Consider the following 72,089-nt stretch of genomic DNA (forward strand, 5'->3'; position numbering starts at 1 on the left):
AGCCCCACATCGGGTTCTCTGCTCAGCGGGAAACCTGCTTCTCCCTTTCACACTCCCCCTGCTTGTGTTCCCTCTCTCTCTGTCTCTCTGTCAAAATAAATAAATAAAATCTTTAAAAAAAAAAAATAAAATAAAATCAATAGCATAACTATTGGGAGGGAGAAATGGAAGTACACCATTATAAAGTTCTTATAGTACATGTGAAGTGATATAATATCACTTGAAGGCAGAGTGTGACACACCTCACACCTGTCAGAATAGCTAAAATCAACAACACAAAAAAAAACAGGTACTGGCGAGGATGTAGAGAGAAAGGAACCCTCCTGCACTGTCGATGACAATGCAAACTGGTGCAGCCACTGTAGTTTGGAGGTTCCTCAAGAAGTTAAAAATAGAACTACCCTATGATTCAGCAGTCACGCTACTGGGTATTTACCCAAAGAATACAAAAACACCAATTCAAAGGGATACATGCACCCCTATGTTTATTGTAGCATTATCTACAATAGCCAAGATATGGAAGCAACCCAAGTGTCCATCAAAAGTTGAATGGATAAAGAAGATGTGGAATTGATATATATATAGGAATATTATTCAGCCATAAAAAAGAATGAAATCTTGCCATTTGCAAAAACATGGATGGAGTTAGAGAGTTTAATGCTAAGCGAAATAAGTCAAAGAATGACAAATACCATATGATTTCATTTACATGTGGGATTTAAGAAAACAAATGAGCAAAGGGGGAAAAAAGAGAGAGAGGCAAACCAAGAAATGGATTCTTAACTAACAGAGAACAAACTGATGGTTATCAGAAGGGAGGTGGGTGGGGGATGTGTGAAATAGGTGATGGGGGGCACCTGGGTGGCTCAGTAGGTTAAGCATCTGCCTTAGGCTCAGGTCATGATCCCAGGGTCCTGGGATCGAGCCCCACATCGGGCTCCTGGCTCAGCGGGGAGCCTGCTTCTCCCTCTGCCTGCTGTTCTCCCCCTGCTTGTGTTCCCTTTCTCTCTCAAATAAATAAATAAAATCTCTAAAAAAAAATAAATAAATACGTGATGGGGATTAAGGAGTACACTTGTGATGAGCACCAGGTGTTGTATAGAAGTGTTGAATCACTATATTGTATACCTGAAACTAACTGGAATTAACTGGAATTAAAAACTTAAAAAAAAAAGAAAGTAAGGGCACCTGGTTGGCTCGGTTGGTTGAGCATCCAACTCTTGATTTTGGCTCAGGTCATGATTTCAGGATCATGGGATTGAGCCCCGCATTGGGCTCTGTGCTCAGCAGGGAGTCTGAGATTCTGTCCCTCTCCTTCTGCCCCTCCCCCGCTCTCGTGCACTCTCTCTCTCTCAAATAAATAAATAAATTTTTAAAAAACAGTCAACTGTGATAAGTTAAACATATATACTAACAACCCTAAAACAGCCACTAAAATAACAAAACAAAAAGTTATAGCTAATGAGTCAACAAAGGAGATAAAATGGAATCATAAAATATACTCATATAATCCAAAAGAAGACAAAAAAAGAAAAAAAAGAAAAGAGGAATCAAGAATATAGGGGTCAAATAGAAAACAAATAGTGACATGACAGATTTAAATCTAACTGTGGCAATAATCACATTATATATAATGGACTAAACATCCTAATGAAAAGGCAGAGATTGTCAGGTTGGATAAAAAGCAAGACCTTCCTTTATGCTGCCTAAAAGGAATCCACGTTACATATAATGGACACAAATAGGTTAAAAGAAAAAGGAGGGAAAAATATATACCGTATTAGCATTAGTCAAAGAATTCTAGAGTGGCTATATAAATAAATGAAAAGTAGATTTCAGAATGAAGAATATTGCCAAGGGTAAAGAAGATTATTTTATAAGGATAAAGGGGTCAATTCATCAGTAGGACAAAATGATGAGCTGCAAGGAGAAATCAACAATTACATCCAGAGATTTCAATAGTACTCTTTCAATAATTGATATAACAATACTAGCAACCAAGACTTAATTGGCATTAACAAACATCAGCAAAATAACATTCTTTTTAATTGCATACAAAATATTTACCAAGATGGACCTTGGTATAGGTGTATATAACAGGTCTCAATAAACTTAAAAATTTAAATATATTTTCTCTGAACACAGTGAATATATATTAGAAATCAAAAAGTTCCCAAATATTTGGAAATTAAATAACATACTTCTAAGTAACCCACGGGTCAGAAAGAGTCAAAAGAGAAATTAGAAAGCTATTTGACTTGGATGTAAATACAACTGATCAAAATTTGCACAGTGCTGCTAAAGATGTATTTAAAAGACAATTTATGGTTCCAAATGCCTATATTAGGAGGGAATAAAGGACCCAAATTAACGACTTCACTTTCTACCCTAAGAAATTAGGAAAAGAAGAGAAAACGACACTCAAAATGGGCAGAAGAGCAGGTATAATAAAGATCAGAGTGGAAATCAGTGAAACAGAACACAGAAAACCAATAGAGAAAAATCAATGAAACCAAAAGCTGGTTTATTATTCTTATTTGAAAATAGAGTCTTGCAAATGGGATTTACAAGCTTATATCTGACAAAGGACGTGCATGTAGAATATATTTTTAAAAAGCCTTCAAAGCTCAATAATAAGAAAGTAAGCAGCCCAATTAAAAAAAAAGGGCAAGAGATTTGAACAGACATGGATGGCAGATAAACATATTTTAGGAGTGCCTGGGTGGCTCAGACAGCTAAGTGTCTGCCTCTGGCTCAGGTCATGATCCCTGGATCCTGGGATCAAGTCCTGTCTCAGGCTCCCTGCTCAGTGGGGAGTTTGCCTCTCCCTCTGCCCGTCCCCCCCAACCTGTGTTCTCTCTTGCTCACTCTGCTCTCTCTCTGTCAAATAAATAAATAAATAAATAAATAAACTTTAAAAAGCATATTTTAAAAGATGGTAAGCACCATTAAGTACTAGGAAAATGCAAATTGAAACCACAATTAAGTACCACTATACACTTACTGAATGGCTAAAATTAAAAAGACTGACCATACCAAGTGTTGGCAAGGAGGTAAAGGAACTTGAACTCTTATATACTGCTGGTGGGAATATAAAATAGTACAACTACTTTGGAAAATCGTTGGGTAGTTTCCTAAAAAGTTAAACATATACCTACCATATGATCCAGACATTCACTCCTAGGTATTCACTTAAGAGAAAATAAAGCAAACATCTACATAGACTTATACGTGAATGTTCATAGCATCTTCATGTGTAATAGCACCAAACTGAAAACAACCCAAATGTCCATCTATAGGTGAGTGGACAAACAAACTGTGGCATATGTGGTATATTCCCAATGGAATACTCCCCAGCAATAAAAAGGAATCAACTGCTGATACATTCAACAACATGGATGAATCCCCAAATAATTACGCTGAGCAAAAGAAGCAGACAAAAAAAGAGTATGTACTGTATGAGTTCTTTTATATAACATTCTAGAAAATCCAGACTAATGTATAGTAATAGAAAACAGATTAGTGGTGTCCTGGTGGATGAGGTAGGCAGGTACAAGAGGAAGGGATTATGACAGGGCATGAGGAATCTTTTGGGGGTGATGGGTATTTAAACTATCTTGATTGTGGTGATGATACCATGGGTATATTCATATGTCAAAACTTACCAAACTGTGCATTTCAACCATATGTTATTTACTGTATGTCAGTCATACATAATAAAAATCAAGGTTTAAAAATAATAAGTATCAGTTATTTAAAAAAAATCAGTGTTAGGCATTGGCCGTACTGTGTCTGACCTCACTCTCTGAAGCTGGGATTCCTGAGTCATCATAATTGTTCATGCCCAGACCTGGTAGTCCTTCTGTGGAGTTTGGTCTGTTCTCTTAGAGCCAGGTCTTTGCAAACCATCCAAGGTGATAAGAAGGGGTGGGGGCCATAGTGTTGAGCTTTTGTATTTCTCTCTTCAAGGCAGAAATTAAGGACCCTTGGGGTCTTCCAATCACAATTCTCTTATCTCATTCGAGTCACTGCAGGCAGGTTTCTTTGTTTTATTTTATAGAAACATAAAGAATGAGCATGATTCCTAAACAAAGTAGGATATTTGTAGATGTTCTTGTCCCTCAATGCAGATATAAAGCCTACCTCCTGAGAAAGGACACAAAGATTCACATGTGCCTTGCTTGAGAACAATAGACAGATGTCGCAGCTTGTTAATTCCATCTGCTTCCCATCAGAAAAAAGAATTTTTACAATGAGGTGTCAGAAGGTCTTCAGCTCCCCTGGAAAGGATTTTCCTGAGGGGATCCCTTAACAACTTTCCTGTGTATTTAAGCCAATAAGCTCCACTTCCTAGGGTACTTTGCCTTATCTCTAACCATGGAATAAAAGGCTTTGTCTTATCAAGAGAATTTGAGGCATGGGGACAATGGAAAGTATTTTGGTTGGTGGGGGGTGAAGTCACATGGTTGCATTCTTCCCTAGCCATGATGAAATCATTTGTGTAGGGGAGAAACATTCAAGGTAAAGTACTGTCAACTACCATTTTCCAGAGATCATTAGCTTTCCTGAGGCATTCAGTGACTGGAACAGATAAACTGCGGGCAGAAGATAGTACGGACCATAAAAAGGAAATGGGTTCAACTTTGTAGGCCATATTTCTCCATTCTTTCTCTTCTGGATTTGTGGGGATATGTTTGCATAGCAAGGGGTACCCTCTCCCCACTTCCCTAGCAAAATTTCCCAAGCCTCAGCTGCCTCCCAGGCTCCAGGGCCTCTATCCCAGCAGGCTAAGAGGCAGGCTACTCTGCAATATGATGTGTGGGTGTCCAAAAGGCTCCCACCCAACAAACTACCCTTCCTTTAAGATGACTCTAGCATTCTTTCTAGTCTTCTGCACATGTGGAGTGTATGAGAGGAATCCTTGACGGGGAGCTACTCAGGATTGCAGACCGTACTCCCGGCAAGTTTCCCTGACAGGGAATTGGGCTTTGGCTTCAATCAGCTGGATGGGGCTGGGATGGATATGGGTTCCCGCTTCATGAGAGCAAGGTACTGAGGGTCAGCTCTATGGCTGGGGATATGTGTGAAAAAATTGTCTGGGTATTTTGTATTGTGCCTGAAAATTACTATGCAACTCTAGGGAGACCCTCAAAAATAAATAAAAAGACCATTTAGTCTTTTAGTAAATGTAAGCTCTCCTCATAGGAAGCACCTCAGAGAATATTTCAAAGGTAAGATCTGAATAAAGTGGTAAGTGTTACTTTTCCCCCTATTACTTGATGGGCAACATTAAGCTATTCTATTCTTTAAGGCCTAATCATCAGTCCCAGAAATCTTCTGAGTACAGGAAAACTTAGGGTGGACATAAAACATTAAAATAAACTATATTGATCAACCTTCAGTAAAACCCAACTCTATATTTTGTTCCCCCTCAAAAAGTACCTACTGAACTAGTTTGAACAAAAATGAACCCCAAATGTGATTCAATTGAGAAATAAATACATAAACATGAAAAATATTCAACAATAAAAGAGACTATAATAAAAGTAGTTTCTCATCTAATCTCTGTCCTTTGTTCTCCTGTCCTCTCCATGGAGCATTGTTAACAATTACTTAATCTATTCATAATCTATACATGATGTTGATGTATACAATGTGTGTATACAAATATACACACACACATACACAGAGCAGATAGATAAGTAGATATGTAGATCTCTCTTTTTAAAAAGATTTTATTTATTTATTAGAGAGAGTGCACGAGCTGGGGGTGGGGGGGTAGGGGCAGAGGGAGGGGGAGAGGGAGAAGCAGACACCCCATTGAGCAGTGAGCCCGACACGGGGCTCGATTCCAGGATCCCAGGATCATGACCTGAGCTGAAGGCAGACGCTCAACCGACTGAACCACCCAGGCGCCCTTATAGATATCTCTTATATCCTTTTTGTTACTGTCAATTTCTTCATACTTACAGAAGAATATAATGTATAAATGATAGACAAAGATTATGATTCACATGAACATTGTTGTATCAGTCATGGTACTGGAAACAGATGGCATGTTAAATGGGGAAATGGAGTAGAGTTTCATAAAATAACTATTTACAAAGTTGCAAGCCAGTTTAGGGAAACCAATAAAGGATAATGCAGTACTCAATGGTTTATCCAGGTTTTGTGCGATCTAAGGCATACTCAATTTTTAAAACCTTCTTTAAGAAAAAGAATGCAAAATCATTGATACAAAAAAATATTTAGAGGTTAAGATGGGAAAGAAAGCATATCAAATCACAAATCTATAAAACTACAAATACCACATGTCACAAAAGCTAGATAATGCCATCCTCATATCACTATTAAATGTATGACATCTTTTTTAAATTAAATGTACCACATCTCTTTCATACTTTTGCCTTTTTGTTTTTTTTTTTTGCTACAGGCTCTTTGATCACCACTTCATATGGCATTGACATTATCCTCTATGGAAAGAATAGAAAGCTAATTTAGTCTTTCCTCTAACATAGTCTCTTTCTGGATTCTCTACTCTGTTCAACTGGTCCATGAGTTCCTCCCTACAAGAGAATGAAAACAGTCCAGTGTCACAATTGGAAAAATAATTTATAGCACATGTCCTGCCAAGCATTGCTCAGAGATACCTTTTTTTTTTTTTTTTAAGTGCAAAGGCCAAGGCATTTTACAAAGGTGAGGAAACTTAGTCCACCTTCCGTGCCTAAGAATGGTTTTGTCACTTCCTTGGGCCAGTGGTTCCTTAACCCTTCAGGATAAAATCTAAACTTTTCTGCATGACAAATGAGGCTTTTCTTTTCTTTTTCTTTCTTTCTTTCTTTTTTTTTTTTTTTTTTAAGATTTTTATTTATTTATTTGACGGAGAGAGAGAGAGCATAAGCCGGGGGTGGGAGGTGGAGGCAGAGGGAGAAGGAGACTCCCCGCTGAGCAGAGAGCCCCATGCAGGACTCGATCCAGGACCCTGGGATCATGACCTGAGCCGAAGGCAGACACTTAACTGACTGAGCCACCCAGGCGCCCCCAAATGAGGCTTTTCATCCTCCCATTCCTTCTTGCCAGCCTGGCCTCATCCCTGACCACCTTCCGTCCACCACCTCCACCTGGTCTGTACAGGTTATACCGCAGTAACACTCAGCTCTCTATAGCTCCAGAACATGCTATGCTCAGTCCCATCCCTGAGCCTTTGCACGTGATGCTCTCTCTGCTTGGAATGCCCTCCCCAGCTCGTCCACCTGGCAAACCGAACCCATGCCCTCCAGTCACAGATGAAATGTTATTCCCTTGGTATAGCTTTCTTTGACTCCCCCAGACACATTTCAGGTTTTTTTTTCCTTTGTCACAACCCCATTGACATGATGATCTTATCCTCATCCATAGTTTTCTGGAGATCACAGACTGAGACTTCTTGTCTTTGTATCCAGGTACCCAGGGCCTGGCATGCAGTAGGCACTCAATGAGTGTGTTTTCAATGAACGAGCACTGAGCAAACTTCTTTATGCCTAGCACTGTGTTAAAATGTTATCTCATTTTTTGCTTCTAACAATCCTATGAAGAAGTATTATTATACTTATTTTACAGATGAAGAAACTGAAGCTCAATGAGTTCTGATGCCAAAAATGTATGCTGTTTCCTACATTGTGCAATTCCCCTCCCAGGTAAATTATGCAGTTTGGGTAGCACTTAAGCTAGCTGTATATGGCATGGTGATCCAACTTTTTCCGAAAGAATGTACTGTTCTTCATTCCTTGAGAGAGATCAAAACCCCATTATGTTTCTGAACAATCTACCCTCACTGAAATTATTCTTTTTCAAGGTCACAAGTGATCCCCTTGCTGCTGAATTCAATGACCACGTTTATCTTTTTGACTCCCAAAAGTTTTCGACAAAGTTGACTCTCTCTTCATTCTGGAAATAAGTTTCTCTTTTGGCTTTTGGGACAAACCATTCTCTCAGTTTTTTTCTTGCCTCACTGGGCACTCTTTCTCAATTTCCTTTTCTCTTTCTCCTCTTACCTACCTCTAAGTACTAGACTTTTTCAGAATGAGGTCTTGAACTAGCCTCTCTTCTCTGCCCACTCATTACCCTAAGTGGACTCACCCAGTCCCAGGAAAGTAGATAGGCTCCATATGCTGCTTGCCAATAGCATATCTCCAGCCCAGTTGTCTGCTTACACTCATATGTCCAACAAACCACTTAATTCTCTATTCAGCTGCTTTACATTATGCCCTCTTAATTTCTCCCCTCAAAGATGTTCCTCTCCCAGTGGTCCAGTTACTGTTTTCTATGTGACAAACCACCTCAAATCTTAATACGTCAGGAATTCAGACAGGGAACAGCAGGAATGACTTATCTCTGCAACAAGATATCTTGGGAACTCAGTTGAGAAGACTCAGAGACTAGGGGTGACTTAACAATGCAGGGCTGGAATTATCTGGAGACATCTTCATTCACACATCAGATTGCAGATCCTGGCTGTCAACTGGGACCTCAGCTGGGGCTGTTGACTGGAACATTTACACATGGCCCCTTCATGTGCCTAGGCTCCTTCATAGCCTAGAGAAAACTCAGGGTAGGTGGACTTCTTACATGGTGGATCAAGCCAAGTTCCAGCAGAGAAGATATGGCCTTTTATGGTCTAAATTCAGATGTCCCAGGGTCAATTCCACTGTTACTCTATTGATAGAAGTAGTCACAAGCCTGCCCAAACTTAAGGGGAAGAGATGTAGATCCCACTTCTCATTGGGATAAATAGATACCCCTGGCACAAGTTACCATTACTTTGCATCTCCTAACTGGTCTCACTGCTTCTGTGTTTGTCCCATTCCAATATACTTTCAATATAACAGTAAAGTGATCTTACTAAAATGTCAAATCTTTTTGTCCTGCTTCAAAGCCATCAATGATTTCCCAGTGCATTCAGAATAAGATCCTAATTTCATATCTCTCTAACCTCATCTTATGTCACTCTTCCCTTAACCACAATAGATGTTCCTTCTTTTCTATTTTATGGCCTTTGTACTTGGTATTACCTCTGCCTGAAACATTCTTTCCTTCCCTGTTGTTTCCATATGGCTAACTTTTTCTCATCCATTAAGACTTGGCTCTATGTGACCTAACCACTAATTATAGTGAACTTTATTCACTTTAGTGACCTTCTTATTCATCCTCTCATCACCCTGTTTATTTTCCTCAGAGCTCATTTACAATCTATAAGTATAATATTTATGTACTTGTTTATTTTGGGACTTCTCCATTAGAATGTAAACTCCATGAGGGTCTCTTTAACTGCTTTATCTTCAGCACCCACAGTGCCTGGCACATAATAAATGCTGAAAAATATTTGTTGACTATAATAAATAGATGGATGGATGGACCATCTATTTATCCAATGGCAGTAAAAGAAGACACATTTCCTCCTGAGTGCTTTTTTAGCCAAGAAGAAAAAATAATTTCCTTAAGAAGTCCTCCCCCATGAGAGCCCAGGTCCAGTTCTCAGCCTTTCTGAGATTCCCAGGCTTCTTGAGACTCTAGACATCAGATCCAGGTGCTAGAATGTACCTGGCATCTTGGATTACACTCCGTCCCTGAAGGGGAGATATGCTTGTCAAATAATCAAAGCAACATATCACCTGCTCTCTCTTAGAGGCAGTGACATCATTAAACCATGCTGGTTTCTAGAGCTCAGAGAGGTCTGTAATGGGTTTCCTAAAATCCCCATTTTCATTCAGGCAGCCATTTGAAGCCAGGCCTGATCATCCACTTTTAGATCATCATCTTTGCGAACATCTTGCAATTCCAAACATTCAGACACAGACACAATGGTTTCCAAATACTTTGAATTTATCACAATACCACACCTATGCATCTTAGTCCCTGCTCATCTAAGAGCTATAGGCATCTATTTGATTTTTCCAAACACAGAGAATCAGAATGAAGTAATTTTGAAAGCTTTTTTTTTTATTTTTTGAGAATTTTTCTATTTCTTTAAGCTTAGTAAATAGCTTCAGGTGTCAAAAGACCAGCACTCCAGATCACCCATCTAAAGGCTTCTTGACAATCACATCAGTACTGAAGGCTGGTTTACCATTTTATTTGGCCTTATCAAGATGTTATTTTTTTTCCACTTTTATTCACACTGGATCTTCAGCCAAGGAAATGTACTTCCAGTTTCCATTCAAGGAAGATTTTGTTTTTATTGTTTTCACTTCACTTCTTTTTCTTTATTTTTTCTTACTTTATGATAGTGTGCCATGTTCCTTCTATAGTTTACTCTTAAAACAGTTTTTAAGCTTTTTACAACTTGCTACCTTTATTGATAACAAAATGGAAGCTTATTTGTCTCTTCCCTTTGAAACCCAGGAAGGATTTGTCAAGTGTGATGTTTAAAAAAAAAAACCAACAAACCAACTGTATCTGTTTGGCAAAGATTCACTGCTGCATTTGTGATTCTCCTCTCTAGTACTTTTCCTGGGACTGACAGTTTTTTGGTCTATTTCACTGGCTGCTGTTAACATGTTCCCTTACACTGTCTCATTCCCAATGGTTTGGTAGCAAGTCTGCGATGAAGAAGTCTGGTGAACTGGAAAATAGGATTAACACCTGGAGCCCTCCACACTCTCCCACGATCCTTGTATAGGCCACTTCTCATCCTTTACCTGTTGCAAAGACCCGGGCAACTACTCTAATACCTATTCAACTATCTACAAATGGAGATTGTGAAGCCTTTAGGAGCGCAAAACATGGTGCCATATGTGGGATTTTCTCTGCTACGTTTTCCACTTGGAGAGTTTAAAATTTAACTTTTCTGATATTTAAAGGATAGTTTTATGGTGAGGAAAAAGAGAGAGTGAATGTTAACAAGCAACATTTTTATCAATTCTCTCAGGCTTTCCCCAAACCATTCAACTATCTTATTTCTAAGAAGAATTCTACAGAATCCTTTCAGATGGAAATCCTTTGGACTGGTGCCTTACAGAACAACCTTCAGAACAATTTAATGTGACTGGGCTTTTATTGTTTTCAGTTCCTTCAGAGAAAGGCAAATATTTACTACATTTGATACTTTGTCTCTAGTCAACTGATTTTCTAAAAAGACAGGGTCTTTTTGAGCACTTTATTTTCTTCTAAGTACTCTGAAAAGTATTCTGTTTTTCAGTGCTCTTCGTAATGTTCCATCTGTTCTGATTTTTCAGAGGCTTTTTTTTTTAAATCTCCTCAGAAAATTCAATGAAAAAAGGTAAAGGCTTTACTGCCAGTAAATTTTTGTTTCTCTTCTTTCTGGGAAAGAGCCAGTTTGAGTTTAAAAATAGACCTGAGAAATGTCTACAGCTTGAGATTCATTCAATCCACTAATATTTACTCTAGAATAATAAGGAGATTTGATACATCTGAACTAAAATGATCCCCATATTTGTCACCTTTCCATTTCACATCAAATAAAACACCATGGCAGCCTTCTGACAAAACAAATTCCATTATGTTAGCCCCCCCCCCTCTTATTTTTAATTTATCCTGAAAAATGTGAAGTTGGCAGCATAGGTCATTCTCCTATTTTAAACATTTATCAATTGATGCTATTTATTATTAATTTCCAAGAGCAGTTACTGTGGTCCTAATAACAGATATCCACTGGGATAAAAATATTGGGGCAATAAAAAGAATGGCTTAAGTTTGTAAAGTTTTTTTAAAATCAGCATTATTGAGGTATAATTGACTACAGTAAAATTCACAAAATTTAAGTGTATAATCAATGAATTCTCGTAAGTGCATATATTTGTTTAACAACCCTCACAACTGGGGTGTCTGTGTGGCGCAGTTGGTTGAGCATCTGACTTTTGGTTTCGGCTAGGGTCATGATCTCAGGGTCATGGGATCAAGCCCTGCATGGAGCTCCTCACTCTGTGCAGAGTCTGCTTGGGATTCAGTTTCCTTCTCCCTCTGCCCCTCCACCCCCAACTCTCTCTCTCAAATGAATAAATCTTTTATTTATTTATTTATTTAAAATAAATTTTCAGCACTCTTTTTTTTTTTTTTTAAGATTTTATTTATTTGTTTGACAGAGAGAGACACAGCAAGAGAGGGAACACAAGCAGGGGGAGTGGGAGAGGGAGAAGCAGGCTTCCAGCAGAGCAGGGAGCCCGATGCGGGGCTCAATCCCAGGACCCTGGGACCACGACCTGAGCTGAAGGCAGACGCTCAACGACTGAGCCACCCAGGTGCCCCAATAAATAAATCTTTTAAAAAAAGAAAACCTTTCACAATTATGGCATAGAACATTTCCATCAAACCTCAAAGATTCCCTCCTGCCCCTTTGCAATTCTCTCCCTATCTTTGGCACCAGGCAACCACTAATCTGCTTTATTAACTCTAGTTTTGACTTTTCCAGTATGTTACATAAATGAAATTACAGTGTGTGATCTTTCGTGTCTGCCTTCTTTTTCTTAACATAATGCTTTTGGGATTCACCCATGTTGTTGTGTGTGTGAGTAGTATGTTCCTTTTTGTTTCTGAGTCGTAGTCCACTGTATGGACATAGCACACACTGTCTATTCCTTCATCAGTTGGTGAACATTTGGGTGATGCTGGTTTTTGATGATTATAAACAAAGTTGTTAGGAATACTCAAGTACAAGTCTTTGAGTGAAGTATGTTTTCATTTCTCTCTGGTAAATATATAGGAGTGGGATTGCTGGATCAGATGGTAAGTGGATGCTTAATTTTGTAAGAAACAGTCATATTGCTTTCCCTAGTGGGTATAAAATTTTGCATTCCCGCCAGCAATGTACAAACATTGTGGCCATTCCACAGTCTTGCCAACAGTTGGTATTATCAGTGTGTTTTAATTTTAGCCATTTTAGAGCCTGTGTAGTGGTATTTTATTGCCATATTAACTTGCATTTCCCTAATGACTAATGGTATTAAACATTTTTTGATGCATCTATTTGCTATGTTCTTCTTTGGTGACATGTCCTCATATCTTTTACCTTAAAAAAAAAATCATGTTATCTTCTTATTACTGAGGTTTAAGAGTTCTTTATTCTGGATATAAGCACTTTATCAGATTTATATTTTGGAAATACTTTCTTCCAAAGTAATGATGTAGTTTAGCTAAAAATCAGAGGATTTCTGATAAGCTGGTAAATCTAAAATTGTGGTTTCTTGAATTTCTAATGTCAAATTAGAGTTCTAGATATTAATACACTGATACTTTGATGTAGACCTAGGAACAATGTCAAAAAACTTCTATAATAAGATGATTTAGATACTTTGCCCTAGAAGCAGTTCTTCTATGCTTATAAAATCAATTCTAAAGTTGTTGTGGGTAAAGTCCCATATAAAATGTTTCCAGAGTGAAGTAAATATTCCCCAGAGTGGGGATGGATTTAAATTATGGCAACTCTAATACTTCCAGGAAAAGTAGAGTGTACTCTAGGAAGAGAGGCAGATAAAGGACACTTAGGCAAGCTCTTGTATGTCCTCTTCTGGTTTTTCTCTTACTCTCCTTAAAATACATTAAAATACTCTTCTTCTTCTTCATAACTTTTAGTTTTTATAATTTCAAACTTACAGAAAAGTTACGAGACTAATATAAGGAACTCCTAAATACTCTTTTCCAAATTCACCAATTTTTACATTTTGCTCTAACTTAAATAAATTTTACATTTAATTTTTCAAACATTTCATAAAAAATTAAGGCCTGGTTCTTTTTGGAGTTTTTTATTTCCATTTATCTTTGGCCTAAGTGGTAGAAAAAGTAGTAATTAACACTCCAATTTTATATCCTAGAAGACAGACACAAAGAATCCTGTCACAGAACTCTGGAGACCCAGCACTTTCTACAGCCACCATAATGAAGCCAACCACCATTCAGCTTTGTAGTCTAGCTTTGCAGCCCATTTCCTGACCTCTTTGTGGTATCATTGGCTCCCACCTAAAGCCCTTGTACTTGACTCTTAGTTTTGATAACTGATATTGCTTTTATTAACCTAATCTTTGATGTGTCCTCTACCGTTGGTAATTCTGGGAAATAGCCAACCCAGTTCAACCCATCAGGACCTTAACCTGGTACCCTGCTTTGCCCAAGCCCTAATAGCAGGCAACTTGACAAGCCATAGTATTTTCAAGTATGTAAAACTAATGATACTAGGTATCCCAGCACTGAGAATTAGAGAACCAAGACGTATTAGCGCTAAAAGGACCTTGAGATCATTCAGTACAACTCTTTCATCTTCAGGTGACAACACTGAAATCCCAAGAGATTTAATATTTTATACAAGGTCACAAGTAAGTTGGTAGCAAAGGTACAATGAAAATTTCAGTTTCATGAATTTTTTCTACAATATAATGCTGTTTCAAATAGTTATTACTACTAATAATTTTCAGGTGCAAAAATTCATGTATTTGCTCATGGAGTTGACATATATTTACTGAGCATTTATAACATGCTATGCACTACATATACAAGAGATTTAATCTGCCATCCCAGAGCTTACTTTCTAGCCAGAGAAATTGATGATAAAACGTAATTACACAGGCCACCTGGGTGGCTCAGTTGGTTAAGCATACAACTCTTGATTTGGGTTAGGTCATGATCTCTGGAGTTGTGGGATCAACCCCATGTCAGGTTCCACACTCAATGCAGAGTCTGTTTGTCCCTCTCTCTCTGCTCTTCCCCCCACTGCCCCCCCTTTCAAATAAATAAATAAATAAATAAATAAATAAATAAATAAATAAAATCTTTTTAAAAATGTAATTACGCACTGCAGAAAACAGTATAGAAGTTCCTCAAAAAATTCAAAGAAGTTCCACTCCTGGAACTGAGGGACTCAAACAGATACCTGTACACTGTATTAGTCAGTTCAAGCTCCCATAACAAAATACCACAGACTGGGTGGCTTAAGCAACAGAAATGTAATTTCTCACAGTTTTGGAGAAGTCCAAAATCAGAGTGGTGTCAGGGTGCATTTCTGGTGATATCTGTCTTTCTACCTTGTAGACAGCTGCCTTCTTGCTGTGTCCCCACTTAGTCTGTCTGCATGCAAATAGATCAATCTCTGAATGCAGACAGATAAATCTCTGATCTCTCTTCCTCTTCTCATAAGGACACAAATCCTATCAGATTAGGATCCCACCCTTATGATATCATTTAACTTTAATTACCTCCCTAAAGGCCTTATCTCTAAATATAGTCAAATTGGGGGCTAGAGCTTTAACATGAATTTTGTGGAGACACAATTCAGTCCGTAACATACACCAATGTTCATAGCAGCATTAGTCATAGCCAAAAGGTGGAAACAATCTGAATATCCATTGACAGATGAATGGATAATAACGATGTGGTATATACCTACAATGGAATATTATTCAGCCTTCAAGAAGGCAGAAATTCTGGGCTGCCTGGGTGGCTCAGTTGGTTAAACATTTGCCTTTGGCTCAGGTCATGATCCCAGAGTCCTGGGATCAAGTCCTGCATGCGGCTCCCTGCTCAGTGGGGAGTCTGCTTCTCCCTCTCCCTCTACCCCTTCCTCCCCTTGTGCTTTCTCTTGTTCTCTCTCCTGCTCTCTGTCAAATAAATAAATAAAATCTTAAAAAAAGAAAGAAGACAGAAATTCTGACACATGCTCCAACATGGATAAGCCTTGAGGATATTACACTAAGTGAAATAAGGGGCGCCTGGGTGGCTCAGTTGGTTAAGCGTCTGCCTTTGGCTCAGGTCATAATCTTGGGGTCCTGGGATTGAGCCCCACCTCGGGCTCCCTGCTCAGCAGGGGGTCTGCTTCCCCTCTCCTTCTGCTCCTCCCCCCACTCATGTTCTCTCTCTCAAATAAATAAAATCTTTACACTAAGTGAAATAAGCCAGAAACAAAAGGACAGATATATGATTCCATATCTATAAGGAACCTAGAGTAGTCAAATTCACGGAGACAGAGAACAGAACAGTGGTTTTCAAAGGCTGAGAAGAGAAAATGGGGAGTTATTGTTTGATGGGTACTGGGTTTCAGTTTAGGATGATGGAAAAGTTGTGGAGGTAGATGGTGGTGATGGTTGCACAACAAGGTAAATGCACTTAATGCCACTGAATTGTACACTTAAAATGGCTAAATGTAAGTTTTATGATACGTATATTTTACCACAATAAAACAAAAAAATAATTTTGACTTCAGTATTTGGCCATAATACTGAGAAACTGGATTTACTCTCTCCCCTTAAAGTTGAGAAACAAGTGCTCACTTCAGCAGCACATATACTAAAATTGGAACGATGTGGAGAAGATTAGCATGGCCCCAGTGCAAGGATGACCAGCAAATTCACTAAGTGTTCCGTTAAAAAAAAAGGTTGAGAAAAAAGACAAAATATGAAGTAATGGTTTTCAGACATTGGACACATGAAACCTAGGACAGTAATCCCTCAGAGAAAAGAAATAAATGAGGTGAGCCCCATGATAGCCCTAGTTTAGTGCCTAGAGAGTTTCCAGGCTATACAGTATAGGGAGGAAAATCCCAAACAGAGCCCGGTAATCTCCCTGAGTTGAGTAGCCAGAGTTGTGAGTTTGGAGGAAGCAAGGCAGACAGAATTCACAGGGCAGAGTGCCAGAGAGGAGAGAGCTGCACAGAGATAGAGCAAGGGCTCCAGAAAACTATGGTTCCTTTTCAGTCCTCAGGTAAGTAGCAACTGGATATATGAATGAGGAACCTACCCAAGTAAGGGAAAAGACCCACTGGAAAGGAGCCCACAGTCTTCAGATTTCACACAGGGCCAGGAATAATTTATGTTCCTAGTACCCAGAGTGGAAAAACCTTGTGCTATACTGGTTGTCAAGAAGAATGCTCAGAAGGGTATTGTTTTGGTATGGCCAAACTCATACCCCTAATCTAATCATGAAAATAAACCAGATAAAATCCAATAGAGGGGCATCCTATTATAACCTAACCAGTGCCTCTGAAAATTTCAAAGGTCATCAAAAACAAGGAAATTCTGAGAAACTATCACAGCCAAGAGGAACCTAAGGAGACATGACAAATAAATGTAATTTGGTATACTAGAAGAATCCTGGGTAGAATAAAGTATATTAGGGAAAGATTAAATCTGAATAAACTATGGACTTTAGCTGATAATAATATATCAATATTGGTTCATTAATTTTAACAAATATACCACACTACTGTAGGATGTTTATAATAGGGGAAACTGGATGTCTGGTGGAGGTGAGTGGGATGGCTAAAATGGGAATTCTCTGAACTATTATAATAGCCTTCTACAGTTGTCATAACAAATATCACAGATTGGGCAGTTTAAACTACAGAAACTTATTTTCTCACAGTTCTGGAGGTGGGAAGTCCAAGATCAGGGTGACTTCAGGGTTGGTTTCTAGTGAGATCTCTCTTCCTGTTTTGTAGACAGCTGCTTTCTCACTGTGTCCTCACTTGGCCTTTCTTCTGTGCATGTGTGTAGAAAGAGATTGATCTCTGGTGTCTCTTCCTCTTCTTAGAAGGACACAGCCAGGGCCTCACCCTTATGACGTTACTGAACCTTAATTACCTTCCTAAATGCCCTATTTCCAAATATAGTCACATCGGGGGTTAGAGCTTCAACATATGAATTTTGAAGGAACACAATTCAGGCCGTAACAGAGAAGAGATGGGAGGACAAAACATTTTGAAGAAATAATGGCTGAAAAATTTCCAACTTTAATAAAAATCCTAAGCCCGCAGATCTAAGAAGCTCAACAAACCCAAGCATAAGCAACAAGAAGAGAACTACACCAAAGCACACATCAGAATCAAATTGTTCAAAACCAGTGAAAGGAGGAAAATCTTACAATCTGCCAGAAGAACAAAGATAAGAATGACAACAGACCAGTAAAGTTCTTGTCTGAAAAAAATGCAAACCAGAAGACAATGAAACAATGTCTTTAAAGGTACTGACAGAAAAAAACAAACCAAGCCAAACAACAACTGTCATCCTTGAATTTTATACCCAGTGAAAACATCTTTCAAAGTGAAAGGACAAATAAAGACTTCTTCAGATATACAAAAGCTGAGAAGATTTGCACCAGCGGATCTACACTATAAGAAATGCTAAAGGACATTCAGGAAGAAGGAAAATTATACCACATGGAAATCTGGATTGCACAGAGGAAACAAGAGCACCAGTAATGGTAACTCTGTGGGTGGATAGAAAAGACCTTCTTTGGTTGTTACTACTTTTAAATCTCTTTAAAACATAATTGATTATTTAATTATACATTGTGGGGTTCTGGTAAATAATAAAAGTGAGTTCAGAGTGATGCTATGGGAATGACCTGAAGCTATGAAATAGAGAGAGCTGTAGGAGTTTTAACTCAAACTGCTTGCTTAATTCCCTCAGACAGCTTACAAAATAAGGCATTTTGAAGCTCCTTCAGCATTAGTTTGATCACAAAGCAAGATGATTATGTTTCATCTGATCTTTTTACCACTTGTCATACCCTTAGTATAGCAATCCCTTGGCTCACAATTCCTCTGGAAATAAGACTCCCATTTTTAATAACGTCTGTCTGGGAAAACTGGAGCAGCTCAGAGTCCTGTCTTTTCTGATTTCAAACAAGAGTCTTTTAAAATAAACTTAGGCTTAGCCTGGCTGGCTTAGTCGATTAAGCGTCTGCTTTCGTCATGGGTCATGATCCTGGAGTTCCAGGATCGAGTCCCACATTGGGCTTCCTGCTCGGCAGGGAGTCTGCTTCTCCCTCTGACCCTTCCCCCTCTCGTGCTTCCTCTCTCACACTTTCTCTCTCAAGTAAATGAATAAAATCTTAAAATAAAATAAAATAAACTTAGGCTTAGCTTCTGGTACAAATGTACTCCTTTTTTTTTTTTTTTTTTAATAAATTAGAAAGGTGAGGTAGAAGTATCTCTTTAAAAGTCAGAGGCAGGGGCGCCTGGGTGGCTCAGTTGGTTAAGCAACTGCCTTCGGCTCAGGTCATGATCCTGGAGTCCCGGGATTGAGTCCCGCATCGGGCTCCCTGCTCGGCAGGGAGCCTGCTTCTCCCTCTGACCCTCCCCCCTCTCATGTGCTCTCTGTCTCTCTCATTCTCTCTGTCTCAAATGAATAAAATCTTAAAAAAAAAAAAAAAGTCAGAGGCAGACATTTGGTTAGGGGCATAATACATGGCACAGCTAACTACACCCTCTGTCAAGCAACTTGAGGTAAAAGAGGGACAGAGGGAAAAATTGGACACAATGGGCTGGGTTAAAGATGGGATAATGGGTTTGGATTTGTAAAATGTTCTGCATGTTTCCTTATTCCCACATATGTCCTTATTGGAAACACCACTTTGGGTCTTATCTTTTTGTCTTTTTCCCAAGAATATGGGTCTTTTTTTTTTTAATGTTATGTTAGTCACCATACAGTACATCATTAGTTTTTGATGTAGTGTTCCATGATTCATTGTCTGCATATAACACCCAGTGCTCCATGCAATACATGCCCTCCTTAATACCTATCACCATGCTAACCCATCCCCCTACCCCCTTCCCCTCTAAAACACTCAGTTTGTTTCTCAGAGTCCATAGTCTCTCATGGTTCATCTCTCCCGCCAATTCCCCCTCCCTCACTTTTCCCTTCCTTCTCCTAATGTCCTCCATGCTATTCCTTATGTTCCACAAATAAGTGAAACCATATGATAATTGACTTTCTCTGCTCGACTTATTTCACTTAGCATAATCTCCTCCAGTCCCATCCATGTTGATGTAAAAGTTGGGTATTCATCCTTTCTGATGGCTGAGTAATATTCCATTGTCTATATGGACCACATCTTCTTTATCCATTCATCTGTTGAAGGGCATCTCGGCTCTTTCCACAGTTTGGTTGTTGCGGACATTGCTGCTATGAACATTGGGGTGCATATGGCCCTTCTTTTCACTACATCTGTCTTTGGGGTAAATACGCAGTAGTGCAATTGCTGGGTCATAGGGTAGCTCTATTTTTAAATTTTTGAGGAACCTCAAAACTGTTTCCTGAAGTGGCTGTACCAACTTGCATTCCCACCAACAGTGTAAGAGGGTTCCTCTTTATCCACAACCTCTCCAACATTTGTTGTTTCTTGCCAGTTTTTGCCATTCTAACTAGTGTAAGGTGGTATCTCAATGTGCTTTTGATTTGAATTTCCCTGATGGCTAATGATGATGAACATTTTTTCATGTGTCTCTGAGCCATTTGTATGTGTTCTTTTGAGAAGTGTCTGTTCATGTCTTCTGCCCATTTATTGACTTGATTAAAGAATATGGGTCTTGCTTCCTCAAGTAGAAGGCAGACTCCTTGATGGTAGGGACCCCATAAAAAATGCTTCATATTTATGTAAAAATAAATGAGTTAAAAGTGATTGTCTGTATGGATCAGCCCTGTGGGTTGGAGGGGGGGTTGAGAAGAAATCAGTTACCATTTGGTACCTGTTTGTTTTTTTACAGCTTTTTGAGGTGTTATCACAAATAAAATTGTAAGATATTTAAGTGTACATTGTGATGATTTGATATATGTATACATTATGAAAGGATGTAATATGCTATTTAATAAAATGAGCAGGTAACAAGGTAGTGTATAGTGTTGAAAGATAAATATTCATCAAGCTGAGTGGTGTGATTTTAGATGTTTTTTTCCTTGTTTGCTCATTTGTATGTTCTACTTTCTTTATAAGATATATATTTTATTTACAAAACTAGGAAAAAATTAAACAAGGTTTTTTTTAATTGAATGAAATTCTGAGGTGCCTGGGTGGCTCAGTTGTTAAGCGTCTGCCTTCAGCTCAGGTCATGATCCCAGGGTTCTGGGATCGAGCTCTGCATCAGGCTCTCTGCTCTGCGGGAAGCCTGCTTTTCCCTCTCCCACTCCCCCTGCTTATATTCCCTCTCTCGCTGTCTCTCTCTCTGTCAAATAAATAAATGAAATATCTAAAGAAAAAAAAAATTGAATAAAATTCTGGACTCTCATTGAGAATTTGGACACTCAAGAGAATTTTCTGAAATATCACCTGTTTTCAGTGGTTCAGGGGTGTTCTTACCTGGCGAGAGGTATGTGAGCACATCCCCTTCAATAGAAAATAAGCCGTTCTTCCAATAGCCCAGGCAGCTCTTGAAAGTATGAAGCTAGGGAATCCTCAAGAAACCAACAAAGAAGTCTCAGGAATGTTGGAAACAACCCAATGGTCCAGTGTTACGAGATTTTAAAACTAAATTATGATATTTCCAAATAACTGGAATATTTGCAGCCATTAAAATCTATGTTCATAAGAACATTTAATAACATGGGAAGATGCTCAAATTTTAACATTAAATTTAAAAATTTATATGCAGTGTTATGCTATTTGAAAAGAGAATTATATATGTAATTTGATTTCTAAAAGGAAATAGACCCAAGTGTTAATAAACCTTATCCCTGGGTGATAAAAATATGAATAATTTCGGCTTTACTCCTCTGTTTCAAAAATTCCTACCATGACTTACTTTTATAATTAGAACACACACGATGTTATTATAATTATTTTTAAAGAAGTTGGCTTATAGAGCTGGAGAGTGGTTCATCGCATGGGCCTTGAAGCAGCGTGAACGTAAATCCTGGTTCTGCCAGGCAAGCAAGCCACTACCCCTTTCTATGCCTCAATTCCCTTTTTAAATTTTTTTTAAAGATTTATTTATTTGAGAGAGAGAGAGAGAGAGTGAGTGCGCACATGGGGGGAGGGGCAGAGGGAGAGGGATAGAGAGTCTTAAGCAGACTCCATGGCACAGCACCTGATGCAGGGCTCCATCTCAACGCTGAGATCACAACCTGAGCCAAAACCAAGAGTCAATAAATAGTTCAACTGACTGGGCCACCCAGGTGCCTCATCTGTGCCTCAACTTCCTTATCTTAAAATTGAGATAAATGATAGCACCTACATTATAGGGTGTTGTCAGATTAAAAGAGTCGATTCATAATAAAGTGCTTAACACAGTGCCTGATGTATAGTAAGCACCCTCAAATTAATCTGTTATTATTATTGTTGTTGTTGTTCTTGTTGTCGGTTAAAAGTTCTAACTTCCTACCTATTTACAAGTTACGTTATTTCAAAAAAGGCTATATTCTGAGTATAATCACAGATCTCCAAGACTCAGTGGGGCCTGGAGACAAAATTTATTGCAAAAAACCCTAACAATTTTCTTGAGGATTAGGCATTTAGCTTGCTGATTTAAGCAATGGACAGCAAACTAGTTAGAGACCAGCCTCTGGCTGCTTTCCGTCTTTTCTTGATGGCTTTAATGCTGCAGGTGTGATCACTGAGTTACACTTGTTTATTCAAAGAATAGAAGGGTAAAGGAGTCCTCCCTGAATTTTTCCTTGGTGGGCTCCAAATTTAGAACTGTATCTCCACTTCTCAGAGTTTGATTCGATCCTGTGATCCAAATTTGGGAGAAGAGATTCCATGCCCAAGATCACCCAGCTAATAAGGGGCCGATAGAGGATTTGAACTTATGTCTATCTGGATCCACACTTCAGTGTTCAACTTGTATCTTATAATACTTTCCAACTGAAAGAAGAAAAGCTTAAAGAAGGCCATTTTATCCATCAAAACTCAATGAAGAAGATCAGTTTGCTTCCCATTTCTTATTCCTAAATGTCATCAACATAAAACAAATCAAGGTCCAGCATGACATCAGTGCACAGATCAGCTCCTGACTCTGAAACAGAGAACAGAGCAGAAGAGACCTACTTCCTTCATAAAACGGAGCATGAATTATAAAAAAGGCCCCATGCGCACCATGAATTGGGCTAGAAATCTGTGTCCCCGTGTCATTATCTAAGGGAAATCAATATTCTCAGTTGAGGCAACAACTCTAGGTGAATGCATAGGAAGGGAGGGGTAACTTGGTGTTCTGAGAGCCTGGAGTTTCTCTAGCTCCTGCAGCACTTACAGTCTATGCTATCGACCCCTAGCTATCCGCCTATTGTCTGTATCCCTGCCTGCCCAGTAGTATCTCTTTGACATGTCTTATTCCTGCTGTAAAAGGAGAACACCATCACTTCTGTGAAGCCTGACCCTACTCTCTGGGGACAGCTAAACTGCCCCCCCCCCGGCCAAGCTTACCAGCTCTGGGCCTGTTCCTTCTCACACTGTGTATGGTTGTTTTCCATCCTTTCATACCCTAATTAACTCTCTGAGGTCAAGGATTACAACCCTATTTTTAGGGTTGATGGGAGAGTAAATTAAGACGAGGTAAGTAAAGTGATAATGTCTGGTACATAACAGGTGTTCAATAAATGTTTGCTTTGTTGGTTCTCCCACTTGAAGACCCAGGACCTAGTGCAATTCCTTCAAGGCCATGGTTACTAAACAAAAAAAAATTTTTTTAAAGATTTTATTTATTTATTTGACACAGAGAGAGAGCACAAACAAGGGGAGCAGCAAGCAGAGGGAGAGGAAGAAGCAGGCTCCCCCTTGAGCAGGAAGCCCCATGCGGGACTTGATCCCAGGACCCTGAGATTATGACCTGAGCTGAAGGCAGATGCTTAACTGACTGAGCCACTCAGGCACCCCTTCTCCTTTCTTTTTTTGAAGATTATTTATTTGAGAGAGAGAGAGAGAGAGAGAGAATGCTGGGGGGAGGGGCACAGGCAGAGGGAAAGAGAGAATCTCAAGCAGATTCCCCACTGAGTGGGGAGCCTGATGCAGGGTTTGATCCTATGACCCATGAGATCATGACCTGAGCCGAAATCAAGAGTTGGACGCTTAACTGACTGAGCCACACAGGCGCCCTTAAACAGATTTTTCTTGAATGAATGAATGAATGAATGAGTAAATTAACAAATACATTCCACCTCCTGCCTCCAGGGCAGGCATCATATCTTACATTGATCTATATCCCCTCAATATCTTCTTTCTTTTATTTATATCCATAACAACACTGGTCACATGGCTGGGTACAGTGAATAATTTGATTGATTTTCTCTTGTTGTAAAGGATATTGATAGATTGACTATTTACCTCAGAGGCAGCTATAGGCAGCTATATGTCTTATATTGCCTGTTTCATCTTGAATAGAGTAAAACTGCCAGGGGTCTTATAGACAGAGCTTTCAGTCTCTCTAGTAAAACTTTAGCTTAACCCACTTGCCAAGGTCTGTTTTCTTTCTTTTTTTTTTCCCTAAACAGTTAATAGCCAATATAAGCTCTAGAGGAATAAGCCCTCCAAAGTAAGAACCCTGCTGAAATCCAAGTATTTATTGTTATGATCCTAAGTAAGACTTGGAGAGTCTCATTTATTTCTATATCCCCAGTGCCAGCCTAGTATTTAGTACATAGTAGGTATTCGAAAAGCATTTCTTTAATAAATGAAGTCCCTTTTAAAGAATAAAGAGAAGTTACAAACTGTATAGTGTAATTTTGTGATGGTCTGTGGTCTTAAAGCCATACAGTACCGAGGAGAGATGAAAAAATAGTAATTCACACACCTGGATAGCATTATGCACTTGTAAAAGCATTTGCCCACATGTTATATAATATTACTTACATAGCACTAATTGAACTCCTATTGTATAGTAGGTGATTTAAATACCATTGTGTCTAATCCTGAGAAATCTTGAATTAAGATAATGCCCATTTTATAGTTGGAAAAAATAAGCGGAGGTGAACTAAATGATTCACCAAGGCCACAGACTAAGAGTGATCCCCCTACGCCCAATTAAAATGTGAGCTTCACAAGGGCAGCCTCTCTAGCACTGAGAACAGTACCATGGCATATAGTAGATACTAAATAAATATTTGTTGAGGAAATGTTGAGGTTGGGTGACTCCAAAGCCTTTGCTCTTTCCGTAACATCACCTGCTACTCTGTAAAATGGTCTTTTGAAGCATCTGGAGAAAGCAGTACATCTTTTTACACCCGTAAGGAACTGAGGTCCTGGGAATGAAGCTAACTTGCCTACAGCTCACAAGGGTGGCTGGGCCAGCGCTAGAACTCAAGGTCCCGGTTTCCTAGCAGTATTTTCTGTTGGCCAATCTGCATAGAGGCCATAATGCAGAGACAAGGTGTGGCCACTTCTTTTCCCCAGGAAAATCCAGGGAGCCTGGCCTAGAGTTACATCTAAGACTTTCTGCCTAAAAACCAAAAAGCATCCTGATGCTAGAAGAAAGTTATGTTCCCCAGTAGATGGACATTTTGGGGTTACTTTTTTTTTTTTTTTAAAGATTTTATTTATTTATTTGAGACAGAGAGAATGAGATACAGAGAGCATGAGAGGGAGGAGGGTCAGAGGGAGAAGCAGACTCCCTGCCGAGCAGGGAGCCTGATGCGGGACTCGATCCAGGGACTCCAGGATCATGACCTGAGCCGAAGGCAGTTGCTTAACCAACTGAGCCACCCAGGCGCCCGGGGTTACTTTTTTTATTACACCAGAATCTGATGTTTTGAGATAGGGCTAAGTCTTGTGATGATGTCCAACCAGGCAGCCGCGACCCGACAGTAGCTACTTCATCACACGATGCAACATTTTATTTTTTAAGATTTTATTTTTAAGTGATCTCTACACCCAGCGTGGGGCTTGAACTCACAATTCTGAGATCTGGAGTCACATGCTCTACTGACTGAGCCAGTGAGGTGCCCCAATCCTATCATCTTAAATAGTCATGGGCGAACTTTTCAAGTAAGAGATACGTGTTCAATTAAACATCTTAAGGTTAAACGGACCTCTCATATATACATTTTTGCCAAATAGACTTTTTTCTTCTCTTTTTTTCATTTTATTTTGAATACCAAAGAAAATGCCTATGCACATCCTACTACGGCAACTCCTTTATCTATTTGCCAAGTACCCAACTGGGTATGTCCCTATGCTGGGTACAGTATAAAGTATGTAAGTAAATATATACATAAATAAGTCAAAGTGTATAATATTCCATATAGCATTAAAGAGGCAATGTAGAAAGAGGCAAACATATACCAAACCCAGAGACAATCAAACCTATTATTATCTGATCTAGTGGACAATGAAGTTTTTATAGCTATAGTCAAGGCACAAGGCCATCTCAGTGTCATTTCCCCTTTGCCTTCGGTCTTTCCTTTTTTCCTCTGCTGCTTCTTCTTGTTTTACTCTCCAAGTATGTTGCCCATTAATCTTTTCAGAGCATCAAAATCCGTGGAGACGAACCAGAGTGTATTCTGGTTACACTGACCTCTGGAATCCCTAAACTTAAGTTTCTGGTCACAGCTTGCAGAAGAGCCATACAGACTACTCCTGGTGGGGAAAGAAGTCATTGACCTCCCCAGCAGCTCATGTGCTGACAAAGCCACCAAAAGAGAGATTATGTGTGGTTATCATAGCACACAGATATGCCTTTTGTAGCTGATGTATCAGTCCCTGTGTTCTCACACTGTTTCTGTTGTATACCCTGGCAAAGCTTACTCGGAGGACGCCATGGAGAACTGGAGCCATGTTTTCTTTGGCTATTGTTCCTTTCCACATCTCCACATTTAATAACTCCACATTGTGCTGTGAAATACTTGGCAAAGAAAGAAAGAAATCAAGCCTGGATGCCAGGGGCGGCTCTTGTCATCGGAAAGGATCTGTGACTATCTCTTGCCCTTCTGTCTCCTCCTCAGTGCACTTTTGCTCTCCTCTAATTTTTCCATCTTATACATCTTTTATTGTTTTCTAAATATAGACATGCTAAAACCTCAGTGGAAAGACCATCTATTGAAACCAGAGTGATAGCAAGTAATGTGCCCAGCAGGCAAATCGCAAAACAAATAGAGGGTGCACTCAGCACTTTTGCTTCTGCTGCACAAAAGAACCCAAATAAGGCTCCTGGAAACATGGGTTGAGTAATCAATTCCTTTTCCTGGATGTACAACAGCACAGCTTTGGGAGATAACGAATTCAGCTCGTGTAATTGTACACCCGTCTAGAAGAGCAAAAGGAAGCACAAAAAGAGAAAAAAGGCGAGGGTTGCCAAACTTTTAACTGCTTGCCCTCCTTCTGCACCTGCCATGACTTGCAAGCATAATATCGTGTCCCAGCTGGCCACTTGTCCTGAATTCTGAGACCCCAAGACACCCATTGCCCTTGGAATTAAAGAATTACAAATGGAATTTTTGCACCTGCAGATAAAAAAAAAGATAGTGAGAGAACTTAGAAAAGATCCTTTGAAACATTTCTATCACCCTTGTCAGGCTGTTTTCTGTCCCTGGTGAATACTAACCAGACATATGAGTAAGGACTCCAGAGGACCATTTGGCTGTTTCACTGAAATTAATTTTGGTTCCTACAGATTAACCATAAAGACACGCACTGGCTGCAGGTGTTCTAAAGCCAGCATCGGGAGCAAACCCAGCAAATTTTGCAAAGATGGTTAATGACTCCTGCAAAATTAATTTAAATTGAAATAGGATAAGAACATATGGAAAAAATCAATCATTCCCCATTTTGAGCAAATATTATTTTAGCAAGCATAGATTTGATATAATTTTCTTTCTTTCCCTTAAGGGTCAGGATATACTCACACACTAAGTCTTTTTGCAAAAGAGAAGTTTTTTGTTTTTTTCTTTTTCCTCCCCAGGAAAGAGGAGATAGAGGTTTCATAAATCTTTTTCCTTGTCTGATGCTGAAACATATCTGGGGCTCCACAGACACTGATAAAAGCCCTTCCAGAAAACACAACTCTGTTCTTCGGGTAATTATACTTTCTTAGTGTCTGGACACTGGTTCTGGCTTCCATCTGGAATAAGATCTGGGCCCACTTATTATGCATGTCCACATTAACTGGACGGTTTATAGAATTTAAATGTGAAATGAGGAGAAAGCACAGAGGCAATGGCAATAGAATGGAAAATATAAAAGAAAAATATTTTTCAAGTGTTTGGAAGGAAATGACTACATTAACAAAACCCCACAGCCACATGTTCACACTCTTATACTCCCATTTCAAAGCCATCTCCAAAGTTTGGCTCCAGTTTCTCTTGAGGGAAAAGAAACAGAAGTAGGCACACCCATTCTAAAGGATGGGTTCCCAGAGCAGGAGTTACACCAATGCAGTCTCTTCTTCTCTACAGACATTCTTCTAATACTATTTATAGTCTGTTTACCTAGGCTACTTATACCTTGTTCCAGGAAATTATTATTGATATAAATTATTGTAACATTATTGTTATAACATCATTGATATAAATCCTCATCTATATCATCCACAGATATTTAGTGATATTTATCTAATGATATTTATTCATTCTTCATTCAACAATATAAATTAAGATTTGTTCTGTACCAGATATTGTGTTAGGCACAGGGTAGCCTAACACAAAGAAGGACAAAGACTAGTCCCTATTCTTGAGGACCAGGTAATTTGGAATAAAACCTATACGTTAACCCCCTAAACTTAAATATAGCAACACTGTTCACGCAAAAATGATCTACCGATTTTCTTTCTCTCTCTTCACTTCAGATTTATTTTCACATATACTTATTGGACATCTACTACGTGCCAGGCAGTATGCAAGGAATTGGGGATACAAATTTGGAAACAAAAATCTAAAGAAGAATTTCAAAACAACATTCCACAATTCTAGGGACAGCAGAAATTAGAAGACATCTATCTGTAAATATCTGTGCCAATGGAAGTGGAGCAGGGAACTAAGAAAATACCAAAAAAAAAATAATAATAAATAAATAAATAAATAAATAAATAAATAAATAATTCCTATGTGGCTTTGGAAGAGATCCTAAATTTTGTGGAGCACGGCGGGGGAATGGGGAGTGGTGAAGAACTAATGACTAATTCAGCTTTCCTCAGGCTGTTACCATGAATCCCTGTTCTCCAAGCCTTCGTTGTTAGCTGGGGATGGGGGGGGGAGGGGCAGCTGGTGGGAAAGATTAAATCCAGATTCCAGTAGTCAGGGTTCAAACGTTAACTGTACAAAATCCACAAAAGAGACCATCTCGAATTAGCTGTAATTATCTATAAATCATACAGCATCGGGAAAGAAAGGGACATGAAACCTCTAGAAAAGTCAGTCCCCAAGGGAAAAGGAAAGCTGGAGGAGAGTAAAATAAAAGACAGAATCAGATAGTAACAGACCAAAAGAATAGCGGCCTTCTCCAGGATTGCTGATTAGAATCCTGGTGTCAGCATTTAACCAATCGGTGTAATGAGTTTATGTGCTCCATCTGCCTTGCTAATCCCCCTGGGGCTGTGACTGAGCTCTGGTCGACGTATCTCCAAACCTCCGCACGGAACCTGGCCCAGAGCTGGCCTTCAGCTAAGTGCTGGTTAAGTAGGTAAGACAGAGAATCAAGTGAAGAAGACAGAAGAAACAACCACGGACATGTGTTCTGTACATAGGAGGCTTTAGCTGCATCCCGTAAGTTTCGGTGTGTTGTATCTTTATTTTCATCATCTCATTTCTGATTTCTTCTTTGACCCGCTGGTTATTTAGGCATGTGTTGTTTAATTTCCACACATTTGTGAGTTTCCCAGATTTTCCATAGGGAAATGATAACGTTAAACTACATCAGTTTGGGAGGCCAAAGATGAACACGATTTGGAGAGGACACGAGGACACAGAATAGCGTCAACACAAGGTTTCCTGGTGACCTCTGCTTAGACTGAACTCACCCATATAAACCTGCCCTCCAGCTCTCCATCCAGAGAACACAGATGCGCTCAGTAAGTGCATATTCTTCCAAATTACAGATGAGAAATATATGTCCAATCACACATGGTGGTAGGCATGGTGAGGTGGGCCACAAAGCAGCATGGCTAAGAGCTTAGGTACAAATTCCTATTCTGCCATTTTTAGGCTGTATGATATTTGGAAAGGTACTTAATCCCTCTAGGTTTCAATTTCCTCATTTATAAAATGGGGATAATAATAGTACCTATCTTATAAGGTTATTGCCATAATAATGGTAATTCATATAAAACACGGCACCATAGGAAGCTTTCGATAAATGTTAGCCAGTATTGTTGTTCGTACTTTGGACTCTGAAAACTGGAGCTTTTAATATCAATTGTGCTGCTGTCCCTCTGGGTCCCCACTGGGTAAAAGAACTGGAGCAAGACTTCCTGGGTTTGAATCCTGGCTCTCCCATGTAATAGCTATGTGACCTTTTTCAGATTATTCATCGCTCTGTCTCAGTCTTCATCTCTAAAAGGGGGTTCAGAAAGACCCTCACAAGGATATTATGAGCAGGTGAATCAATACAGCAAATGAAGCAGGGACCCAATCCCAGCAATGATGAAATTTAAATTTTTGTTAAGGAAACAGACAAGAACCAATGAGGAGACAATGAAACAAAACAGTTACGAATTGTGAAAAATGTTATGAAAGCAATAAAATAGGGCTGAAGTAGAGGATAGGGAGGGCAACCTAATTAAGATATTAGGTTATAAGCCTTTCCTGAGGAGGAAACATTTGAGCTGAGAGCTAAAGGAGAAAAGGATGGGAAGGACTGAGAAATATCCTAATCTTAACCTTGCCAAGAACTGAAGGGATAGGGAAGGGCCAGAAGTACATTTCAAATGGAATTCCTAACATTACATACAATTGCTTTAGCATAAATATATCATGTTTACAGAAATATGATATAAAATGATGTAACATGATTAGACATGAGAACACGAGCAGATACACATGCTTGAAACTTGCCAGGTATTTCGCTGAGCTATGTACATGTGCTACAGTGGTTTCCTAATGTGTACAATTTTATGTAAGTGCACGTGTACGGACCTGAATTTTCATGAAAGACTAATGCAGATGGAAACCCTCCTAATTAATGATACATTTAAAACATTCAAATAAAAGTACAGAAGAGGCAGGGAGACTCTTATTTTCAGGCTTGCGCAAAACCAAATTTAGCCGGCATCACAAGTTGGTGGTGACTTAGTTCCCATGTGCTAAAAATGCTGGTATATAACACAGTTGGGTGTACATGTTGTATTTAGCAGAGTATTTCAATGATTATATACATATACAGATATGTAACACAAGAAGAAATGGCTGCGGAACTCCTAATTTCACTAAACTCCTAGTGTCACAGAATAGTTTGAAAAGCACCACTGCAAAAAGATCCCAGGTGGGAAAATATTGTCACAATATTGGCTAGTTTTATCTCGTTCAGTCATTTAACTTTTTTTTTTTTTTTTAAAGATTTTATTTATTTATTTGACAGAGAGAGGCACAGCGAGAGAGGGAACACAAGCACGGGGAGTGGGAGAGGGAGAAGCAGGCTTCCCGATGAGCAGGGAGCCCGATGCGGGGCTCGATCCCAGGACCCTGAGATCATGACCCGAGCCGAAGGCAGACGCTTAACGCCTGAGCCACCCAGGCGCCCCAGTCATTTAACTTTTATCGAGCCCTGTTGGTTATTCTTTACCCCCTTCCCCCTTCTTGCTGTGATCAATTCTCTAGTCTTCTCTGCCCTGCCTAGTGCCATGGAAGGTGGGAGGTGACCTCTAAGGATGGCATCATCCAGGATCCCTTGCCCTCTGGCTTTTGAGTCTCTACAGCCAGTGGGGAGCATAGCAGAAGATTAAAGGCAGGTTGTGTCCCTGCTTGGTTTCACGGTTGTGGCAGTGACTGGGTCCCTCTATAACGAGAGCTCCTGCTAGCTGATCCTCTAATGTACCTCCAGGGCTCACCAGCTCTAGTTACATCATCTCCTCCCCTTGTTTAGGCTGAGTGTTAACTGCTCCCCTCCGTTGCTAGTCTCTTGATGCTTCAGCATCCTGCCTACACTTCTGTAAATTGTCCCTTCGTTAACATGCCTTCCAAATCCAAACGGAGTAGATTTTCTTTTTGCTGCTAAAACCCTGACTTGAACAAGCCTCTGCTAGGTTCTAAACTAGTCCTGTCCAAGATATAATGGGAGTCACATGTATAGTTTTAAACTTTCTAGTAGTAAAAGAAACATAAATTTTGATATGTTTTATTTAACTTGATGTACCCAAAATATTTATCATTTTGATGTGTAATCAATATAAAAATTTATTAATAACATATTTTACATTCTCTTATTGATATATCAAACTCTGTATTTTATACTCGAAGTTTATCTCAATTTGAACTAGTTACATTTCAATTGCTCAATAGCCACAGTGTCAGCTACTGTGTTAGGGCTGGAGATACAGAGGTGAAGCATACTGTCCCTACATCAGAGTTGATAGTCCAGTAAGAATGACGGACAAGCAAATCATCACAAAACAACACAGTAAATGCATAATTAGTACTGTGAACAAGATCCTTTGGAAGTAGAGTCCTTTCTAAAGACCAGTGGTGGGGCGCCTAGGTGGCTCAGTCATTAAGTGAGCCTTCGGCTCAGGTCACGATCCCAGAGTCCTGGGATCGAGCCCCGCGTTGGGCTCCCTGCTCGGCGGGAAGCCTGCTTCTCCCTCTCCCACTCCCCCTGCTTGTGTTCCCTCTCTCGCTGTGTCTCCCTCTGTCAAATAAATAAATAAAATCTTTAAAAAATAAAAAATAAAGACCAGTGGTGCTTAGAGAGAGGATAATAGGTAATACTTGAGTGGATCCTGAATGCTGATTAGAATTCCACCAAGAAAATGAGAGTGAAGAGGGCAAGGCAAGCAGATAAAGAAGCCCCGCCTTTGCATCTGCTCTAGCTACATCTGCTCTTCTTTGACTCTACACCTAAGATGGATATGCTGACCACTGAGGGTACACTTGGATCTCCCCAGTTATTCGGGTCCAGGTTTTGGTAGCTCTCAGCAGTTTTAGCACAGGCTCTGGAATGAGTTTTCAAAGGAAACTCAACCAGCAAATAATGGAGACAGTGCTGGTGACATATATGTATGTGAGGAAAATGCTTATAAACAGACACTTTGAGAAAACCTGGATCCACTCTCCTATAGCAAAATAAATCTGGCTGCTGATTGGCTTAGTTGGCTCAGGTTTCTGGGCACAAAGCTCAGCTTTATTTTCCTCATTTCATGTTTCCTTTGCTATTCAATAAGCATTGTCACTGGACTGATATTAAAACTTATTTGCTCCAATCCTTTGGAGATGCTTCTTTTGTTGTTGTTGTTTTTCATCTATTGTCCTTATATGAACCTTATTTCTCTAGGGGTTCCGAGTTCTTAAGGACCCAAATCGACATTCCCAAAGTCTGTCTTATATTAAAATCCTACTGCCTTTAGCCAAATATGTCTGTCTTTTCCCATTTCAAAACACAGACTCTCAATAGGACAGCTCAAGAAGTTCTTACTTCCTGTCTGAGAGACACTGGTGGTTCTCTGCCCTTTGAAGGGAGGATATAACTTAAGTGACATTAAGGAATGGTCACATCTTTCCTGCCTCAACTTTCCTTCTCAGTATACACTTTGTTAGAGATTTTCAGAAGATTCACCTCACTCTCCTGAATCCCCCAACTTGTTTTCTAGCACAAAAGTATTTCACACATATACTATTAACAAAATAGAGCCCCCACCTTTCAAGTCTAGGACCTCAAGTGAGGTTCCTTTGATGCTCTTTAGGAAGTACTAAAGGACCCTACTGATCTCTTTGGGTGACTCCATAGTGCTTAAAAGCTGGTGATAACAGCTTAATAGATTGATTTTGAAGGATACCCAAATAGTAATGGGAGAGAAAAGGAGGATAAGGCACTATTCTTAGATACTAAAAAAGAAGTATGCACTTAACTCAGACAAACATTCTGGCGCCTTCTGTATGAGCAGAGCTCTGATTTCCAGGAGGTTGGAGAGCTATGGCTGTTTACGTCCTTTGTCTGTAACAGTCAGATGGTATACACTGTAGCCTTATTTTCCTTGTCTCCTTAAATCAACCATAACTCATTTTCAATGCCGAGCTTTCCACAAAAATTCCCTGTGGTTTTTTTCGGTCTCTCACTCCAACTATCATATTGCGATTCCCATTGGCAATAATGTCAGCATCTGTTCTCCATACCAGCACTATTTGCAAATACTTTGAGACCAAGTCCGTGATTACCACTCAAAAGTTCAACTTCTGTTTCCTTAGAGCCAAAACACATACTGTATTATCCAGTTTAAACAGTTTCCAATCCTCATCTTGGCAGTGGACTTCTTCAGTCCTCCCATTACTCATATTATTATTATTATTATTTTATTGCTCTTTATCCTTTTCCTTCAATTTGCTCACTGTATAGATGATTAACTTTGGTCTTGAACATCACTAACTTTCCCATTCTCAGCTGTGCTTCCTTCCCTCCCTAAGGATCTCTTCCATCCATGATGTTGTGGAATCTAAGAGGTTCTTTTATTCCCAAAGGCAATTTATTTACTTATTTTAAAATTCTATTTAAGTAATCTCTACACCCAACGTGGGGCTCCAACTCACGACCCCAAGATCAAGAGTCACATGCTCTTCTGACTGAGCCAGCCAGGCACCCCCACCCCCAACCAGCCCTGGGAGGCAATTTATTGATGCCACCTTTTTGCTTTTCCTTTGAGTGGTCTAAGCTAGATCTCAGTATGCCAGAAATCAGGCAACAATTGCACACAAAGAATCAATTACTCTTAAAGAGAAATTTCCATGGCTTACATCTGCCTTTCTCCCATCTCTCTGGCTTAAAACAGCAACAGGTTTTTTGGTCATGTGTGTGTATGTACATGGTTTGTTTTTGGTTTTGGTTTTGTGAGTGAGTGTAGGTATGGGTTTGCTTTTGGTTTTGTTTATTTGTTATTTTTCTAAATGACTTGGTTGAACTTGAACAGTTCTTCAGCAGAGCTGGGTGTGCCACTCTGAGAACGACCTTCAGTCGGCATTTTGGGGGGCTGCCCCTTTTGCATTGACACTGTGTTTCTGGACTTGTGAGAAAACACAAACTCAGACGCTCGTGTATGGGTGCATATACACACATGCAAAGCTCATGGAAATTAAAACAATGATCTGCGGTAAATACTTTACCAAACCCAGCAGACCAAAGGAGTCACATCTATACGGTATAAAGAGCTCTTTTATAAAAGTTAATCAAAGATATGTATGCATTTATACAAGAACTAGAAGAAATCATATAAATTATAAAGAAAATGACTACTATCCTGTTATATAACTAATACCAAGGCTACTACTAGCACAATACTAGCATTTTTTGAAGGTTCTCCACATGGCAGATACTATTCCATATGCTTTACATTTAGAAATCCATTCAGTCCTGGGCGCCTGGGTGGCTCAGTTGGTTGAGCGACTGCCTTCGGCTCAGGTCATGATCCTGGAGTCCCGGGATCGAGTCCCGCATCGGGCTCCCTGCTCGGCAGGGAGTCTGCTTCTCCCTCTGACCCTCCCCCCTCTCATGTGCTCTCTCTCATTCTCTCTCTCTCAAAAAAATAAATAAAATCTTAAAAAAAAAAAAAAGAAATCCATTCAGTCCTTACAACAACTCTATAGACAGGAACTATTATTATCCTGGAACAGATGAGAAAATGGAGCCACAGAGAGGTTAAGTGACTCATCCATGGTTACACAGCCAGATAGATGGCAAAGGGCAAAATAAGACAATCCACAGAAGATAAATTGCAATCACAAATGGAAAAATATTCAAGATTGCCAGTAATCAAAGAAATGTACATTAAGACATTAAGTATAATTTCATACCTCATCTTTGGTGAGGCTGTGATTAAGCTGTCACTTTCAGATATGGTGGCAACATTGTAATTCAGCGCAAGCTTTTAGGAAAGCCATTTGTCAATACTTAACAAACGACCATAAAGAGGCTCCCTTTAACTCAGTGATCCTACACCTAGAAATTTATTCTTAGAAAGTTATTCAAGCGAAAATCATATGAATAGAAAGTTTGCCACAGCATTCTTTATGTTATCAAATATTGAAAGCAATCTAAATTTCCAAATACAAGAAATACTTAGGCAAACTTTGGTACAGGAATGAAACAGAATATCATGCAGCCATTTAAACTATCCTTACGAGTGATAACGGTAACATAAGAATGTTATATAGTATCAAGTAAAGTAAGCCAGATATAAAATTTTACCTATTTTATGGTTGCAATTATGTAAAACATATGTTCAAAGTCCAGAATGGAACATAAAATGATAATACTTGAGTTAGGATGGCATCTTAAATCCATTTTTAATCTAATTTTAATAGCCTTTATTTCTGTCGCTTTCCATATGTTGGCAAAACTAAAAGTTGGGAAAAAATAGAAGACGATGTTTGTGCCCTTTGATAATATGTAAGTTAGCTCAGAATTCAAAGAATCATTGACTTTTAGAAGGGAAGGGACCTTATCGAACTCTTGGTACAACTTCCTAATTTTGCAGCTAAATACTCTGAGGCAGAAAAAGACTGACTTCCTCAATGACACATACTGAATGTGGAGCCAGAATTTACAACTCAAAAATGCAAATCAGCCTTGGGTACATTTAGGGTACACTTCTCAACGAGAAATTAAATTGTTAGGACCCTATCTTCAAATATATCATGTCAATAAAAAAGACTATCTAATTCTACTCTCTTACTGCACTATCAGCTGCCTCCTTTCCCCACCTGAAATAAGCTTTATGTCAAAGCAGAGCCCTGTTTAATTCTTGACTATATAGTACACACCATGCATGTTTTTGGCGTTTAAGACATGTCAAAATATTTATAAAGAAGATGAGTATTTTAGTAACAATGGAAAAGCTGCTAGTCATTTGCCTGTGATGGTAACAGCAGGAATTCAATTAAGATTTGATAAATCAATTAAATTGAATTTCACTTTCAAACATTAAAAAAAATGTTTTCCAACACTGACTAAAAAAATCTATTTAAACCTCTTAAAAGCTAGTTTCTGGGATAGAAATGAAGAATATGGGTGAATATATAAATGTTTACTAAGCCTTGCTGAGAGGCCCTCATCTACTCACCTATATGTCTTCAGGCATATGTCAGGTGAAGCTCTCTACTCTAAATCCACTTAGATTACAATAAATTTTGGCTGGGCTCTCTGAAAGGGAACATGGCAAACAATAAACACAGGGAAAGGCTAAAGAAATTTTGGAAATGGCAGATTGGTGTGGGGATACTAAAGTTGTTCCAGTTTGGCGGAGGTGGGGGGGGGCAGTTTATACCAAGACTACAAGGCAGATTTGTAAGGATATGAAAAGGACAACTTGAGGCTATGGTGTGCTTACTACTGGTATTCAAATCTGCTTGGGCAAGAGTGGCCTCAACCCAGTAACACCAGCAGCCAAAGCCATAGTATGGCTGCTCCCACCAGTACCCTGTACCTGAGCCTTGTCAGCAGCCGGAAGCAGCACCAGCTTTGGGCACTGGGACAGGAGGGAGGCCCTCTCATTGGGCTTGGTGGAAAACCCTGGACGCCATTTAATAGAAGTTAAGAGAGCCGTTGAAACACTTTAAGGACTGAGGAAATAGAAAATAAGACAAAAATAAGGAATAAGGAAATTAGAATTTAAGGACAAATTACTTATACATACAATCTGTAGTTTCAAGTTAATATTCACATATTTAGGTTAAGAAACCTATTCAAATTAAATAATTTTACTCTGCTTTTTTACATCTCTAAACCAGTTTAAAATTCATGGAATTCTCTGGGATATTTTCCTTTAAGTTACACTCTAACTCAGTGGTTCTCAGCTTTGGCTAAACAACAAAATCTCTGAGAGAATAAAAAACAACCAACCAGGGGTGCCTGGCTGGCTCAGTTGGTGGAATGAGCGACTCTTGATCTCTAGGTTGTGAGTTCCAGCCCCACACTGGGTGTCGAGATGACTTACAAATAAAATCTTAAAACAAAAACAACAACAACAACAACCAATCAATGCCCAGCATCCTGGTAGATGGATGAAATCAGAATCTGGTGGTGGGACTCCGCCATCAGTAATTTTAAGAGCTTCCCAGATGTTTCTAATGAACAGCTAAGGTAGTGATCCATTTGCTCCAGTGGGAGCAGTTAGACATTTTCTAGAACAGTTCTAGATTTAAGGTGTATATAAATTACCCAGGAGATGTTAAAATGCAGATCCTGATTTGATAGGTCTGGGGTAGGGCTTGAGATTCTGTATTTCTTTCTTTTTAAGATTATTTATTTCTTTGAGAGACAGAGAGTGAGAGAGAGAGAGAATGCCTGAGCTGGGGGAGGTACAGAGAGAGAGGGAGAAGGGAAGCAGACTCCCCAGTGAGCAGGGAGCCCAATGCGGGGTTTGATCCTAAGACCCTGAGATCATGACCTGAGCTGAAATCAAGAGTCAGACATTCAATTGACTGAGCCACCCAGGTGCCTGGAGATTCTAAATTTCTAACAACCTCCCCTGGTGATACTGACGCTGCTAGTTTGCAAACCACCTTTGAGTACATAAAGGATTTAGGAAAATTAAGACTAGTGGTTAATCACAGAATAGAATGGGGCAGAGATAAGCAACCAACCAGGGGTGGTTCAAAAAAAGTTCAAAATAATGAACTTTTTACAAAAAAGGGCAAACTAGGAAGTGTATATGGTCTCTTTTATGCAATCAAAACTTTTAGCTTGATCACCTGATCTAAATATTCTTTAAAACCAAGGAAATAGGGGCACCTGAATGGCTCAGTTGTTAAGCACCTGCCTTTGCCTCAGGTCATGATCCCAGAGTCCTGGGATCGAGCCCCACATCGGGCTCCCTGCTCCGTGGGAAGCCTGCTTCTCCCTCTCCCACTCTCCATGCTGTGTTCCCTCTCTCGCTGTGTCTCTCCCTGTCAAATAAATAAATAAAACCTTTTAAAAATAATAATAATAAAACCAAGGAAATATTGAAATTGGTAGCATGGATCTTTTTATATTGCCCCCCTCCCTCCCAGGTTGGCCATCTGTGACTTCTGGTCATGTCCTATCTGTTTAGAAGGGCTTGCTGGGAGTGACACTTCCTGGAAACAAGCTGTTGGCGGCATAGATGGAGGGGACATTTGGACTGAAATAGCAGGGAAACTGAGGTAAGAGATAAGCATGAACTCTGAAGGGAGATGCAAGGTCAGAAAAAGGAAAAATCTGGTCAGAAGGCAGGAAGCTGGGAGCTGGAAGAAATGTAGTGCCTAGAATTCCAAATTAAGGCCCTCAACAAATACTAGGGTTTTTCTTTATGTCATGCCAGCACACTGTGTGGGGAAAGTCAAATGTAACACTTTTGCTTCTGGTCCCCTTCCACTTACCCATCACTCCTAACCATGAGGGTTTGTGGAAGGGCTGAAACTTTCCCAGGTTTGCTTGGTGAAGGGTTTTGATGATCCATACTTAGGGGTGGAAGTTTATGAGAAAGTCCTGTGGTGGTGGAAGCCCAGGATCTCCTGTACTTAGGTCCCGTCTCCAGGGACCAGACAATGAGTGTGTATGGAAACTGCCAGGCCAAGTCCAAGTGGGCTGGGCATGGTGAGGAATGGCAGGAGACAGGGTGGTGTGTGCGGACAGAGGGTGGGAAGGGCAGAGAGCTAGAGACAGAAGGCAGCAAGTTCAAGATTTTGGAAGGCCAGGCTGAACATAAGGGCTAGTTTTTTTTTTCCTTTTAAATATTGTGGTAAAGTACACCAAACATAAAATTTACCATCTTAATCATTTTTAGTGTACAGCTCAGTGACGTTAAGTGCATTCAGTCACATTTTTCTGCTACCGTCACTACCAGTCATCCACAGATCTCTTTTTATTTTGCAAAACTAAAACTCTACCCATTAAACAGGAACTCCCCATTTCCTGTACCACAACCCCTGGTAATCACAATTCTACTTTCTGTCTCTGTGAATTTGACTATTCCAGGTACCTCAAATGGAGGTGGAGTGGAACCATACCGTATTTGTCCTTTTGTGACTTGCTTATTTCACTCAGCACAATGTCCTCAAGGTTCACCCATGTTGTAGCATGTGTCAGAATTTCCTTCCTTTTTAAGGCTGAATAATACTCCTTTGTATGTATGTACCATGTTTTATTTACCCACTCATCTGCTGATGGACACTTGGGTTGCTTCCCCCTCTCAGTTATTGTGAATAATGCTGCTATGAACATGGATGTACAAATATCTCTTTGGGTCTCTGCTTTCAATTATTTTGGATATATATCCAGAAGTGGAATTTCTGGGTCATATGGTAATTCTATTTTAAATTTTTTGAGGCACCGCCATAATGTTTCCATAAATGCTGCACCATTTTACCTTCCCACCAATAGTGTACAAGCATTCTAATTTCTCCCAATCCTTGCCAACATTTGTTATTTTCTGTGTCTTGGTGATAGTCATTCTAATAGGTGTGAGGTGCAATGGTTTTAATTAGTGATGTCCAATATCTTTTCATATGCTTACTGGCCATCTGTGTACCTTCTCTGATGAAATGTCTGTTTAAGTCCTTTGCTCACTTTAGAATCGGGTTGTTTTTTTTGTTCAGTTGTAGAAGTTCTTCATATATTCTGGATATTAACCCCTTATCAAATATATAATTCACAAATATTTTCTCCCATTTTGTGAGCTACTCTTTCACTAGGTTGAGTGTGTCCTTTGATGTACAAAAGTTTTTAATTTTGATGTAGTCTAATCGATCTTTTTGGATTACAAAAAGATTCTTTTGTTGCTTGTGCTTTTGGTGTCTTATTCCAAGTAGTCATTGCTAAACTTGTGTTAGGAAGCTTTTCTCGTGTTTTTTTTTTTATTTTTTTATTATGTTAATCACCATACATTACATCATTAGTTTCTGATGTAGTGTTCCATGATTCATTGTTTGCTCCTGTGTTTTAAGAGTTTCATAGTTTTAGGTCTTACATTTAGTTTTTTTTTAAAAGATTTTATTTTATTTATTTGAGAGAGAGCACATGAGAGGGGGGAGGGTCAGAGGGAGAAGCAGACTCCCTGCCGAGCAGGGAGCCCGATGCGGGACTCGATCCCGGGACTCCAGGATCATGACCTGAGCCGAAGGCAGTCGCTTAACCAACTGAGCCACCCAGGTGCCCCACATTTAGGTTTTTAAATCCATTTTGAGTTCTTTGTTTTGTAAAGTAAGGGTCCAACTTAATTATTTTGCAGGTGGATATTGTTTTCCCAACACAATTTGTTGAGAAGATTGTCCTTTTCCTATCGGTGTTGGTATCTTTTTTTTTTTTTTTAAGATTTATTTACCTATTTGAGAGAGAGAAAGAGAGAGAGCATGGGAGCAGGGGGAGGGGCAGAGGAAGAGGGAGAAGGAGAGAAGCAGGCTCCCCGCTGAGTGTGGAGCCCTATGCTGGGCTCCAAGTGGGGCTCGATCCCACAACCCTGAGATCATGACCCCGAATTCACAACCTGAGCCGAAATCAAGAGTGAGATGCTCAACTGACTGAGCCACCTAGGTGACCCGGTGTTGGTATCCTTTCAAAAAGTCTTTTTTTTTTTTTTAAAGATTTTATTTATTTATTTGACAGAGAGAGAGACAGCGAGAGCAGGAACACAAGCAGGGGGAGTGGGAGAGGGAGAAGCAGGCTTCCCGCTGAGCAGGGAGCCCGATGTGGGACTCGATCCCAGGACCCTGGGATCATGACCTGAGCCGAAGGCAGACGCCCAACGACTGAGCCACCCAGGCGCCCTCAAAAAGTCTTTTGACCGTATATGTGAGGTTTATTTCTGGACTCCACAAGGACAAGTTTTTGAGATTATGTGAGGTTCAGGTGACAAATGTTACAATAGGTAAGCCACATCAGGTTCCCAGTTTGGATGACCAACTCCGGTGAATGGAGCATGGGCAAGGAGTAGAGCTTTGTAGCACTATTAGAGTCTTTTAGAACTCTTGAAGGCAGCCCAGATTTCATCTCAATTGTGACCAGTTAGATGGATTGTGGTGATGCGGAATGGTCCTGAGAGGCATCGTGAGTGGAAGCCCTAAATGCTGTGAAGGAGGTGGTCTGTGTAGCGGTAGCATTATTAGAAGTGACCTTGGACACCAGAGGGCATAGGTACAGGGGCTGCATCTTGAGGACTTGTTTCACATGCTTTGTTTGGCTTTCACTGGGTAGCACATGACTAGATTTGTTCACGGAGGGCCTTGGAAAGGGTCTCAAAAATGAGGATGCCAATGGATACAGTACAGTAGACTGTGGCAGTGCTGGCCAATGGAGCCAAGAGGTTTAAGTAAGTGGCCAGCTGAACCAGTCAATTCAAGTGGGAGATACCACATTTCAGATAAATGGGCATCCATCCTACGTTGCAGGCATCCAAGGAGCAAGGACCAAGTCTTATTCACTCTTATTCAGTGTCCCGCAGTTTCTGGCACACAGTGGATGCTTAATAAATGTTTGAACAGAACTGAACATAAGCCAAGGAAATAGCAATGACTTTCTGAAATTAAAAAAAACTCAATTCTTGGGATGCCTGAATGGCTAGGTCAGTTGAGCGTCCAACTCTTAGTTTCGGCTCAGGTCATAATCTCAGTGTCATGAGATTGAGCCCCGCATTGGGCTCTGTACTCAGCGAGAAGTCTGCTTGAGATTCTCTCCCTCTCTCCCTCTCCCAGCTCATGTGCGTGTGTGCTCTCTCTCTCTTCCCCCTAAAAATCAATAAATAAATCTTAAAACAAAACAAAACAAAAAAACCCCTCAACTCTTCATAGTTAGGAAGGTTCTTATGGCTAATTTAAATTATTTATACTGCAGGAGGAGTCCATCCCCCCCACCAAAAAAGAGACAGACTTGATCATCCTTTGTAAAAAAATAAAATAATCTATTAGTGATAGATTAAATAATTACCACTTGTTAAGCACCAAACACCTCCAGGCACCATGCCTCACATTTGATGTGCTTTGTATTTTGTCCTTGCAACAATCTTCAGGTAAGCAGTATCATCTCCAATTTATAGCTGAGGACACTGAGGCTCAGAGATGTTAAGTATTTTGCTTAAGGTTACACAACCAACAATAGCAAAGCTAGGATTTATATCTAAATGGGTCCCATGTTTCTTCTCTGAGAACCCTGTTTGCCTGTTTCTACCTGGGAGCTACCATTCTCATCTTTGGTGTGCCCTTCTTCTAGGGTAAAGTAACACATTTTCTTCAGCTTCTAATCATGGCCTTTATAAACAAACTACTAATAATCTTTTATCTGTCTCTGGCCTTTCCCCAAGTTCTCCGGGTTCTTTGAGTCTGGCATCAACTCAGTCTTAAAAATACCATTCAATGGGGAAAAAAATCACAAGTTTTGACTTTAATAAAAGAATAGAATCATCTCCCTTTCCATTTTAAATCAGCCTAGAAACTATTAAGCACCTATTCACATATTCAGAAAAAAATCATTTTGAAAAAAGTGAACAAGTAAAAGGAAAAATAACCACCAGGAATCCTGGTGAGAGCAGGGTGATGTGGTGTGGTTTTGTGTGCTTCACACAGCCAAGTACATGAAAAGGTACCAGGAACAGCATGGAGCACCTGGACTAAGCATTTTCTAGGTGCAAGAGCCCAGTCCTAGCAGTGGATGCCCCATAGTGAAGAAAGACCACAGGGTTCAGGAGGTGAAGCTGATCGAATTCTGTGATGTGGAGTTTTAGTCTCCCTGTGGTCTAGAGTCGGGCAGCTCAAGGTGTGGGCTGTGGGCAGGTGCTGGTCTGTTTCATTCCCAGCCTGTGACAAGGTAAGTAGAGTAACCAAATAAATTAACATCTGTTGAATCTAATAAAAACCTTGGGCTTGTATATTGCCCATCTTTATTTTTTCCTGCTCATCCCTTCATTTCCAAACCCTAGAGCAGGGCCTGACATGCAGCTGGTATGCACTGGCTGCCTGGGAGATCATCAGAAGAGATTGCTGGAGAGAGGGCAGACACCAGGAAACACAATGCCAGCAATCGGAGGACATCTTTTTTCCTAGTAATTCATCTTTGTAAAGCATTGGTCTATGACAGGTTCCAAGTGTGCAAAACAAAACAAAAAGCAACAACTGGTCCTTTACCTCAGGTAGTTTGAGAAGTGTTGGTCTAGAGCCAGTATTCGTTATGCAAGTGAATGTAGAGATGGTGCTTGGCAGAGTTGCTAGACCTCCCGGCCATTTATTTAGCAGTCTAGTAAAGATTTAAATATGGTAAGGTTCCCAGAATAAGTCATTGGAAATACCTTTGGAAACTCCCTTTGACTTTAGTCCCCAGGATTCCAACCATCTACATGTGTCAGCGCATACCCTGAAGATTCCATCCATCGCTGAGGCAGATGCTTAGGGACCCCAGGCTTCTAGGTAAATGCTGAAAAACTACTGCTGGTCTCTCTCTCTAAGCAGACTACTCAGCAAGTCACAAAGAGCATAGGAGAGTCCACTCCACATTGCTCCAGCCCCAGTAAACGTGCCATGGGTTGACTGAGCACTTATAAAAGGTTTAGGTAATTGCCCACTCCTGTTGTTTCTTGTCATGTGGAGGGACCCACCTGGTCTCTTTAGTCCTGCTCTCTTCATTCCTAGGAGAAGTGCCTCATAGAAAGTGAATTTGGGAAATGAATCAGGCACGTTTAACCCAGTCCTCCTTCACTTTCTCTTGGAAACTGGCGACTCTGTACAAGGCTATGCAGGGGCCGACCCCCGGGAGCAGAGTCCTGAGGCTGTTCAGCTGTGGGTCTTGATTCTTGGATTCAGTAGTAGGAAGGCAATTGTTCCCATGTCCCCTGAGCCATTTTCTCCAGTATCAGCTTCTCTCAGCTGGTTTACAGTTTGGGCAGGAACACAGAGGTATTACTCTGGGGGCCTCTCTCAAACCTCACCAAATGGCAGAGATTGTACATTGAAGCCTTGTCTCAGGCTATGCTAGCCTGTATTCTTCACTTGCCTTCCATTAATCTTCTTGCAGAGGATCACAGATCATGAATCACTCACTTGGTGACAACACTATATTGATACCTAATCTGTACCTTCTGCCAAGTAGAAGCCAGACCTTCCTCTGCCACACTGGTGAAGGAGGGCAATCTTCTGGCTCAGTCAATGCCCCTTTCTGCCTGTACTTCTCTGGGTATGTTTCTCCTAAAGTTGTGTCTCATCTTTCCAGGTTTTTGAAGATCAATAAACACACACTTTTTGACACATCATGATGGAAAACACAAGGGCTCTGGAATCAAAAGGAAGAATCAGATCAAAGTGAGTCTTTGCTCTTCTAAAAAGTATCAAGAACAAAATGTCTTACCAGCCATTTCTATGGTACACTTCAGGTAAACAGAGAAAAGCTCATGGCCTCTGCAGACTTCCCATTTCCAAGGCCCAGTTAGGGCTCTTTCTTTGGCTCTTCCTGAGCTAGGCCAGCGGGCATTAAAGCTTACAGTCCATTTCTCTGAGATTCAGTTACAAGTCACTCTTGCTACAATTCTCTCTGACCTTGCATTTTTCTTTGGGTCACTGGAGCAGTTTCTGGCTAATCTGCCTGTGAACACTGGCTACCTTCTCTAAGCCAAAATGTGGCTTGCTTTTTCTGTTAGCCCTTCCTTATGGGACTATCTATGCCTGGCTGAGCTGGAGGGATGACTGACCCTAGATTCTCTGTCACCAATATTGACAGCAGTATGCCTCCTCAACTAGACCTTGTCTATGCCAATAGCTTTATCTTTGTCTGTATTTTCCCCACCCCCAAATAAGGTATTATATTTGTGATATTACTTTATATTACAGATTAAGTCCTTAAAGAAAGTAGTTAAGATCTTTGTCAGTGTTTTTGTTTTTATCATTCAACTTTGCTAGTCCAGGGGCACCTGGGTGGCTCAATCTGTTAAGCATCTGCCTTGGCTCAGGACATGATCCCAGGGTCCTGGGGATCAAGTGCCACTTTGCATTGGGTAGCATGGCGTTGGGCTCCCTGCTCAGGCGGGGAGTCTGCTTTTCCCTCTTCCTCTGCTCCTCCCCCCTCCATCTTCCCCCCGCCCCCCCCGCCCCTGCTCGCCCTCTCTCTCCCCCCCCCTCTCTCAAATAAATGAATAAAAATCTTAAAAAAACAAACAAAAAACTAACAAACTTTGCTAGTCCAAACATACATTTTAATGTAAAAATGCATGAATATAGAAAAGTATAGGCTTCTGGTTTAGAAAGCCCGCCTCTTTGGAAAGTTACTGACCTCATAAGAAACTATGAATAAATTCCCCAAGGTAGGATGAACAGAAAGTAACTTACACTCATATACAAACATAATTAAGTATAGACACAGTTGCATAACTAGAATGAAATTTAATGTAAATGTGCCCAAGAGAAGAAAGCACAAAAAAATTTATAAAACTTACATGAAATAAAATGTTCAACTGGGTAATAACCAAAACTTCATTAACTCAGCAGTCTTGGGGACCTAGAAAGTGAGATAGCACAAGCCAAATTCTTTTGGTGTAGCAGGTCCTTCTAGACCAGGCCAGGCAAGTGGCAGTGGATTTGGAGCAGGGGCAAGCCCACCGCGTGGTACGCTGCACACTGTATTGTAGGTAGAACCCAGCAAACAGGGAATTCATTATTCTTGAGAGTTCCCCTGTGTACATGATCAGCTTCTGCCAGCACTTGGAGGAGAGATAATCCTATTAAAATGCCTTTTAAAAAGTTAAAGCTAAATGACTAAACATTAAAACTTTGAGGAATGGGGAAAGAAAAAAAAAAAACTATGAGGAAAACATCAGCTTGCTTATCCAGGGAATGAGCAGAACTTAATTCTCATTCCAGCATGGGGCTGCTCGGCACCCAACTCCTTCCACTCTGGGTAGAAAACAAATCCCCAAGTTGCTACTGAGCCAAACTTTAAAAGCCAGTCAGGAAATGAGCAGCACTCCCAAATGGGAAAGACTGGATCAGTGTTTTTTCCAAAGTAAACAAAAGATCTGCAAAAGTGTTTCCTTGCACTATTTGGCAAGAGACAGAAGCACCTGGAGAGTGAGTTAGGATGAGAAACCATATAAGAAATGGGAGTAAAACAAGGATGGTTATAATGAAGCTTTGTCTCGCTAATCTCCAGAGCCCAAGTGTTCTATTAAGAAACAAAGCTGCAAATGAAGAGACAATCAGACTGGTTGATTAAGAATACATTCATGGAAAGGATAAATAGAATAAATACTTTTCTGGATCCTGAATTTCATCTTTCATTTGGATTTTTAAAAAACTTTAAAAATACCTTCTAGAGAGTCAAAGTAGAATATATACATTAAAATAAATGAGGGCTGTGGAGGAAGAAGTATGAGCAATGAGAAAAGCAATTATCCTTGGAGACAGAAATTTCCTTGCTTCAATGCAGCATGTGATGCAGGCAATTTCAGTCATTCTCTTTCAGGTGATTTTCAGTGCGAGTTCCAAATGCTGCTTGAGGGGACGCGGTCTCAGCTCACCTGAGGGACTGGGGCATAACTAAAGATGTATGGAGAGCTATCAGATTCTTTAGGCCAAACATTCTGTTGAGTAGGACAGCCTCAGGTGGAAGACAAGTCACCCTTGGGAGACAGGTAAGAGAAATGAGGCAGCAACTGCATAGTGTTGCCTGGGTTAAATACATAGCATTTACAAACCCCCCAAAACCAATGCAAATTACTCAACAGCATCTCATCATTAATTTTATGAAGTCACAGAGTTTTAGCTCTTTTTCCCAATGAGAAAGGCTTAAAGACTTGAAGGGTGAGTGCCATTCCTCAATGATTTTGAAAGAACCAATAATCATCAATACATAAAGATTAACTGAGAAAGAAAATTCATTTTGGCTTTTTCTTCAATGAGCTAGGAAGTGTCACATAAAGGAGCAATAGATTGAAAGAACTGCCAAAGAATTTGTATAAGCATAACAAAACTCGTAGTTTCCCTGGACCAAACCCATCAGCCCAAGCTGGAGAGATGATGCTTGGGGGCTTTTTAGGAGGCTATCAATGGCTCACTTGACTTGGTAGGCAACATCTGATAGAAAAGCCTATATTTTCTGGGGCCCAGGCTCAACTTAGTGCCTATCTGCTGGAGAAAATCAAAGATAAAGACGCAAATCCCTGGGAAGCCAGGGACACAGCTAACTGGACGCTATTTGTGACTATTGGAAGTCCATGAGTTCCTCGAGTATTGATTTTTTTTTTCCTCCTTATGAAATGTTAACGTGTATTTTTATTCATTCACCTGCCTCTAGCTGTTCCTTACTAAAGGTTAAGTGGTTGTGAAACCACATGCGCTACAGAATCCAAAGCAGCTGTTTTAAACTCTTGAACAAGTAGTGCCTTGTAGCCCCAAGGGCAGCTGAGGGTGGGCTCTCTCTGACCATCTGGAGGTTTTAATGTGTTCCGTTCATCTCAAGCCAGCATGGCTTGCCAGAGTTGGGGTCACTGTGCTCGGAGACACTTCAGGAGGGTGCTCAAGGGGGTTGTGCTCTGCAGCCTCCTGGGCCTCTCCAGCAGGTGCACTTGCATTTTCAATTTGAGGCTGTTTTTCTTACCTTCTGCAGGCACTCATACACAGAACTGTTATTACTCGTTACTGCATGTTGCTGATTCATACTCAGAGGGAAAAGTAATTTTGTCTTCAACACCTCTTCCCTGTCATGTAAGGCATATGTTAATGAAAGACAGATTTTGGCATCCACTTTCCTCTGTAGCTTTGAAGCCACAATATAAGATTCATTATAAATGAAGATGCAACTGTTATTTTACTTCTATTTATATTTATAACAACACCAAAGCCATCTTGCAGGTACCTTTGTGCCTCTCAAATCCCAAACCATATTCCAAGAAATGCTCAACATTTTATGCTTGAATTGGCATTAATGTGGCATTAATGTACATACAATGTTTTAAAATAAAGATGTTTTCACTCATATTTTATTACTGACAATCCCCGAATTCACATCTTTTACATTATACTAAAGCTGAATCCCTTGGAAGACATTTTAAGGGCTTTTTCAGACTGCTTTTTTTTTTTTTTTCCCTGTAAGTGAGGAGTATGCCAGCGATGGGTGCTCCGCTAGCTGGCTCGCTTGCTCGCTCGCTCGGAGGGGAGCCAAGTGGAAGCCTGAAGGGGGTGGGGCGGGAGCAGAAGTAAACATATGCAGAATGCTGAAAAGAACTGATTGAAAGCTTTTCTTTGTCATTCCTCTTGGTTCCTTTCCTTCTTTTCCTTCCCAGTTTGTTAACTGTGGACAAGTGCAACGTACTTATTTCATAGAATCACTGGATCTAGAATGAGCTGTCACCTTGTAGATTGTCTCATCCAAACTCCTACCCATTGCTATAATTCTCCTCTTGATTCAGGAGCTCTTTTTCTTCTCCAGCAGCTTTCCCAGCATCATGCGAGCTATTGATTAAAAGTGTGCTGATGAGACTAGAGGTTTTGGAATCAGACAGTTGTGGGTCCAAACTGTGGCTCCGCCACGGATTGGCGGTGACATCCTGGGCAAGTTACCCCGAATCTCAGAGCCCCAGTCTCATCTGTTAAATGGTCCGAATAGAAATGAAGTCATAGGAGTTTGAAGATTAAATGAAGTAATAATGTAATATATAAAAATATTGTATATAAAAGACTCAGCACTGGTTGCTAAATTAAGAGTAGCTAAGTGGTTCACAAGGAACCCAAGACCCATACTTTCTGTTTGACTCTAAGGCAATACTTTTCCACCATATCTTACTGTCCTTCTCACAGGGTCTCATAAAACCACTGAAAAAGTTTCTGTTGCTGGAATACTCTGTATGCTGCCTTGTAGACTGTAGATGTTGGTATTAATAACAATACCTCACATATATTCAGTGCTTTAGAATTTACAAGGCACTTTCACAAGTCGGGGGTGGGGGGGAATACCCAGCAACTTGTCGTCTACTGATGACTAATGGAGGCAGGAAGCAGGAGCAGCGGAGGCTCTGAAAGAGGTCTATTAGTGATGCAAATGTGAAGTTATCTGTACTTGTGAGGAGCATAATAAACATTAAAACCAATTAGAAGTAACCACGAGCGATATATTCAGGATTCAGAACTTGGCTTTGAGGAGTTGGAAAACCATAGAAATACGGGATAGGAGTCTGGGGGCAAGAATTTAATCTACCTGAAGTTTAGCAGTCTAAATAAATATGGGTGAGTTTTCACATACAAACTAGAGTATAGTAACTATTTAGATTGCAGAATGGTAGAAACCTTGATGTGTTCATAATTTAGAGACAAAGCATATGGAAATGAGTCAAGCAAAGCAAATAATTTCTGAGAAGTCAACATTAACTGGGTGTTTCAATATGATAAATGTGTCATACTGAATGCAAAACTTTTAATGATAGAAACTGTTACCTTGACTTTCTTACAAACTTCTGAAACAGTTCTTCATGTGTAAGAGTTTTTACATTTGGAAAATGCTCAAAAGTGAATTTTTAGAAGTGGAGAAAAATGGAGGGTGCGTTTTTAATATAGAGTATTTCATTGTTTCTGTGTCGTAAGAAGACGAAGGAACATCTTTTTCTGTTAGAAAGAAAACGGTCCTTTTGAAATTCAGCTCCCTCAGAAGATGAATTTTTAAATCTTAAACTCTACCTAACTAACGGGTCCTAGCTTTATGTTCATGAGGAAAAAATTAGAGTTTCATGCAGCTATCAAATATTTTAAACTAATACCCAAGCAGATACATTTGCAACACTTCATGACTTTTTAATATCAATAGGCAATATTCCAAATCAGGTCTTTCTCTCCTTTTTTCCCCCCTCTCTGCCAAAAATCTATATTTTGTCTAGCAGCAAACTTTAAGTAGGGGGCTGATTTAGGTGGGCTAAGCAAGAGAAAGACTGACCAGACAAGTAGAAGACACTGGTAGAAATGGCCCTAACCGAGCAGCCATGTGGTATTGGAGGTCTATGCTAGACAGAGCCCAAAAGAGCCCAGTTTGTGTCTCACAGTCCAAATTTGGGTGATGTATTTTTGAAGTTTCTAAAGGTTAACTACATGCTATAATACGTTATAGAAAGACACAAAGCTGAATTTTACTGTGCCAGTCAAAAGCCTGGCTTGAATCTGCTATTTAGGACTGAGAGAGAGTACAATTTACATGTGTGAGAATTAGAGAATGATTTTACCTTCTGTTGTTTTTTAAAATCACCTTAGGCCATGATTTTTAAATTGAGACACAAGAAGATCTGCTGGGGTTCCCATAGCAACATTAACTTATCTAACTGCCCTTGTTGTATGTTATACTTTCATGACTAGTTTGGCTTTTAAATGTACACTTTAATTATGAAATACAACTTAGTGAAGAATCTCAGGCACATTTTAACTTCTGCATTTATTGACTGATGCCATGTAAACCGAAACCTTGATATTGTACTTCTGAGGAATTGCTACCAAGGCAAGTGTATGCAAAAAACCTTTATGTGGTTGGTCTTCCTTGCCCTGCTATCTGACCTCACTGCATTCCATTCCACATAGGATGCCTCAATCTCTCTAAATATATTTATAACATGCCATGGGTAGGATACAACCTCAGATTGCTCCAGACTAGAGAATTAGAACCCAATGTGCCCTCTATTCAAGGCTGTCTGGCAGCTGACTCCCCACCCCATCTTTTCTCCACGATTCATCATCGGGAACGGCCCACACCAAACACACTTGTCTTCTCCCCATCAAGGACTAGCCTGACACCCACCGCCCCCCAGAACCTGATGCTCCCCCCTTTCTTCCCACCAGCTAATCTTTCTCTCTCTTTGGAACCACTATTGCTCCTGCTGTTTGTGACCGGGCAGCAACCCTCCTCTCTTTTTCTGATAACAGTGTCTTATTTTCCTTTGAGGAACTTTCCTCCACTCCATACATTCAGGTGGCACCGTCAATGAAGCTGCCCTGCCCCAAACTGTCAAGAGATGAATCCATGACCCAAGTTGGACCAATCACATTCTTCCAGAAAATGGAATTTTACGTGAATTCAAAACGGAAAAACAGTGGGAACTGAATTTTTCCAGTGGTGGTCCTTTAAGAGATTGTCCATTTCTTCCAGATTTCTGTGGCTCATAACCAAAGTGTGCTAGCTAATAAGTTCCCTATTTGAGTACCTGCTTATATATTATCTGAGATTGTGATTTAGAGGCTTGGGATGTGCACATTTTGCTTTGCCAGCCAGATCCTATCTATGCTCTCTGAAGACAGGGCTGGGTCTGTATTTACTGTATTAGTCCATATAATTTAGCACAATGTAAGTACTCAGTATATGTTGTATAACAAATGGAAAACCAATCTCAGAAACTCCACTTTTACAAAGTGCAATTTGCAAGCCAACTTATATCCTTTTTGAGGCAAGGTGGCAATAAGAATTGTCTTGGGTATAACAGCTGTCTTAAAGGGAGCTTACAACAACTTGTACACCTAAGAATAGCCTGAAAATAATCTTAGCATGGGTCATACTTCCCCAATTTTAGGAAAGGAAAGAGAAACTAAAATTCTATTTCAGACATTAGATTCTGAATTAAAAAAAAAAAAAAGAGTTTTGGGGAAAACAGACAACAAGAACACAAACAATTCACCTAGGCCTTGTGACTTGCCAGGGAAACAAGGAGTGCTCCCTCCCTGGTATCAGATAAGAGAGGAAGAGAGTTTAACTGTGTTAGACTAACGCATAAACAAGTGGTTTTTTTGCACTTCTAAAAAATGGCAGGGTATGGTTTCTCAGAATCATCTGACTTATATCAGTAATTTAATTGAAAGCTTATAAAATTCAAAGTACAAACAAAATGGTTAGACATAATAAACCCAAACAAGCTTGAGCATATTAAGCTTTGAAAACACAGAATATGGTACACTCTTCCAAATCACTTATGAGTGGTTAAATAAAAGAGCTCACCCATGATAAATAGCAGGATATACAAATTCTCTTTTCTTCTGATTGTCCTTTCAAAAATGAAAGATCTACGGAAGTCTTTGTACAGTGTAATCCTCTGGTTTGTACCTTAACATGGTACATAATTCAGCTGTGAGAAAGGAGTGAAAATACCAATTTAGACGTTTTTTGAGTCAAGTATAATGGTTTCTGGAATTTGCCTTGAACCCACACTCGGTGCATTTTCACTTGTTTTTTCCTATTCACTTGTAATCGACGATCAACCAGATTTTGCTTCTCGTCTAACCCAGCCTTGCAGAACATATTGTGGACTTCCCCTGTGAGACAAAAATGGCAATCAAGTGTATATGTGACAGGCATGGTGGTGGGGGACAGGGGGACAGTCAGGGACAATGGAATATTAATGGAACGACTAACCATCTAAATTTCACTTATACCAAGAAACTCCCTAGTACAAATTGGTTAAGGAAACCTGTGAAACCAAGTGGACTTCTTCTACTTCACAGAAATACACCAAGTATAAACAGCTTAATATAGCAGGCATAAACGGATATACAATCTACTGGTTGCAGATTTCAATATTTTGAAAGGTGCCCTCTGTTCTGAGTTTTTGTTGGTTTGCAAAGACCCCAAATGGCACATTATAAAAGTACTAACATAAGTTTGGAGAAAATCCTTGAATGCAGAATTCATTTTAAATGCTTTTTTAAAAATGAGGAATTGACAAGAGGTAAGTAATTTTCTATGGACTCTTTTTTTTTTTTTTTAAAGATTTTATTTATTTGACAGAGAGAGACACAGCGAGAGAGGAACACAAGCAGGGGGAGCGGGAGAGGGAGAAGCAAGCTTCCTGCCAAGCAGGGAGCCCGATGCGGGGCTCGATTCCAGGACCCCGGGATCATGACCTGAGCCGAAGGCAGATGCTTAACGACTGAGCCACCCAGGTGCCCCTAATTTTCTATGGACTCTTAACATCAAATTCCCTCCTCTGGCTGTGGCATGTCATTTTTTTTTCATATCTGGGCTAACCATACTTCCCAAATGGAACAGACTACACCTTCATTTGGGTATAAGGATGAAACAAGTAATTCTTTAAAGCAGTTTCAACTGGAAAAAGATTAAAAGACAAAAAGGCCATTTTCAAGCTTTCACATAGAACAGTTACAGTGTGGTTACAGAGTAACCAAAGAGAGTTTTGTTTTGTTTTGTTTTAAGATTTTATTTATTTGACAGAGAGAGACACAGCGAGAGAGGGAACGCAAGCAGGGGGAGTTGGAGAGGGAGAAGCAGGCTTCCCGCAGAGCAGGGAGCCCGATGCAGGGCTTGATCCCAGGACCCTGGGATCATGACCTTAGCTGAAGGCAGACGCTTAACGACTGAGCCACCCAGGCACCCCCCAAAGAGAGTTTTTACAGCTAATTATTTTCCCTTAGAGATAAGCATACCTTTTGTAAAGAAATATGCTCTGGTACCATCTCCTCGAACATAAAAATTTTCAGATAAGCAATGCCCTAAAAAACATAATTGTGATCAGAGAAACTTAGTATTCCTTAAAACGAAACAAAAACTTGACATAAAATATAAACAAAGCATTCTTTAAAACACATGAAAAGAATTCCAAACTGAATATACCCCTTTTAAAACGAAGCTGAGTCTTATCATATCTTCCATAGTCCCGAAATAACAGCATTCCTCCAGGTTTCAGTAAGTTGGACAGTCGGTTTACAACGCCTTGCATCCTTTGAAAACAAAGCAAGATACTGTCTGCAGAAATCTTGTTTTACATGCCACATTTAACTTTCTTAAAGACAAAATAAGGAAAGCTCTATGGGGCCAAAAAAGTCTCACCACAAACATAAGGGCGACAAAACCAAAAATACTTCGTACAGAAAGGAAAAAGAATACCAAAACTTGCTAAAGGATCAGATTCAAAAGACCTAGAGTATTAAGTAATCACCCAAATGACAGAGTGATGTCTTTGCAGAGCTTGATATATGATGTCAAAGCTGTACTGCAAAACTACATAGATGGTTCCTGGTATTTATATCAAGTTACGGTAGTTCCAAGGCAGATAAACGCCAAAGTCGCTTCCTTTTCCTTGCAAGATAAAAAATATGGTGGAGCCATCCCAAATTGCACTTATCTAAACAGAGATCATGTTTCCTCCAAAACTAGCTCCTTCTCCTTTATTTAGTTCAAAGGTACCATCATTCACTGAAGTGTTACACCTCAGGGATATCCTTAACCTCTTTTCTTTTCCTCCTCTTTCATTAGCCTCTCCACAACCATCTGGTCATCCAATTCTAGGTCTTCTTTGTTTAAACTGACCTTTTGTCTCCTTTTTGTTTCCCTTTGGTAGTCCTTTAATACAAATTGCTACCTCCTTAGGCCTGGGAACAGAATACTTCCTAACATGCTTTATTATTCCCCCTGTTAATTCTTCCTGTATTATCAGTGAGGAGTTATTCTGCTTAAAATGATGGTTTTGTCAAATCATCCCTTTGCTCAAAAATGTTCATGACTTTAATCCATAGGATAAAATCTCAATTTCTTAGTTGGGCCCTTAAGATCTCTTACAACTGGCCTCAATCTCTCCAACATCTTTCCCACCATGTCCTAATGTGAAGCATCAGCTCTGGACAAACTGTTACATGCTAGGCTCTGAAGCAGTCCATGCCTTTGTTCACGTGGTTTCCCCTCAAAGAATTCTCTCCTTCTTACTTTCTGCCTATTTAAATTCTAGTCACACTCCAAGCCCCAGCTCAAGAATACTGGGAAGCCTTTACTTTCTTTCTTTTATTATTTATTCTTTTCATCTGGCTCCCAATCAAATACGACCCCTTGTGACTGCTCTTGACTTAATGTTTTTGGTTAAATGTTCATGGTCTTATGTGTGATTATGGGTCAGAGATGGCAAAGATTTCAGATCTCATATCAATGCTGAGTGACTGACATTGGCTGCCTACAGAGCTCACCAGGAATGACAATCAGGGTACAAAATCAGTTATGAGTGTCTGCCCTGAGCAGAGAATGGTAAATGGCAGCCCGTGTGCTGAGTCCTTGCCATCTCTGCTTTATCCACGCTACTTAAAGCTTCTAGATTTTCTTATTTTAAAAATGAGGAGTTTGCATCAGATAATCTGTAAATGCCTTCCAATGAAAACACTGTTCAGTGGAATTAAGGAGTGAAAAGCCAGATTTATGTCAGGTTATGAAGGAAGTAGATAGTGAGAAAATGAAAGTAACTATGAAAACAAGATAGAAATATAACAGAAAGAGGTAGCATAATTAAATGAAATGCTCTCTTAAAAAACTGGAACATAAGTACATGAAAGGGAAAAAAAGAAAAGTATTTTTCCTTGTTTATTTTGTCAGAGGTTATTTTCACACTATGTTTATGGTCTTGGGCTTTGGCAATTAAAGAAAACCATATCCAAACCTTAAAATATTCACTTTCAGGATAAATGTCTTATGTACAGAGAAAAATATCTTTCTGCAATTACTACTAAAACAAATATGAAACATAAATGCAGAAAAACAAAGAGCCAAAATGCAGCCATCTCCCTCTGCAAATCCTTTCTTCCCAACTATCCTTTAACATCTGGGGTTGTAGGTAAAGGCAAGGGTGGGGAGCTGCTTTTCTTCATCAGCCCATCTTGCTTGGCTCAGTGCCAAGTTCCAGAGTCCTGAGGACTGCAGGTGGGCATGGGCTGGGGGAGATGGACAAGACAAGAATGGGAGAGGGCCCCTTTTCTTTCTTTCTTTGACGTGGGCCAACTCTGCTATCCTCATCTACCTCTAGATGGAGGGTGAGGAAAAGGAAGAGAAGAGATTAAAAAAAGGAGTATTATATTGATTGCCTACACTATGCTTGGATCTGTGGTAAACATATTGTACTTTCTTTTATTTCAGTGATAAGGACAGTTAGCTATTCTTATGGTTTATTCCCATTTAAGCTGGGTCCCCCAGACTCAAGGTCTAGCAGAACTGCTCACCATTCATTTGTGCATGGATTTTCCAAGCTGGCAAGAAGCCACTTTTCTAAAACTTTCATGGGGCTGAATATGCCACCACAGTCCCAAATGACCCTAAAGATACTGTCTTTTCACTTACTGTTGCCTTCCTTCTACTCATTCATCTTAGTTTTAGATAATTTCCATATAGGTAAGAAAGTGGCTAGGGACATGGTACATCTGAATTTATTTTATAATAAATAAATAGAATGAACATACTGTAGGGTAACAGTAATCTTTCCAAGACATCTGCTTCCCCTTCTTTTTAACATTCAGTTCAAATCATGAGAAAATACATTATCTAAACTAATTTCAAGTAGTGTTTTTGTGGTCTTATTTGGAATTTAAACATTTCCTGTTATAGGTGTAAAATAGAAAATCTTGTTCTCTCTCCACCTACTCCATCCTTTTAACTATTCATTATTTTAACTATGAAACAAAATACATAGATGACATCTCTCTACCAGTACCTGAATGATGCCAATATTCTAAACAGATTAGCACAAAGACATAGATTATAGAAACTGGGAGGAAAAAGTAGCTTCATGGAATGTGATATCTCTCACCAGGTGCAAAAATATGTTTCATTCAGATTTATTTGGAAATTTAATTTGTCTTTCAACAAGCAATCAAAGTGCTCATCTCTAAATGAGAAGTAAAAGGACTGTAAAAGGTCCTAGTGAGTTTGTAATTGCAAAGGAAAAAGCACACGTTAACCCAGCTTCTTTGGGAAAGGGTCACACTCATCAAACAAAGACTGGTTGATGTCAAGTCTGTACCTACCAGCAGAGGAACTTTCCGGGGGCTGAATCTACTACCACAGCAGAAAAACCAATTTTAAGAAAACTTACAAATGCACAACCCTTGACACCACACGTGTGCCTTAATACATATGAGGTGGCAAAATTTTCACAGAAGTGATTATTTTATTTTAACGGCTGGTAATATCTCTTTCTGCTTCCTCTCTGGACATGCTGACTGTTTCAAAACATTGTGTGAACAAAAAATTTAAATCATAAATATTTAAATGATGGCACTAGCCAATCTTAGATTATAAAGATCCAAGGTTAATCTGGCAAATCTTGAGTACCCTACTTCCCTGGACTTCTTTAGAACAAAATTTTTAAAGCCTGTCGACAGACCGGTGTGAAACCAGATTCACAGACTACCTCTTCACGAACATTCAGTAAGATGCTAAATCAAAGATGTTTGTTTCTGATCACCAAGTACAATTTCCCTCTTGGGAGTCTATTAGGCTGTTCTGAATTTGTAATTTCCTTGAAGCACTGTCACTTTTAATAGGTATGTGTCTTGCCAGAATATGCTCACTTCTCTCTGACAGTGATAGAAAGCTAATGAAGCAGTTTGACCAGTTTCTTTCTCCAAGTCTGAAGAAAGGAAAAGCTGCATTTAAAAGGCTGCATGTTCTACACTGTGTAGTTCACTAAATCATAAATTTAAGAATTGTCACTTTTTTTTTGATAGTTCTGAAAACCACGATTGATAAAGGAGCTTTACACATTTGCTTTGCCCTTTTGTCTTCGGTTACCTGTCAGGATGAATGGAAGAGAGCACAAAGACAAGGAGAATGACATCCAGGATCCCATCTGGAAAAGGGTAAGGTAAGCCCTCATCACAGACGTCATGGACAAAGGCACAACACTGGGCTGCTCTGTAGGACGAGTGCAACTATCATGATAAAGGAATGAAAAGAAAAAAAAAAAGCAGCTGAATTCTAGCATTTTCCTTAAAATAAAAAGGTCAAACTTTTTATTTCTCCCTAGTGCCTTTCCTCTGTAAATCTGAATGCACTTTATTTCAGATTCAGTATTCTGTTAGCTTATTTCAAGCTGCCATAAAAAATTAAGTCTTGCACTTGGACTCGATAACAAATATTCTTCACAATCCCTCTTTAGTTTAAAAAGAGGCGTAGGGCAGGCCTTTGAGTCAGTAGGCAGCATTGTTGGAAGTCTACCCTATGTTACTTCAGAGGCACTGAGATGGTCCTTAGCTCTCTCTCCCACTGCTTGTGCCACCTCCTTAGGCTTAAAATACAAATATCCTCTACTACATAATCAAAAATTAGATAATGGTAATGGCAGCACAACTCTGTAAATATACTAAAATCACTGAATTGTATACATTAAAATGGTGAATTCCATGGTATGTGAACTGTATCTCAATAAAGCTGTTATTTAAAAAAACTAGACACACACACATATACACACACGCCTACAAAACAACACCAGAAGGAGGTATACCAAAATACTAACCTCGATTCACCATAGGACTCTAGCAAGTGTGATTATAGGTCAATTTTATCTTCCTGTTTAGGCTTTTCAGTATTTTAGAAAATGTCTACCATGAATAACTATTACTCTTAATATCAGAAATTAAGTTCCACGTACTCACTATACATTTCTGTTAGCAGAATTTCCATTCCTTTTCCATCTCCTAAAAATACTTTTTGCTAAGGGAATGTTTACTAGCTTTTGGGGATTGGTCAAACAAGTCCAGGCTCCCCACTGCTTTCCCAACGGTCTAGGACAGTTTACATTTGTATCATATGCCTTCTCAAATTTTTTTAACTTCAAAATTTTTAATTTAATGAGCGCCTCCTATGTGTCAGACTATGTGTAGGGCTCTAGGGACATAAATATGAATAAGATCACCTTGTAGGGGGCGCCTAGGTGGCTCAGTTGGTTAAGGGTCCGACTCTTGGTTTCAGTTCAGGTCATGCTCTCAGGGTCCTCAGATCAAGCCCCATCCTGAGATCAAGCCCTGTGTCAGGTTCCACACTGGGCATGGAGCTTGCTTAAGATTCTCTCTCCCGAGGCGCCTGGGTGGCTCAGTTGGTTGAGTGTCTGACTCTTAGTTTCAGCTCAGGTCATGATCTCAGGGTTGTGAGATTGAGCCCCACGCTGGGTTTCACGCTCAGTGGAGTCTGCTTGAGATTCTCTCCCCCTCCTCCAGCTTGTGTGCATGCTCTCTCTCTAATACATAAATAAATCTTAAAAAAAAAAAAGATTCTCTCTCCCTCTCCCTCTTTCCCTCCCCCACCTCAAAATATATATATATATCACCTTGTAGGAGTTGTTGACCTTTCTAGGTGTACCAGTACCTTCAACTTTATTTTAAATTCAAAACAACTATCATTTTAGGGTGATATCTTAGGCATCAGCTGATGGTATGATTCCCAGAAATAGTAAAAGCTCAGTTAAAAATGGCCACAGATAATATTTGAAACATTTCAAAAATACCACATCAGCAACAACAAATTAGATCCTTACCTGGCTCTCTTTAAAGAAAATATGAGGCATACCTTTACTAGCTCCACAGCTCTGGAAGCAAAATCACAACAATAAAGAAAGGACTCTGGAGCATTCCTATGAAAATGGAAACAATATTTAAATCTAGAGTTCATCTATGCTCAGGTTACAGAAGAAAGGAAACTGTAGGCTTGAATTTGTAAAAAAGTATTCTTTAATAGAATTTTGGATGACACCTGGCTTGTTGTTTCTTCTTTTTAGAAGAACTGTTCTCTATAATGGTGTGTAGGTGCCTTCATGTTGCTTCTGAAATAGCACTGCCTCAAATACTTGCCATTAATTACAGGGTAACTTTCAAATTCCTGTCCTGGCTTTGAAGTTCTCCATTATGTGAGCCTACTTGCCCTTACATCCCATCACACTCTCACCTGGGAAACCTCCAAAGCCATCCATCATCATTGCTCCATCTTCCTCCTGCTACCCCCCACCTCCCCACACTTTCTTCTGTGCCTTCAGCCAGCAAGGCCTGTAGCTCCTCATAGCTTAGTCAAGTTCTACCCTTGTGCAAGGACTCTCAGACCCCTGTGTCCTTGGTGCTTCAGTCCCCTTCCTATGTGTATAACTCATTTGGTTCTTGGGCCTCTCAGAGAGGCTCTGATGCCCCTAATGGAACAGAAACATATACATAAGGGGCTGGGGAGATGGGTTAGCCTGGTGATGGGTATTAAGGAGGGCACGTATTGAAGGAGTACTGGGTGTTATACGCAAACAATGAATCATGGAACACTACATCAAAAACTAATGATGTGATGGATGGTGACTAACATAACATAATAAAATAAAATTATTAGAACTGTTTCAAAATCTCAAAAAAAATATGTATATTTTAATAGCATGTAAATACAACTTCTAAAAAAGAATAAAACACTAATATATTAATTCTTAGTTATCTTCTCAAGTTATGATCAAACATTTATTAAGCCTCATGTATATACCAAGAATTAGAATACAAGGTAGTAAATGAAATTGTCTAGTAAAATAGTAAGAGTATAGATTTTGGAGCCAAATAGACCTGTGTTTAAATCCTGAATTTGCCATTTATTAACTCTGTGAATTTGACTTAACTTCTCTAAGACTCAGTTATTTTATTTACAAATGTAAATAAAGTCAGTCATTTTTTGGCAGGTGATGTTTACCCATATGAAAGTCTTGAGTAGTTTTAATTGGCCTCCACTGAACTTAGACAAGTTCTATTTGGCCTTTACCTGAAATTCAGTAACAATGTCTGGACCCTGGTTACTCATGGGCATGCATATACTTTGAATTTTGTGGGCCAGTACCCTTCCTGATTATCCCTCATATGCTGGTATCAAATAATCCAGGCATCATGTTACTTAATACCATGTCTGAATTGCAGAAAGAGATTGGTATGTCATTAAACAATAATTATAACTATGGTCCTAGCTCTTGCGGGTTTTATAGCCTAGTTGAGGACATGACTGGTTTTATATAGCTTCTATTAAGGTTGTGGATAGGGCAGAGTTCCTAAGAATTTTGAAGGGGGGGAATAGCATTGCTGAGTGGGGAGAAGGGTAAATGGTATAAGGGCTTAGAGATGGGAGATATAAGCCAGGGATAAGAAGCAGAGTTGATCCCGAGAGCTCAAACCAGTATGTCGCAGGATATACAAGTGGGCCTTGAAACACATAATTAGGACTTCTAATTTGATTCAGGAGATATTTCAAGCAAGGAGGACTACTAAATAAATATGAAATACAAGCACAAATATGTATTCCACAAATAAAATCTCACCCAGGCACAGATTATACTCTTAAATGCTACCCATTGATGGATACTACATTCATGTATAACACACTCATTCTGTGGCATTGGGGATTTGCATTCAGTTTAAGATCAGTTAAAATATGGTGAATAAGATTTGGTTATGACTTGCACTGCTTGTCTTTTCCATCTGTCCCATATAAAAAAACAGTGCTTTATTGAAGCCTATAGCCCTACTGTTTCCTACGAAATCCATATATTTGTGGCCCCTAACTTGCTGGGTGGTCACATGTGTTTGAAATTTTCTCAGGAAGAACTCAGATGCATATAGCCCTATGGGATATGATGGCTAAGGGCAAGGGCTCTGGAACCAAACTGTCTATGGTTTGAATCCTGGCTTTACCACTCAGTTATATGATCTTGGAATAGTTACTTAATTTCTCTGTAACTCCATTTCCTCATCTATAAAGCAGAGATAAATATGGCATTTAAGGTCATTGTGAAGATTGAAGGGATTCATATAAGTTTCCAAAAAGGTGCCTAACTCAGAGTAAACACCTAATAAATGTTAGTCATTATTGTTGTTGCTATTGCTATTATTATTATTATTATTATAGGAAGAGCTGCCTCTGCCTTCTAGGAACTTAAAAACTTAAGAACTTATCATGATTCTATTAAAAACTTCCATATAACTCAAAATGCTTTTCTGGACACTGGCAAATCTAGCTCATTATAAAAGGTATGCAGTCAACCTTTGGGCAGTGGTTACTGAACACCCACAAGATATTGAACAGTCTAGCAGCTAAAGGAAAGCCTGTGCCATCTGCCACGTGTCCTACCAGGAGGGCAGCATGACCTCTGAGATTGAATTCCCACTACAACAGCAGCCCAAGTTGAAGTCTTGTGACCACCCAATGACTTTCCAGAACTTTTCTGTAAAATCAGCTGACTGCCCTGGCCCTTCTCCCAGCAAGCAGGTGTAAATATCACTACTACCACCATACCACAAAGCACTCTCTTGGCAGGGGGTTTAAGCATTAAATGATCCTTGGAGAATTATATGACCTCTCAATTCCAGAGGTCTAATTCTGGTAAAATATTCAGAAAATGTAAGACATTAATCCTATACTCTCCAAAAGTAATACAACATAATTTCTTAGGTAGGAAAAAAAGTCTAATTCTCCCTTTGGAAGGCTAATCACTGGTTGGCTTTTAAAGATGAGTTAATTATCTTAGGTTATCAAGCTACAATGATTAAAAAAGAAAAACAGAGCCGAGACGTATCAGGGAGTGAGGAAGTAAGTGCATGCAATTATTCGTTGGAGGGAGAAGTAAAGAGGGAAAAACAGAACTAACAAGTGGGAATTCAGAGATATTAGTCACTATGTATTGAGCTCTAAATATCTGTATTACACTGTTAGGCTACCTGGAAAATAAGATTTGGGTAAAATATGCTTTTTACTTCAAGGAACATACGCAGTGGTTGGAGAGACAAGACTTAAAGAAATGATATGCTAAATAATACCTTGAGATGGATCATAAAGTAACACATTATCAATTGCCACAGTAGTAAATTTATGTGTATTGTAAGCTCAGAGGTTACTGGGGTGAAGGAAACTGGGTATGTGGTATAAAAGAGCAGGAAATATTGGCCCAGAAATGGGGGAAAGGGAGAACAAAGAAAATAAATACAAAAAGAGAGAGGTCATTCAGGACTGCAAATTTGCCACCATCACTTCTGCCTGGCCTCTTTAACTGGTAATCTAATGGTATTAGGGAATTACTATTTATATGTTAGGCTTAGAATAGTAATGAAGAACGTACTGATTTTTTTTGAGCTACATCATAAGTATTTAAAAATAAAGTGTCATGATGTTGGCATTGTGTTAACTGTTAAACTGAGGTGGTGGGTATATGGGAATTCACTGTATTACTCTTTACTTTTCTGAATGCTTTTACATTTTCACAAGGAAAAGCTAAAAAAATAGCATCATTAAAATTCAAAATACACACAGAGAAAAGACTGAAAGGGATTATAACAAATGTGCTGACAGCAGCTATGTTAGGATGATGGGGATGATGGGTGATTCTCACCCCCCTCTCCTCTAATGGAAATGTTCTGCAATGCGCTCATGTCAATTTTATAATGGAAAAATAATGTGAAAGCTATGGTGTAAACTTAAAAAAAAAAAAAAAAAGACCAGCCATTGGTAAAACGTGCTAGAAAAAGCTTTGTGAGGAGTGTCGTCTTCATCACAGAGATACTACAACATATACGTGAGGTGGTGAACAGGAAGGACGCATCAGGAGAACACCTCTGTCCCTATCATCTATGTCTGTTTTTTTGTCTTTGGGTTAGTTGCTGTTACCTCTAAACAATTTCAAGTCTGGAGACAATCATTTGACAAAGGAAGGCCTTACACTGGGTGTGGCTCCAGAAGTGATGACAAAATAAAATGAGGGTTAAAGTATAAGCTTTAAATTCAATTCTCTGAGTGTAAAATGGCACCTCCATACCTGGGGGAGCAAATAGATCTGTTTAGCAATTCACAGCTGAGTGGAAGGGGGTCAAGTCTCTTGCTCTTTTTTTATTCTCTCATCCATGCACACACAAGCTTAAAAAATTACTTCAACCCACGGCTGTGAAACACTCTTTTCAGAGTAATTCCTAGTTCACATAAAATTAGACACTAAGACTAAGACAATTCTTTTGAAATTTGTTTAAGTCACTGTTTATATGCGAACAAGAATACTACTGGCATATACGTGACATTTTTCCAGAATTTCTTAACGTCCCATACATATGTAAAATTTTGCAAGATAAAACTAAAACTCACCGTAAAGTGTTCAAAATTGGAAAAACACTATTTCCAGCACCACAGCCAACCTAAAAAATCAAAAGAATAAACAAGCATCATGAAAACAAGGTTAAATTTTCCTCACCAATGTTAGATTTTTTTATGTAAAAAAAAAAAACTAGAAAAAATGTACTGGATCTGTAGGCATTGGAGGGTTTTCTTTTTCTTTTTTTTAAAAGATTTTATTTATTTATTTGACAGAGTGAGAGAGAGAGCACAAAGAGGGGGAGGGGCAGAGGGAGAGGGAGAAACAAGCTCCTTGCTGAGCAGGGACATGGGGTTCAATCCAGGACCCTGGGATCATGACCTGAGCCGAAACAGATGCTTAACCGACTGAGCCACCCACATGCCCCTTAGGTGTCGGAGGGTTTTCTAAACTCAAGAGCAATGGAATAAGTCACAAGAATAATACTGACAAATTTAACTATGGAAACATTTAAAATTTTTACACACCAAAATTCAAACCAAATTAAAAGGTGACCAACACAATGTAAAAAAATTGGCAATAAATACGGTAAAAGGGTAGAGTAGTTAAAAAAAAATAACAGATAAATAAGCAAAGGAAATAGAGTACAAAGAAGTGCAAATAGCTTCTAAGCATTTGAAGAACTATGTGACCTAGTTAACAATCAAAGAAATGCAAATTAAAACGAGGTATAATTTTCATCTGTCAAAGAGGAAAGCACTTAAAAAAGAATATATTTTTAAAAGATTTTATTTATTTATTTGAGAGAGAGAGAGAGAGAGCAAGAGCGGAGAGGGGCAGAGGGAGAGGGAGAAGCAGGCTCCCCACTGAGCAGGGAGCCCAACGGAGGACTCGATCCCAGGACCCTGGGATCATGACCTGAGCTGAAAGCAGACACTTAACCAACTGAGCCACCCAGGTGCCCCTAAAATAGGAATATTCTAACCAATGAGGGTATGATGAAACAGACATGTATTGCCATGAATTGGTATTGATAAAATTTCTTAGAAAGTGATTTGGCAATATATTTTAAGGGCATTAAATTTTTAAAATAAATTATGAGCTAGTAAATCTAATAAAAGAAAACACAGAAAGGTCTATACCCAAAGATATTTTCTGTAGAAAACCTGAAAACAATTTAAAAGCCTAGTATTGTAAAGATAGATGAGCAGAATTAAAGTACTTTCTGTAGAAAAATATTTTGCAACCATGAAAATATTTATAGAGGATTTTTAAGATAGAAAAAACTGCTTATGTTGCTTATGTTATAATGTTAAATAGAAACAAAGCAAAACCCCAAAATACAGGTACAGTGTAGCTCAACTGTATAAAACAGTATAAACAAAAGGGGAAAAGTCAGTAAAATGTTAAGCGTGGTTAACTCCCTTGTGTGTGGTAGATAATTTTCTTTTATCTACTCCTTAGCAAACTTTCTAATCAATATATATTACCTTTATAACCAGGAGGAAGAGATTTACTTTTAAAAATAGAGAGTCAAGGTCTACACTGGATTACAGCTAATTATATATCTCATTTATTTCTATTTCACTTAAAACAGGTTAATAACAGAAAGAGATAGAAATTAAGGCCAAAACTTCATTGGTATTTAAAACGGCCTTCAAGGGGTGCCTGGGTGGCTCAGTGGGTTAAGCATCTGCCTTCCACTCAGGTCATGATTGAGCCCCGCATCGGGCTCCCTGCTCAGCAGGAAGCCTGCTTCTCCCTCTCCCACTCCCTCTGCTGTGTTCCCTCTCTCGCTGTGTCTCTGTCAAATAAATAAATAAAATCTTTAAAACTGCCTTCAAGTTAGATATGAACACAAATTAAAAAAAATTAAAACCCAAACGTAGAACCTGATGATAGACATGAGTCCCTCAAATATTTTTTATGCACAGAAGTATACAGAACACTTATTTAGTTAGATTTGACCATTTTCATAAAGTCATATGGAATGTACATTTCAAAGTTATTTGCCCCCTCCCATCTTTGCCCTGGCCGGACAGGACCTCTAGAATTCTGAAAGTGGCGTTGCTCCCGGGAAACAATTCTGTTTTCAGAGGTCCTTTTCTGTGTTCTTCAGAGTCTAGGCTGGAAAACTGCGATCCCGCTTGGCTTTGCCTGTCTGATGAGCCACACCTTTTCTGATTATGATTTTTTTCTTCAGGCACAGGAGGGCAGCGTGTTCTTGAGAAACCATCGGCGGCACTAGTTTTTGCAGGATCCCATGATAATTCTTGCAACTTCTGTTCAGTTTTTTGATCAACTGGAATAATTTCAGGAAATTCCCTCAATAGCCAATTACGATCCTTGAAAAACTTATTCTTATGAATCTTATAAAATGTGTCCCAATATTTACTAGCTTCATTCTCATACTTAACTAAAAAAAAAAGAGGAAAAAAAAAGATTTATTTTACTATGAATTATGTTTACTATTAGTTACTCTTTTAGTAACAAAATATATTTGATAAATGCTGTTAAATATATTACAGACATCATTTATAACAATTACATTTACCATTGAATAATTTTATTAAATTAGTTATTTATCTGATTTTTTTTTTTTTTTTTGCCTCTTACAGGTTAAAACTACAGAGTATTGATTCTCTCAAAATGTGTTAATGTGTGGGGTATTAGATCTTATTCCCATAAATCTGCTTCTGCCTTATAGTTTGGGCAATAAATTTTTGTGAGGAATATAATCAATGCAAACTACTTTCTATAGTCTAAATCTTGGAATTCTTAATAATCACATTTTCACCAATAACCTGTAGGGCTCTTTATTATCTTAAAGAAAGGACATCTCATTTTTTTATTTCGCTATAAATGCGGTTTCAACATGATGAATATCTTGGGCAAATTGGTAATCAGACAGGAAACTGCAGAATTATAAATGACATAATCTTAGAGCCAGAACAGCCCATTGAAATAATCTACTCCAACTCCCTTGTTTTGCATTTGAACAAAGAACAGCACAGAGATATGAACCCACTTGTTCCAGGTCCTGGAGCCCTGTCACAACAGGCCAGGACTCCCAGAATCTAGGGGCAGTCCCATTCTTCACCCACCTCCAGAGGAATCTCTCCCTATTGACATCTCCTAGTATGAAGCCTTAAAGAGATATGCCTTTTTAAAAGAAATTTGCATTTTATGATGTTATCCCTTAGATTTCCCTCCGTCCCAGGGTCAGGGTTAGATCAACAGTCTCAAAACTTCAGACAATTCTTAGCTTTCTGTCTCTTTTTATTTGTACCTTAAATTAATAAAATAATTAATTCACTCGCTCCTTCACTCAACAAACATTTCTTGGACACTACTACGCACCAGGCCTAATCCCTGGGTGAAGAATTACTCCCACCCAATATAGACACACGACATTTTTTAAGTGCTTTCAGAAAAGAAAAAAGACCTATTGATATAATTTCAAGATTTAATGTTGGGTGAAAAAGCAAAGTGTAGAACAGTATGTCTATGACACAGTCATTTGCTAGGAAAAAGAAGATAAAGAACACGTGTGCATACACAGAAACATAATGCATGTACACACCTATTTACTTGTATATATACAGAATACTTCTGTAAGGAAATCACATAATTCGTAATACTGGCTGCCTCTAGGGAAGGGAAACTGGGTGGCTGGGGGCCAGGGTTTGTAAAAGAATTATTTGAATTTTGATCTGTATGAAATGACTATCCCCCAAATAAACTAAATTACAAATAAAAACAATGGACTAATTTCTTTCATAATTTTAAAGAAGCCCCAACCCTCAGAACAAGCAGTTGCTTGTAGTCAGGTTCATCTTTGTTACAGAACCTTATTGTATAGTTTTCCTTTTCTTTCCATTTTTATCTTTATGGCCTTGTACCTGGATCTCCACCCATCTGGCCACAAGACTTCCTTCCCATCAAGGCTGAATCGTATCTGGCAGTGGCACTGCTATAAAGACAGAAACTCCCACCTATATTTAAGGTCTGAGAAATGAAAGTAGATCTCTGTAACAAAAGAATTATGTGAAGCTGAAGTCCAAAACATGCTCACATCTGCACTAATGGAAGAAAGCCCATTTATGGTTAATCTAAAAATGTTATATATTATCTTTATTTTATTACTTATTTTTTTTTAAAGATTTTATTATTTATTTATTTGACAGAGAGAGCGAGAGAGGGAACACAAGCAGGGGGAGTGGGAGAGGGAGAAGCAGGCCCCCCGCTGAGCAGGGAGCCCGATGCGGGACTCGATCCCAGGACCCTGGGATCATGACCTGAGCCGAAGGCAGACGCTTAACGACTGAGCCACCCAGGCGCCCCTATATTATCTTTAGAATAGTTCTATCTCTACTTTTAAGAACTGGAGTGTACCTGCTATACTGTGTGAGAAAATAAAACAACATTCTGAAATCAGATTCAGGAGGAATTAGGAAAATATCAAATTTCCCCAGGGTCTTCTCACACCTTTTTCCTTTTACCTTAAAAACTCTCTTTGTAACTGACTCTACGCTGGTAAAAAATTTTTTCTTTTTAATAAAAAGCAACCACCTAAGAAGAACTACATTTAGTCAAATCTCTAGTATCTGAGTTTTCAATACCAAGCTACTGTGAAGTGAGTTTGAACCTATCAGTAACTAGAATGTAGTATTACACCTCGATTAATTTGCGGAAATATTCCCCTAGGAATTAACTGGGAGGAAGGGCGTAAATAGCAGGACCGCAATTTGAAATAAAAGATGTTCACAGCAGTGCTATTTAAAATAGGAAGAAGTGGGGGGCGCCTGGGTGGCTCAGTCGTTAAGCGTCTGCCTTCGGCTCAGGTCATGGTCCCAGGGTCCTGGGATCGAGCCCTGCATTGGGCTCCCTGCTCGACGGGAAGCCTGCTTCTCCCTCTCCCACTCCCTCTGTTTGTGTTCCCCCTTTCGCTGTGTCTCTCTCTGTCAAATAAATAAAATCTTAAAAATAAAAAATAAATAAATAAAATAAAATAGGAAGAAGTGGGAAATAAATACTCAACAACATAGGAATGACCAAGCAAGTCATGCAGGTCAAAACAGAGTAATCTTCCGTAGCAATTAAAATTTTTTAAAATATTTTATTTGTTAGAGAGAGAGTGCGTGTGAGAGAGAGCAGGAGCAGGGGCAGAGGGAGAGGGAGAAGCAGACTCCCCGCTGAGCAGAGAGCCCAATGTGGGCCTCGATCCCAGCACCCTGGGATCATGACCTGAGCCGAAGGCAGACGGACGCTTAACCGACTGAGCCACCCAGGCGCCCCGTAGCAATGAAAATTTAAAGGATAATGATAGTAACACAAAACATTCACACAGACCTGATATACACTGATTGCAACTCTAAAGTTTATTTTATATTGATTTATAGTAATCAGATGAAAATTTAGAGTGACAGTAGCAATGTAATGGTTATTAGGTAGTTTGTTCTTTTGTAAAGTTTTATCACACAAAAACAGAATCTTAGTTGAATGCTTCATGGAGTTTCCTCATTTGATGAGGGGTTGAATTAGGGAATCTCTATGTTCAAAGTCTATGTACTTTCTTATTAAACCCCATGAATTTATGGAGAACATTAAACAGTGTCAGTTCTACAAACTACAAAATCTTGGATCGGATTGCTATCTTAAATATGAGCCCGTACTACTACTGTTTTAATTTCTACAGCTTGTAAAGAAGGGGAATGTGCAGCAAGGTGACTGGAGTCTGGTTCAGATTCCAAATATATCAAGCATCTAAATTCAACCGTAGATTATGCAGTCTTTAAAAAGGATCTGATTACTCTGAGAAGACCATGGTTAAGGGCTGCTAATATGTACTTCCAAGCCTATTCCAAGTATTTCCCACTCTCCAGGAATTAAGAGAAACAAACAAACATAAATCATTATACCAATAACAACCATAACCTATATTGAGTCTTTATTATGTGTCAGATACCATGTCAAATGCTTTACTTGGATTTTTTTCCCATTTAATCCTAATAATACCTCTCAGACATATTATTATTCCAATTTACAGACAAAGAAATTCAAGGTCAGAGGAGACAATTATCCAAGGTCACCTAGCTAGAGCCAAGACCTGGACCACGTCTATTGGACTTTAAAGATCATGTTCTTGGGGTGTCTGGCTGGCTTAATTGGAAAAGCATGTGACTCTCGATCTCTGGGTTTTGCGTTCGAACCCCACACTGGGCGTGGAGATTACTAAAAAAAATAAATAAACTTCAAAAAAATAAAGCTCATGCTCTAAACCATTACACTACATTGCCAACCTAACACAAAATCAATATTAAACCCCTTCAAAATATCTCTGAAAATAACCTGTTTTTCTGATTTTGTAGTTTCCTTTCATTATGAAGCATCAAACTGAAATTAAAACCCCAGTATGACATAATCAGTATGATTAAACTGTGAAAATAATGCTGATTGGAGGGAACCTTCATAAAAACAGATCAGAAATGCAGAATTAACTAAATACCATTTAATTTATATAAAATATAAACTATACAAGATTATATGATGAAATTATGATGAGCAATGGAAACATAAAATGCTCTATTAGAATAGATTGGTTTGTGGGATAGAAACAAAACAGAAACGGCACCCAGCATGGGTTGAAGTGAAGGCTAATGGGCTGGAACTTTTTTGTTCTTTGCTTTTTAAGTTGTGCTTTCAGCAGTTATCTCAATCAATGCTGGCAACTCATAGTTCCCAGTAAGGTGTGACAGCTTCTGAGACACCACAGAAGCTCAATCAAACTCACAATTATGGTTATGAGACAAGGTAAACACCTTCAGCATATGAGTTAATTTCCTGAACTTTGAAGGTATTTGTGATAACGGGAATTGGAAAAGCTATTTTCCTGACCATGAGTGAAAAATTTAGTTTTGGGGCGCCTGGGTGGCTCAGTTGTTAAGCGTCTGCCTTTGGCTCAGGTCATGATCCCAGGGTCCTGGGATCGAGCCCTGCATCGGGCTCCCTGCTCGGCGGGAAGCCTGCTTCTCCCTCTCCCACTTCCCCTGCTTGTGTTCCCTCTCTCGCTGTCTCTCACTGTCAAATAAATAAATAAAATCTTTAATACAAACAAAGCAAAAAAAAAAAAAAGACAGAAAAATTTAGTTTCGACCTGCTGTTAACTCATCTCAAGTTCAGGCCAATAAAATTAAATAGAGTGTGGAGAAATCTGCCCTTTGTTAATCTTGTCCAAATGATTTTCTATTTATTTATTTACTTATTTGCTTGTTTTAAAGGAAACTCTACCCCCACCATGGGGCTCAAATTCATGACCCTGTGATCAAGAGTCACATGCTCTACCCAACTGAGCCAGCCAGGCACCCCCAACCAACTTTTTTTTTTTTTTACCAACTGATATTCTAAACAGGTATATTAATGATCAATTTTTCTTGGAGAAGCAGTTTTTTCCTTTCATTTTCCTAGGCTGTAGATTAACTGGTCTATGCCAATGGCAGTAAAACGGATGTAGTGATGTGTTTAACCACAGACAGATGAAGCAAAT

At 39.4% G+C, this 72,089-nt stretch overlaps 1 protein-coding gene and 1 non-coding gene across 2 annotated transcripts in view; one reads left to right on the forward strand and one right to left on the reverse strand.

Moving 5' to 3' along the window:
* The first annotated feature begins 16,242 nt into the window (after positions 1-16,242).
* On the forward strand, positions 16,243-16,349 carry LOC123324427. The gene has a single exon (XR_006539800.1). It is a non-coding gene; the product is annotated as a U6 spliceosomal RNA (small nuclear RNA).
* A 36,472-nt stretch (positions 16,350-52,821) lies between these two features.
* METTL8 (methyltransferase 8, methylcytidine) overlaps positions 52,822-72,089 on the reverse strand; it is an 85,197-nt gene continuing 65,929 nt past the window's right edge. The window contains exons 4-10 of the mRNA XM_021703058.1: positions 66,589-66,959; positions 64,597-64,646; positions 60,031-60,094; positions 58,258-58,397; positions 54,328-54,434; positions 54,141-54,206; positions 52,822-53,012 (exon numbers count right to left, since the gene is read on the reverse strand). Coding sequence (XP_021558733.1) covers positions 52,822-53,012; positions 54,141-54,206; positions 54,328-54,434; positions 58,258-58,397; positions 60,031-60,094; positions 64,597-64,646; positions 66,589-66,959 — 989 coding nt within the window. The remainder of the gene's footprint in view (positions 53,013-54,140; positions 54,207-54,327; positions 54,435-58,257; positions 58,398-60,030; positions 60,095-64,596; positions 64,647-66,588; positions 66,960-72,089) is intronic.

Source organism: Neomonachus schauinslandi, chromosome 3, assembly GCF_002201575.2.
Source record: "Neomonachus schauinslandi chromosome 3, ASM220157v2, whole genome shotgun sequence".
In the NCBI taxonomy this organism is placed as follows: domain Eukaryota; kingdom Metazoa; phylum Chordata; class Mammalia; order Carnivora; family Phocidae; genus Neomonachus; species Neomonachus schauinslandi.